At 51.1% G+C, this 71,001-nt stretch overlaps 1 protein-coding gene across 1 annotated transcript; it reads left to right on the forward strand.

Annotated features, from left to right (window-relative positions):
• The first annotated feature begins 1,048 nt into the window (after positions 1-1,048).
• On the forward strand, positions 1,049-30,352 carry LOC128350546 (uncharacterized). The gene is made up of 7 exons (XM_053308955.1): positions 1,049-1,260; positions 1,453-1,602; positions 2,000-2,119; positions 2,221-2,329; positions 20,717-20,853; positions 28,316-28,378; positions 30,326-30,352. Exons 1-7 carry the CDS (start codon positions 1,174-1,176, stop codon positions 30,350-30,352), a joined length of 693 nt encoding a protein of 230 aa, XP_053164930.1. The 5' UTR covers positions 1,049-1,173.
• Positions 30,353-71,001: the final 40,649 nt, after the last annotated feature.

Raw genomic sequence — 71,001 nt, forward strand, 5'->3', positions numbered from 1 at the left:
GACAGTCCCTCCACCCCTGACACTACGCCACCCCGCAAGGAGACACACACTTTGGGGACAGCCACCTCCTCTTCTCTTCTCTGCAGGGAGACCTCGCAGATTGTCCGGACCCTGCTGGAGAGGGTGGCACAGGTGACCCCAGAGAAGACCTGCTGGGAATCCCTGTGCTCTCCGCAGAGCTGCCTCCAGGGTGTGGCCCTCTTGGTGAGGTAAGTAGGAGTGAAGAGGAGATTTCTCAGGAGGCCTGGGGGCTGGGGTGGTTTGGGTCAGGTCTGCTCTTTCCGGGCCTTCCGCCCAGGACTCAGCAGGGTCCTTTGGTGTGTTGCAGGGCTCTCCTACAGACACCATCCTCCACAGTGGCCAGGCTGAAGGCATACCTGGCTTCCCTCTTCAGCCTGGACAAAGATCCAGAACAGCATTCCCTCGCAGAGGTGGCCTTCTTTGTGGAGGTGAGCAGCGAGTTCCTCGGCGTGGGCTTCCCTGAGAGGAGGGTCTGGCCCCAGGGGCTGATGGATGTTTTCCTCCTTTCCCTCTTTTAGCTGCTCCTGAAAGACAAAGACTTCGCCGCCTTGGAGAAGACTTGGACGCTCCTGGTAGCGTGGCTAGTCCACCCCAGCCAGAACATCCGCTACCTGAGCGAAAGGGGACTTCTCCAAATCTATGGAAAGCTGAAGGCGGTGAGTGACCCAGACCCACGACCCCGGGAGCATCTCTGGGCATGGAAACTCCTCTCTTTGGGGAGGCCTACCTGAGGCTGGTGCTCCTAGGCATCCCCAGGTGTGATGGGGAGATTTCTCCAGTTGGGTGGATTGAGCCTGTGGAACCCTTGCCACAGGACGAAGGAGAAATCCTGAAGGGAAGGCACAGAAATGCATCTCTCCGTGGGAGCCCTGATTCCCCACGTGCTCCAATGCCGCCTTCTCCCCCCTCTTTGTGCCTCCGGCATGGCTTGAGTGATCTCCTCCCCAAGGCAGTGGATGGAGGCCAAGCGGCATCAGCCCCCCGAGAGGCCTGTGGTCTGTTTAGCAGGGGGTGGACTAGCATGGGTTTGAAAGAACTCCAAGGATCCACCTTTTTTCACCCTAGGCAAAGAAACCCCAGGATTTTAGTGCCGGGATCCTGGGAGGGCTCAGGACCTCCAGTCTGGAAGCCACTTTGGGGGTCCTGGCCTTCATGGAGCGGCTGAGGCACTGCCCATCGGAACATCAGGCCACCGTGAATGCTGCCCTGGCTGCCCTGTGCCGCCCTCTCTTCCACCACGTGAGTACTTGCACGCCAGCCCTCCGCCCCGGCTCTATGAGGGCCGGCCAACCTGTAGATTCCGACCGGCTTGGAGAAGGGAAACCGGAAACCCCCTTGAGACCTCTTGCAAGAGACCCATGCAAGCTCTTCTTCATGGTGATGGAGGTGAGGAATTCCTCCCTGCCAACGACAACCCCTGTTTTTTTGTAGGAGGAGGCTAAGATCCGAAGGGCAGCCATGAAGACCCATCTGGATCTCCTGCAGCACCGCCACCACCATCATGAGAGTACAGAAGAGAACATCACGACCCTCATCGCGGTGCTGATGCATGTGGAGGATGAGGACCTGGAGGTAGCACAGGTGAGAGCCCACTTTTTCCTGCCTCCTCTACAAAGGTGTTTAGGCTTCCCCAAGTCCAGCCACCCAGTGGCAGGCCTCAGAGCTAGCCTCACGGGGTGGTGAATCATCCAGCTGTCCCGCTGTGGCTTGGCCCATCCAGGCCTCTCTGAAACCTTTCAGGGAATGGACCTCTCCACCCCCTTCTACTTTCTCTTCCCAGAGTTCATCCAGGGCCCTTCTTTCCTGGGATGGGGAAAAGCTTCCTGGGATGGGGAAAATCTGGCTGTCCTCGGCTGTGCTTCAGCCAACAAGAGGCCACCAAAGTCCAAAATCTCCCCTACTCCTTGAAGCCCCCTAAGAGGTTTCTTGGAATCCCTTGGGAGGCTTTCCCACTCCCATTCCGGTCTTTCATTGGCAGGCTGCAAAGGACAATCTGAGCCTCCTGGCGGAAGCCCTCCTCTGGCACCTGGAGGGCAGGCTGTTGGCGCGGGACTCTTACAGCCTGCAGGAGCTGCTGCACAAGATCGCCAAGCGTCTGGTAAGGGCAGCCCCTCCCTGTCCGTCCCTCGGCTCAAATGGCTCAAGGACCTTTGGGCGATGCTTTGCTCACTCGGGATTTGTCTTTGCTCTTGATCCCAGATTCAGCAGCTCGGCACAGAGGACGCCGTGGAGATGGAGACCACCAATATCCTGGGCTTCTTCCGCAGCGAGCAGCCTTCAGTGAGGAGAACAGCTGCCCTGCTGATCGGTAAGGGAAACAAGACCTTTGGGTCTCCCTTCGTGGGTCGTCTTGGTGGGCAAAGGTTCACTCTCCTTGAGCGCACTTCCAGAAGGGTGGGGGGGCAGGAGCTGTTCCCTTCCCAGGAGGACTGGCCCAGTGAGCGTTAGCTAGGAGTCTTGACTTCATTTCCTCCCAAGGTGACATAAGAGTCCCTGGAGGAATGGCTCAATCTGTCAGTCCCAGAGGGAGCAGAGAGGGGAGGACTTCCTCTCCTGAATGATGGGAAGTGAGCTGTCCATGCGCAGGGTCCTGAACTGTGGTCCCATTTCCTTCCACCCTTGTTTTTAGGTCACCTGGTCCACAAAAAGGGCAGCATCCTCACTGAAGGGAACATAGAGACCTTCCATGCTGGTAAGTGCGGGTTTCTGGGTGGGAAGGGGCAGTTTCTGTGAGGGGAGAGGCCTAGGTTTAGGGACCACAGACCCTCAAATGGAAGGTCCCGGTTGCATCCTCAGGGATGCCCAGCAGTAGGGTTTCCCAGAGTGAAGGGGAGAAAGAGTCAGGACTTGCTCCCTCTTGGTGTGGAAATGGTGGGGCTTGGCGAAGGGTGGGGTGATCTCTTCATGCCATTGCTGAAGTTTCTCCTTCATCCTTCCAGCGCTGGAGAGCTTGCTTGGCGACCATGACCCCGAGGTCGGGAGAGTTGCCTGCAAGACGGAGAAGATCGTGAAGAAGGCCTTTTCCCTCCACTCCCGGCACGGGTTGCGGGCTGCCGTTCGGCGCTTGTGGGCAGGCTGTAAGAAGAAGAGACACCCGCCAGAGTACGGTGATCTCTCCACCTGACCGACTGGTGAGCAGACCAAGGCAGGGCTTCACTTGAAGGGGCCCCGATGGTTAGGGAGGGGGCTGGGGCTGCAGGAAGGGCGGGCAGGAATCTGGGCAGCCCTCCCTCGTGTTGGAATGCCATCTTCGGCCCTTGTGGCCAGTTGTACAAGTAGCCCAAGGGAAAGAGGAAAGATCTCTCTTCCCTCTGGGAAATGAGGACACGGATATTCTGCCAGGAGTCCCTGGTGCTGGGTGGTGTCATGGGGGAGAGTGTGAGAAGACCCCCAATCTCTGAACCAATGTCCTTCTCTCTTTCCAGGAACAACAGCCCCGTGCTCTCCCCTGGAAGATCAGCAGCTGAAGGGAGACTGAAGAAACACCATGCAGCGCAGTGGATCAAGACCAGCCAGAAGACCTCCTCCAACCCTGTGGATAGAAAGAGCTGTCCACAAGATGGCAGCAGGGAAGTGCAGTTCTGTCTGAGGAGTGAGGGGGAAGCAGGCTCCACTCCCCTGGCTGAAGGAAGCCCCGCCTCCGGGGTGCAGAAGCCCCTCCCCTTGCCTCTGCTGCAGGCTGTGGGAGGAGGCTACAGGACCACCCTGCCCCCAAGTGGCCCTTGGGAACCATTCTTGGGCTCTCCTTGGGTCCGGGGAGGCTGTGTGGCCCCAGCAGGAGGGCAAGGTCACCGCCTCCCTCCATTTCCACCAGCTGGCCGGGGAGCGCCCCCTCCTCCTTCCACCTTTCTCCCCTTCCCCAGCGGCCTGGCTTCCCCTGGCAGGGGAAGCACCATCCAGGCATCCGCCCCCTCCCCTGCCGAGGGTGTGCTCCCCCCCTCCCCTCCCACAGCCACGCCTCCCTCCCCCCTCCGCTCCCCCCTCCCCCCTCCCAAACCGGGGCAGCAGCAGAGGAGCCCGGGAGACTCGGGGGGCCCCCTGCAGCCCCAGTCGCGCCCCCTGGTGCTGCCCGGTGGCAGGCCAGAGAACCCTCCTCTCCCTCCCGCTCCCTGCTGTGTAGCACGTGATGAGGCGTCCAGCGGCAGGCCTCCCCTCCCAGGCCTCCCCAAGTCTGGGGCGCATCCCCTCCCCTCCCCTCCCCTCCCTGTTACACCAAAGGGGCTCCTCCTTCTCCACCCCAGAGGCGAGGGGGCAAGGGAGGCATCAGCCACCAGGTCTGCCGAGGAGGCCGAGGGAGGGTGCTTGGGCCAGGCTGGACGATGCCTCGACCTCCCGCTTCCTCACTCACCCCTGCTCCCTTCCATCTGCTCTGGGCAAGCGAGGAGCCCCTCTTGCTCCAGCGGGCAGGGGGGAGTGAGCAGAAGATCCTCTTCGGAGCGGGGCGGGAGGTGTGGCCATGACACCGTCCCTTGCTGCACAGTGGGGAGCTGAGGTCAAGCAGAATTCTCTGGCTTGCCCCCCCCGTCAACCCCCCCCCTGCCCGATCCCCGCTTGCTGGGCTGCCGGAGCGGAAAGGGAGGAGGAGCAGGGCAACCCCACTGACGCTGCTTTGTGCTTCTTGCAGGCATGTGCTGCTGCTGGGCGGCTGGAGGAGTCAGTCGATCCGCCCCAGAAGAGGAGACCAAGTGAACGTGCCTGCAAGGAGTGGGGGGGTTGGGTGGGCGGCTGGCTGGGACTCCCCCCAATTTTGTTTGCCCTCCCATTCCCTTTGTGACCCTGGGCTTCCTTCCTTCCCTCCCTCCCTCCCCCTCCCTCCCAGGGGCAGAATGGGCTTTGCTGGTCGCCCTGTTGGGGGCCGAGTAGGAATTTTTGGCTTTCCAACAGATTGGCCGAGATGGAAAGCTTTTTTGCCTACTCCATTCTGCCCTGTTTTGTTTCCTTTAGTTAGAAAGTTAAGTGACGACTTGTGACCTAATTGAGTATCTTAATAAAGTTGCCGCTTTTGTTAGCATCCCGCCGTTTCTTCCTCTTTCCTTCTCTTCTCCCTTGGAGTCTTTGTGCCAGATCTGGTCAGGGCCGGACGGGGGGCACTGAGAGGGCGCCAGAATGTGTGTGGGGAGGGCGCCAGATCTGGAGAAGAATCGGTCGTGAAGGGTGAGAGTTGGGGCGCACGGGTAGGACACCCCGGGAATCTGCCCTGTTGGCCTGTGGGCCAGCCCGAGCCTGTGTCTGGTCCGTGATGGTGCTCGGTCGACATCCTTGTTGCTTCTTCTGTGATGCTGCTGATCTCAGCCTTTTGTTTCACTGGAGAGGGCGCTAGAGAGAGAGATCCTCAGCCCCCCCCCAGTGCCCCCCCATCAGAGCTGCCCCGGCCCCATAGGCCAAAGGCCATCAATATCAGAGCGAGCGAGAGTGCCCCAGTCCCCCCCCCAGAAGAATCCCACCCAAATTCGAGCTGCAGCCTCCACCATGAGGTCTAGAAACTTCTTTTTTTGAAGAGGAAAACAGAAAGCTGGAACTCTCACCATTCTGCTCAAGCAGTCAGATGTCATTTCTTGTACTTGCACATAAACCCTCTTCAGACAATACGTTGTATGGGTGTACAGATGGCAGTACGCGTATATGTGTTTGTGTGAATGACTGTACCTGTGTTCATTCTGAAAGTAACGCTGGGTCCAGGCCTCTCAAATGCATGATTCGGATCGGAAGCATACTGCTGAACCTGTGAGCAAGGCTTCCCCTGGGGCGACCCGGGGCTGGGGGCGAATCAGCGTGTGCGAGGCCTCCTTCACACTTCAGTATAATTCACATTACATGTTCACACACACATATAACTTCTTTATTTGACACATTTGCGTCCCTCTCTTACCCTCTTGTCAGCCGTGTCCTAATGGCCGGACAGGGCTATCGTTTCACCCACACGATTCCCAGAATTCTGGGGAACCGTTTTACGATCACGAAAACCTTTCCTCCGAAACAGTCGGATCATTTTTCATGGTTCGTGGCTCCCGACTGGCAGCCTAGTTACTTCCCATTTTCTAAGATTGTGGACCTCTGGCCGGCCACGTTGGCTTGGAAGATGGGGCGCTCCTTCCCGTCTGGGCTCGGCCGTGCTGGAGGGGCAGTGCTTGCTTACCTCCTCTCCGGTGCTCTCGGGGGAGCCTGCAGTGCTGGGTAGGGCCGGGGTTGGTGCTGGAGGCAGGGGCTGCGGTGGTGTTCCTGGCCCGGGTCTGGTGGGCAGCGGCAGACCTGGCCTTGGCTGAGACTCCTGGATGCAAGAAGAGGAAGTGAGGCGTGCGGAGGGTGCCTGCTGCATCCTGGCCCTCCAAAAGGCGAGGCACGACTTACGAATAAGAATCCGGTGAATATTTATTGACCACTTGTCAACAAGAATTTCTGCAGGCGATTCACATAGATATCAACGATATCTATGCCCACTGCCCGTGAGCCCGAATTAGTTGCGAGGCAAGGCGACCCCTTTACGGCCGGAAGAGGTGCCTCTGCCCTCATCTTGGGATGGGGAGCTCCCTGCTCCTCTTCTGTCTCCCACCCTGGCCTGCAACTCTGCCTTGCCCTCCAAACGGCACATTCGCCTTCATGGGTCCCTGGGAGAGACTGGACAGGATTCTGCCCTTTGCCAGGGATGGAAGCTGGGAGCTGCTGCAGAGAAGGCACCCAGTCTACCACTGAGCCGTGGGCTTTCCTTTCCTGGGGGGGGGACCTCTGGCCGGCCACGTTGGCTTGGAAGATGGGGCGCTCCTTCCCGTCTGGGCTCGGCCGTGCGGGAGGGGCAGTGCTTGCTTACCTCCTCTCCGGTGCTCTCGGGGGAGCCTGCAGTGCTGGGCGGGGCCGGAGTTGGTGCTGGAGGCAGGGGCTGCGGTGGTGTTCCTGGCCCGGGTCTGGTGGGCAGATGAGTCTCCAGGATTGCAGGACAGGGAGAAAGGTGTGAGGAGGGTGCCTGCTACATCCTGGCCCTCCAAAAGGCGAGGCATGACTTACGAATAAGAATTCAGTGCATATTTATTGACTGCTTTTCAATAAAAGGTTCCTCAGGCAGTTTACATAGATAGAAATAAAACGGGCCCCTGTCCCCAAAGGGCCCACAGTCTCAAAAAGAAACATAAGATAGACCCCAGCAACTGCCACTGGAGCGATGCTGTGCTGGGGATGGGCAGGGCCAGTTGCTCTCCCCCTGCATCTGGCATATGATGTGACCAAGAGAGCGGGCAGGAGATAACGCTCCGCAGCACCCTCCCGTTTCCGCCTGAAGTCCAGCTGATCCCAGGGGATGGCCACGTTGGCTTGGGGAAGGAGAAGCTGCTTGCAAGCTGCCCAGTCTCGGCTCACCAGTGTTGGAGGGGCAGAGCTTCCCACTGGACTGGGGGGGGGGCTCCAATCTCCACCTGCCCCCTCGCAACTGCAGCAGCACTGAGGCCAAGACCCTCCTCCTTTCTGCCCGAGACAACCCACAAAGGGCTGAGCGCAGAGGGAAGCGTGTCCCAGAGAACTGGGTTCTCCGTGTGGGGCCCACATGCTTCTGATTTCCTCACCTCATCCAGCTTCCGGAGGGACCTTAATCTCTGGAAGCGGCCCTCCTTCCTGTATTTGTCCAGGATGCTTTGTTGCTGCAAAGCCTTTTCCTTTGGACCCTGGTGGGGAAAAAGAGCCATTCACCAGCCAAGGCCGAATGAGGTGTCTGCATGAAATTCATCACAAGCTAAGTTAAACAGCACCCTCCGTTTTCAGTGTGATATCCATCTGACCCCTCCACCTGCCAGACGTGTGTTCTCCGGACCCTGGTGGAACAAACTGCAATTCCCCAGCTAAGGCATGAATGATTGGCTACTTGCTTTGAAGGATTCTTCCTGCTGCTAGATATGATGTGATGATTTAGGACAGAAAGAATGACCCACCTTGAATCCACTCTCATTCCGATCCAAGAATCTACTCTGAGAAGAACAGCTCTGATACAACAAACCCCTGTGCCCCATGGGTTTTGGGTTTAGGGATGGTTGGAACCCTATGTGCACTACATCACCACTCGCTCGAAGCAACCCTGGTGCACCCCAAGTGGAGTTATGGGGCTGCTGAAATTCCCCATTATTCCCGATGGAGAGGAAGCTTAAAGATGCGCAAACTTCAGAAATTCTTTTAAAAATCACCCCTTTCACCAAATTCTTTGAAATCTGGGTGGTAGGAGGCACCCATTGGGACACTACTACCTGACCCACTCTTCTGCCCCCTCTGACACTGTCAAGAGTCAGCGCCCACCTCCCACGGGTTCCTCCCCATCTCCTCTGATCTAGTTTCTGATTCATCCATGACTGGGGCTTGGGAGGGCGCACAGATGCAGAGATTGACTGGGAGCTTGTCCCACCCAGCTGATGGCCAAGAGAGCAGCTAGCGTGCCCTCGGTTGAAGCTCTGCTGGTCCTTCCTCCTCTTCTGTTAGGAGTAGGATGGGTTTCCCAAACAATACCTGAATGTCTTCTGTGACTGGCAGCGACCCAGGATCACCGTCTCTGTCAGATGTCCCCAGTCCTGGCATGCTCCAAGGCTCTTGGTTTGGCTGCAGAAAGATTCAGCACAGGCTTGGTATCCAGAGGGCTGGAAATGCATTTTCTCTGGTGGTGGCTGACATCCAGAGCAGCAGCAGAGCGCTGCTGGAAGGATGCAGCACACGCGTGAAAATATGGCACTAGCCAGAAACCCTAACTAGCTAGCCAGAGACCTAAGGCTGCAGAGGTCTTGTCAACATTGCTTAAGCAACAACTAACCTGCTCTGGTGTCCCCTCCCAGTTCGACTGTCCCTGTCCGGGGCTATCCAAGGTCCTGATCTTCTTCTAAAAAACTTCTTCCCCCTTAGAGCTGCCTGAGACAGTGTTCATCAGTGCCCCATCAACCCTATGCACCTTTAAAGCCCTAAGCCTGTCAAATTGTGGATTGGGCCTGTGTGCAGCTTCAGCCCAAGCCAAATACCTTGCACAGTGTCCCTTGCACCATGTGGGGATGACCATTCCCAAGGTGCAGTGCTGCCATCTGTGCACCTTGAGGGTGGGGGCTCCCTTCAGGGAGAAGGAGCCCTCCTGAGCCAAAGCACCACCTCGGAAGGCCTGCAGAGAGTGCTGGGAAGTGCAATCCCTCCCAGAGAGCTCTCCAGAGAGGGCTCCATCCCTCTGAAAGGGCCCTCCCAGCACTGAGAAAAGAGTAAAACTATGCAGAGGTCAGCACAGTTGGAAATGGCTCTCATGCCATTTCAGCCCAATACGCCCCCATTGGAAAAGAATTAAGATTACGGCTCCTCTGAGGTCTGGATTCCTTCTGGAACCCGGAAGACTTTCCCTCCTACTTGGGTAATCTGCTGGGTAGGAGGACATGGTCTGAGTTGGCACCCGCCTCCCATGGGTTCCTCTCCCTCTTCTCTGATCTAGTTTTTGATTTCCTCAGGACTGGGGCTTGGGAGGGAGCACCGCTCCGGAGACTGGCTGGCAGCTTGTCCTACCCAGTCAATGGCCATGAGAACAGCTCTTTAGTGTGCTGTCTGGTGAAGCTCTGCTGGTCCTGCCTATCTTCTGTTCATAATTACTAGCATTTTCCAGACATCACCTGCATGGCTTCCATCACCTTCATGGTTTCCATAATTCTCTTATGGAAGTTTCCTGGCCCATAGAATCTCGCCGTAGGGTTTTTTGCAAGGAATTCCTATGGCAAGAAGGTTAACAACGTGCCCATTAGTGGCCCACTCAAACCTTCATTTCCTACCTTCATGTCCACTTCTAAAAGCAAGCCAGAAAAGAACACAGACCCACTTCTCCTACTTGGGTTATTTGCTGGGTAGACCATATGCTGGGTAGGATGAGCTAAGACTGAGGAGTAGCTCAGCCTGAAATGTCTAATGGTCTCCGTCTGTCAGGGTCTGCACCTGCCTCCCACACAGGGGCGTGACTACCATTAGGCAAGGGGAGACAGTCGTCTCGGGGCCCCACTGCTATTGAGGGGACCCTCAGAGGCACGTCACATGACTCCCTGCCCGCCCGTGTTGCACCCCCTATGAATTAGGTTGACTCTCTTGGATATCGGCAGTAGCAGAGAGTAAAAAAACCTAGATTCAAAGTGAACTAGATCTTCACCGTATTCATAATGGGGATGTGAGTGTGAGTGCACTATATCTTGTGAAGTGTGTTTGTGTGTGTATATCAGCAAAGGACCCATTTTGAAATCTTGTCTCTGAGCCCACTCCAACCTTGCTATGCCCCTGCTCCCACGGATTCCTTTCCCTCTGCATTGATGGAGTTTTTGATCCAACATTACCTGTGTGGCTTCCAGCGCTCCCAGGATCCTACAGGCCGAACTGCGGAGCTCCCTTAGTCCCTCCGTGGCCACACTCTGTCTCCACTTCTAAAAGGAATCCAGAAAACAACACAGACCCAACCCTGAAATCTCAGCTACTTCAAGAGTGAGGAGTACCTCAGCCTGAACAGACTTCTCTGGAGGGGGAATAATTGGACCACCTGAAGCTAGAGGGACCCTGCCAGATGCAGCAGTGACTCTCTCTGTAGCATCCTTCTGCTGCTCTTCTTTCCGTGCCCTGGAAGAGTCGTGATGCCCAGCAGTGGGAGGAGGAAGAGGGGCAAGGGGAGCAGAGATCACTACCCAGGAACTGTCGACTCCCAGCTAGGAAGTCCCCTCAGCTCAGACGGCCCCACTTCACCCAAACCCCGTGCACAAGTGGATCCAGCACTCCCTCCATGGACCAAGGATGCAGCACACCCCGTGGGCTCCTACCCCCCATTTCTCCTCCATAGGGAGCGTAAGACGTACCTGGACAGATTCTGGCCGACACGTCCATTCTCGGCGAGGTTCTGGGGTGCGCCAAGGCTCTTGAACCTGCAACAGAAAAGTTCAGGTCAGGTTTTATACCCAGAGGGCTGAAGATGCATTTCCTCAGAGGGCAGCTGACATCCAGAGCAGCAGCAGAACACTGTTGGAAGGATTCTGCATCCACGCAAAACTGTTGCACTAGCCAGCCACTCTAATTGGTCAGCAAATGATCCAAGCCTGCAGTGGGCTTATCAACATTGCTGAGGCAACATCTACCTTGCTCCGGGCTCTCCCTCCACTTCAATTGTCTGGGGCTGTCCATGGTCCTGATCTTCCCGCCAGAATCTTGCTCACCCTCCAAGCTGCATGAAGCAATGTCCTCACATCTTAGACCCAGATAGCCCCACTTGACTGAAACCCCGGCACAAGTGGAATGGGTGGCAGATCTCTCACTCCCTCCTTAGCCCGAGGATGCAGGCCCTCCCTGGGGTCCCGACCCCCCCTTCCTCTTACGTAGGGAACGTACGGGAATAACTTGCGTCATACATACGGTTTTGGGTCTCAGCCTGTGATGGGGAGGTTTTCGAATAAAACCTCCCATTCCTGGAGGAAGCTGAGGCTCTGGGACCTGCAACAGAAAGGTTGAGCAAAGGCTCAGTACCCGGAGGTCCAAAAATGCATTTCTTTAGATGGTGGCTGAAATCCAGAGTGGCAGGAGAGTGCTGCTGGGAGGAGGCTGCTCAAGTGCAAAACCATTGCACTAGCCAGCCACCTCAGACGGTGACGGCTCCACTTCAGTGGAACCCTTTACACAGGTGGGATGGGAGAAAATCTAGCACTCCCTCCATGGCCCAAGGATGGAGCCCCCACCTCGGGTTCCTGCCCCCATTCTTAGTCCATAGGGAACATAAGGCTTGCATTAAACTTACGTGGACAGGTCCTGGCTGCTTGGTCTGCATCTCACATTCAATGTGAAACGTCACAGCTGCTCGTATGAAGCACGGTTTTCTGAACTGCAATAAAAAGGATCAGCAGAGGCTCAGTCCCAGGAGGGCCAGAAACACGTTTGCTCAGAGGGTGGTGGCTTCCATCCATTGCAGCAGCAGAGCGCTGGTGGAAGGAGGTTGCAGAAGTCCAAAACGGAGGCACTAGCCAGCCACCCTAACTAGCCAGCCAAAGATCCAATCCTGCACTGGGCTTGTCAACATTGCTGAAGCAACGTCTACCCTGCTCTGGTCTCCCCCACCAGCTCAAGGGTCCCTGTCTGGAGCTATCCAAGGTCCTGAATTTCCTGCCAGAATCTCTCTCCCCCTCCGAGTAGTGTTCTTCGGCGGCAGGCCCATTTAGCCTAAGTGACTGTCCAGTCCTGACTGTGACAACTTGTTCCTTGGGCCTGTGTGCAGCTTCAGAAAAATCGGAATACTCTACACAGTCCTCTTGGCTGCATCTGGGGATGAACTTCCTGACGGTACAGTGCTGGCATCTGGACCGGGCTGGGGGTGGGTGGGGATGCTCCCTGAAGGGAAAAAGGACCCCTTTGTTCCCTGCACCATCTTGTTAGGCCTGCAGAGAGTACTGGGAAGTGCAGCCCTCCACAGAGAGCTCTTCAGAGAGGGCTCCATCTCTCGGAAAGGGCCCTCCCAAGGTAAGAGTAAAACTGTGCAGAGGTCAGAACCGTGGGAAATGGCGCTCAGGCTGAAGGGTTTCTGCCCAAATGCCCCCAACTTGGAAATGTGTCGAGGTCACTGCTCTGAGGTCTGGGTTCCTCCTTGCACTCTTGCCTGCACCCTGACCCCTGAGACTGCTGCAACTCCACACTGGCCAATGACCCAGCAGGGAAGAGGATCCTCTTGGAACCTTTCCCCCACCCCCTTGCTTTAACTATGCCAGTGGCCTCCCCATTGGCCACAACTGCCTTTTCCAAAATTGCACCAGCAATACAACTCAACTGCAGTTGCTTTCTGCTCATGCATGGATGAGACCAAGCCGACGAGTATTCCGTGTTGTGTCTTGACCAAACCCCACGGAAAAGGGTGCTCAAAGAAGGGCAACCTTGTTTTCCAAACCCCTTGCTTAAGGGGTTGGGTGGTCTTCCACTCTAGGCTGGACGATGCCATACAAGATGCTCCTCACCTCCTTCCAAGCAAGCTCCCCCAGATGCTCCAGCTGCCACAGGGGGTCTGGCTTCATACGCTCCTATGGACCAAGGAAAGAAAGACAGCTCTTATTTCCTGGCACCTCAGCCTCGACCATCCCAGTTCCCCTTGGGCCCCTACTCCGTGGGAGAAGCACTGCTGAGCGTGCAGAAGGCCCCAGGTTCCTAGGAGCTCTCTTGCACCAATCCCCACCACTAGCATCCCCACAGGCTTGACTGACAGCAGCACTTCTCTCCGGTCGAGAGCTGTAGACCTGCTGCCAGCCCACCACTCCGCTCAAGCCTCACTTCCAGCCCTTGGAATCAGATGGAAAGGAGAGCGAGAGCTGGGGACACTGCGACATAGCCAGCTGCCTTCTACCGAGTCTGACCAGTGGTCCATCTAGCTCCGTATTGCCGACACAGTCTGGCAGTGGCCGCTCTCCAAGCTTCTTTCCCAGCCATAGCCGGAGATGACAGGGATGGAACCTGGGAGCTTCTGCATGCAAAGTAGATGCTCCAGCACTGAACTACGGCCCCATCCCCTTGGGGCCCTCGGCACGGTGATGGCATCACACCCAGCTCCCTGGATGGCAGCCAGAGGCCACACCTCAGCATCCTGTGCACAGCTTGAACACCCTGGGAAATATCCTATGGATGCCACCTGCTGAGTGGTCAGAGAGAAATCTCTCTCCCTCTCTCCCAGGACTAGAACCAGAGGTTCTCCCATGAAACGGACTGCCAGGAAATTTAGGACCGACCCAAGGAAGGACCTTTTCACACAGTGCCTCTCAACACCAGTTGCAGGGGAGCAACAGCAGGAGGGGGGCAGCTTCCCAAGACATCTGGTGGGCCTCTGCGGGAAACAGGGTGCTGAACCGGATGGGCCTTGGGCCTGATCCAGCAAGGTTCTTGGATCCCCTAAGCCCATCACAGATTCCCTCTCACACTGTCTCTTGCAGCAAAGCCAGTAGACCGGCTTCTTTTCCCTTGGACCTGGCCCATTTAGCATTAGCCCCTTCCACTCTTTGCCCATACTCCTTTTCCAAGACCCTGAGGACTTCTCTTCGAGATCAATCCACTTGGCATCCAAAGGAGGAAATGCTGTCCTCATGGCTGACTCTCTTCCTCCTCACTAGGTAGATGCATGTCTGGGTCAGGACAACCATCCCTATGAAACCCCCCATTCTTAAAGATCTGTCACTGTTTGGGAAACAGGATGCTGGGCTTGCTAGACCTTGCTAGAAAGAGAGGCAGAAGTCACACAGCTCCTCCCTGGGGGCAGCCAGAAAGATGAGGAGAGAGCCTGCAAGCAAGATGGAGAGGAGGGGTGAGGCTGCTAAAGCACACCTTTGCTCGGTGGCCACTCCCTGACTGTCCTTTAGCTCCCGCCCTCCCTTCATCCACAGGGCCCACTTGGCACCAGGTGACCCTTCCTACCTTCCTCAGCAGGGAACCCCAAATAGGTTTGCAGACATAGGCCACAACCAAGAAGATGGGCCTTTGAATGGCCACAGCCAGTGCCTTGAGGCAGAAGGCCATCTCAGCGTCTGGTCAGTAAGGCTGAAGTTGGCCAACTGTCCTCTGGAGCATCTTTTGCCATGGACGCCGGAACTCCCAGCTCTGTTCTATTAGGGGGATGGGCACCGGCCCGGCAGAGACAGCTGGGAGGGGGGAGACGCTGACTGGGGGAGCAGAGACTGTGGACTGGGGTGCTGGAACTGGGGTAGGAAAGCTACTCTGGGAGCCTTGGGGTGCCTGAAGAAGAGGCATCGTGAGGAAGAAAGAGAGACCACTCCATCTCTCATGGGTGTGTGTATGTGTGTGTGTTTGCATTTGAAACAGTTGTGGAGCCTGAGGGCTGAGCCCCATCCTTTTTCACCTTTCGGCAACCTGTCACAGTTTTCAGGCACTTCATATGCTTGCACTGAAATCAGACTAAGGAAATGCATGGCATGGACTGGCTTTGTGTGATCGATATGGGTGCCGAATCCAGCTTGTCTTGGCACAGAGTTGGGTGAAATTAACAAAGAGTGTCCCACCTTTGGGGAAGCCCAGAGGACCCACAGGCCTACCAGTTGCCCTCCGGGCAAACCACTGCCAGTCAGGGTGGCCAACTGCTTTTCTTAGCCACGCTCCTGTGTCTTTAAGAGCAGCCCTGACACACCATCAATTCAGAATGGTGATGCTTTCCCAGGTTAGGGGACAGGCCGCCACCAAGGAGGTTTCTGCAAAAACGTCTTGAGAGCTAATGATGACCACACAAAACTCCCCAGTTGGTGCAATTTAATGAGGAGCTGGAAATGGAAACTGACCCTCTCTGATAAGAAGAGAGATCCGCACACTGAGCAACCGCTGCCTCTATGCAGAAGCCACAGATTGCTTCGGTCTGATTCCATTCCTCTCCTTGGCCTGCTTTTCCCAAAAGAGAAGCTGGCTCTTTCCCCGGGTCCGGTATTCTCTGGCCATCAGAGCACATGCAAGTCAGACCGTCGAGAATCTGCCTCTGCACCTGGGAAGAAGCTGCAAGGTGGCGTTGGTGAGCAGGGCACCTTCTGGCTGTGTTCATTTCCTCCTCACCACGGCCAGCTCTCCTGAGGCCACTTGGTAGAACTGCCCATGCCAGGAAAGCACGGAGGACGTTTCCCTTCGACTCTGAATTAATAGGGAGGGGAAGCAAAGGCGAAGGCAGTCCTGGGCAGGCTTCCTCGGAAGCAAGCCCCCCCACCCCCACTGCTCCCCCTCCCACTTGGCTCATACCCCCCACCTGGTGGTCCCCACCTCTCCTGCCCAGGTCTCCCCCTCCTCCCTCAGGCTTCACCTTCCATGACTCCCAGCGCAGGATTTGGGCTGACATGAGATTCCGGGAGGCCAAGGTTTTGCAGCCTGCAGAACTCCCAAAGTTGCCAAACTGCTGCATTAGGCACCTGGTGGGTCAGCCTTGGAGCTCCATTGCAGGACGATGGAGAGCTGGTCTTGTGGTAGCAAGCATGACTTGTCCCCATAGCTAAGCAGGGTCTGCCCTGGTTGCATATGAATGGGAGACTTGATGGGTGAGCACTGCAAGATATTCCCCTCAGGGGATGAAGCCGCTCTGGGAAGAGCAGAAGGTTTCAAGTTCCCTCCCTGGCTTCTCCAAAATAGGGCTTCCTGCCTGCCTGTAACCTTGGAGAAGCCGCTGCCAGTCTGTGAAGACAATACTAAGCTAGATAGACCAATGGTCTGACTCAGCATATGGCAGTTTCCTATGTTCCTATCTCTCTCTTTCTCAATGGACTTGATAAACTAGGAGAGAAAGATCCCCACCATCAGTCAGGCCAATGCTCAGCATTCCAGATACCCATCGCAAGGGGGGCCATGTCAAGCAAGGGCTCCGTCAGGCTTCCTGGGCTTTGGAGAGCCAGATCACAAACACCTCTCTTGCTCTTTTGGCCTGACATTGTGCTGGGGAGGGGAAATCTGGCCCTCCAGCTCTTGCTGAGCGACCATACTGATGTGGATGGGGCTCGTTCCTGGGTCAACGTAACCAGTCAGTCAGACACAAGGATTGGGAATGATTCATTGAGGCTTTATTGCTTCTGCAGATAGCAATAGGTAAGCAGTAGGCTCATGCTCTCAAACCGATTACAGTTTGGTTACAGGTGCACCTACATTTATACAGACAATCTAAATGGTGCTGACGCCCTAGACACAGTATGGTGGTCCAAGTATCTAGTACTGACTTTGCGTCTTTCATACCGCAGTGATTTCAGTGAGTGGAAACCGTTGACTGGGGAGCCCTTTCACCTCCCGCCAAGCGTCTCCCTCCATCCCCAGCTTCCGCTTTGCCAAACGTGGCCCTATCTGCCAGCATTGGCCTTTGTCAGTTGACAGCGATCCCATTTTGAGATCCCGTCTTTTGGAATATGCAAAAAAAATCATGTGTCTAAACAGAGCAAGGATGGGCTTCATCACGGAAGGTGTGTGAACGCCTCCAGAGAGAAAGCCACCGGGAGGTGCCTGCCTTGGAGGAGCACTGGGGAGAAGATGCTCTCTGAGTCCCGCTGACTTCGGAAGCATCTTTGACCATTCTCCATCTCAATGGATGCTGGGACTCCCAGCGCTCTGGGTTTTTTTTGGGGGGTGGGGACACTCCCGAGAGGGCAGGCAGAGAGAGCTGGGTGGGGAGAGACTCGGACTGCTGGCATCCGAGGCCGTGACTCACTCATCTGGCGCTTCGACCTGGCCTGATTATTGTTCATCCAGATTCTGGCTGTCTTTTATCTATACTTAATGAAGCCCATTTCTCTATATTACTCTGTGTATTACTACTACTAAGGATATTTACAGGTGAAGCTCGGAAAATTAGAATATCGTGCAAAAGTCCATTAATTTCAGTAATGCAAATTAAAAGGTGAAACTGATATATGAGACAGACGCATTACATGCAAAGCCAGATAAGTCAAGCCTTAATTTGTTATAATTGTGATCATCATGGCGTACAGCTCATGAAAACCCCAAATCCACCATCCCAGAAAATTAGAATATTACATGGAACCAAGAAGACAAGGATTGAAGAACAGAACAATATCGGACCTCTGAAAAGTATACAGTGTACTGTGCTTGATTGGCCAGCAAACTCGCCTGACCTGACCCCATAGAGAATCTATGGGGCATTGCCAAGAGAAGGATGAGAGACATGAGACCAAACAATGCAGAAGAGCTGAAGGCCGTTAATGAAGCATCCTGGTCTTCCATAACACCTCAGCAGTGCCACAGGCTGATAGCATCCATGCCACGCCGCATTGAGGCAGAAGTTGCTGCAAAAGGGGCCCAAACCAAGTACTGAATACATATGCATGCTTATACTTTTCAGAGGTCCGATATTGTTCTATTCTACAATCCTTGTCTTCTTGGTTCCATGTAATATTCTAATTTTCTGGGATTGTGGATTTGGGGTTTTCATGAGCTGTACGCCATGATCATCACCATTATAACAAATTAAGGCTTGACTTATCTCGCTTTGCATGTAATGCGTCTGTCTCATATATCAGTTTCACCTTTTAATGTGCATTACTGAAATTAATGGACTTTTGCACGATATTCTAATTTTCCGAGTTTCACCTGTAGCAATAGCAATAGCAATAGCACTTACATTTATATACCGCTCTATAGCCGAAGCTCTCTAAGCGATTTACAATGATTTAGCATATTGCCCCCAACATATTGGGTACTCATTTTACCGACCTCGGAAGGATGGAAGGCTGAGTCAACCTTGAGCCCCTGGTCAGGATCGAACTTGTAACCTTCTGGTTACAGGGTGGCAATTTTACCACTGCACCACCAGGGGCTGTATATACCTCTTTTCAACAAAAGGTGTCTAAGTGGATTGCACAGAGAATTATAAAAAATAAAGAAGAATCCCAGTGCCCAAAGGGCTCACAATCCAAAAAGAAACAGGAGGTAGACACCAGCAGCCGCCACTGGAGGGATGTTGTGCGGGGGATGGATACGGCCAGTTGCTCTCTGCTGGGATATGCAACAGCTTCGGCCCAACTCACTGTGCATCGCTTGCATCATGCATCATGCAATTGCTCTGCAGCCAGAGGGGACAGTGTAGTTTCCTCTGGGCTGGTGGGGCTAGCTAGGAGTTTCTCTTCTCCTTCCTGTTCCTGGGCTCTGTTTCCTTTGTGTGAGTCGGTCGGTTCTATTCTGATCTCCCCAAGTGCCTCTTTGGTTGGTCTCCCAAGGAAAGTGAGCTTAAGCCTTTCTCTGGGGCTTGTTCTGGAAACCAGGCGGACAGCTCACTTTCTTGCTGCTGCAACACTCTCCCCCAGCTCAGGAAGGAGAACCACCCATTGGGAAAGGCCCCTCCCTCTTTCCCATCCTGGTAAAAAGCCGAGGGGGGTGGGGGGAGATGGCCCGTCTCCTGCAGTCAGGTTTCCCCCACTCGCCTTCCTGCGGTCTCCCTGGGGATGACCGTGGCACCGATCCCGCATGCCATGCAGCTGCCTGCTCTTCTGCAGCATGTGGGTGGCACTCCCAGGCCTGGAGTGGCATCCTACATTTCGTGGCTGTCAGTTTCAGGGTAGTCCCCCGGGTTCGAGTATGGTGAGAGAGGGAAGGAAATGTCTCTCCGTCCGCTCCTTCCACACCATGCATGGAGGACTGAAATGAATGGGCTGAAGAGAGGGATGAGTAACTTGTCTCTCTGCTTCCAGTGATGCTCAGTGGTGAACCTCATGATGTCATAATGTAGCCTGTAGCCTGTCTGGTGTCACAGTGGAGGGTGGGATTTGTAGGCAAAGCTCATCCCTGGCAACTCCCTTGTGGTGGTAGCTGGAATTCCACCATGATGATAGAAAACCTAGCAATCTGGAGATTAGGTTTCCCCATTTCTCACCTTCCCTGAAAGACTGATGTGTTATTGGTCAATGCAGTTTTGATCCTTCAGTTACAGATCAGACGTTGAACATTTCAGGCGCGGAAATGAGAGAAGTGGCCAAGCCTGGACCCAAGGGCTCATCGGCCTCAACGTAGGAAAGAGGGCCCATTCAAAATCTTGGCCAGCTTCAGGAAGCTGGTGAGTAAATCAGAAGCACACCCCACTGAGAACTAAGTGCACTGGGGCAACCTTTCCCTGCACTCATCCTCTTTGCTGAAGCCTGTGGGCTGTCTCATGCATGCCCAGGGGGTCTTGGCTTGCGTGCTGTTGGAATTGGGGGTGGGCAGGTGGACATTGGACCCTCCCCTTTACTGCTACGTGGCCGCTCCCATCTCCCACCGGGGCCAGGAAAACCCATGGCTCCGTCACGGATGGCGTGTCTTCTCTGCAGAAGGGGCCAGGGGCCATCCCGGGCATCTTCCATGAAAGGGTTTCAGGAAGCAGGCCCCAGAAGGACTTGGCTTGGCCTGAGAGCCGCTGCCAGACAGAGCAGTCAGTGCTGTGCTTGCGGAACCAATGGCCAGCAGAAAGATCACCCATGCCTTGGGAGAGGCACTTCTGAGAGTGAACTCAGACAGGTGTTCATATCCCAGAGGAGGAAGTGGTCTTCTTATGGGGCTTGTCCAAGCAGTGGTCAACTTCAGGATCTAGAGGGGAACCTAGGAAGCTGCCTCATCCCGATTCATCCGTCAAGCTGCTTGGACAGGCAGTGGCTCTCCAAGGTTGCAGGCAGGAGTCTCTCCGAGCCCTGGGTGGAGGAGATGCTGCTGCCAGGGAGTGGACCTGCGACCTGCTGCCTGCAATGCAGATGCTCGACCCCTGGGTTATGGCTAAAGCAGAGCCCAGGGGGCCTTGGCCTGGGGGTTGTTGGAATTGGGGGTGGGCAGGCACAGATTGGTGTCCCCCCGTCTGTCCTCTCCCAGTCCCAGCTGCAAAGCACCATGTCTACCTCGTGAGCAGCCCCTGCCCCCACTGTCTCTGCCCCTCGCCATCACTGCAGCCTCCCCCTGCACTACCAATGATGTGGCAAGCACTTCCGCTCCAGTAATGCTGAGCCTCGACTAGCAGCAGCGACTCCTTTCCCCATGGGGCCATCCCCAAGCATCCGATGGACACCAGGCTGGAAACTGAGGGTGCTGCTTAGCGTCGTCTCCCACCCACTCTCTTCGTCAACCCATGTGGGCCCTCGAAGGTAGACCTCAGAAGGGCCTTGGCGCTCGTGAAAGTGGGGAGGGGTTGATGCCCCCCCCGGTTGTTCTGGAGTCAGGAGCACAGAAGGAGCCCTCGGCACGCCTGTCTTCTTCTTCTTTAATCCAGGGGACTCTGCGGAGGGCAGTTCTGCCGCCGCCACCCAGACTGGGACCAGCAGCACCACCCCACTACAGCTTCTGCCTCCAGTGACAGCTCCAGCCCCGCCCGGCACAGTGGCCGCACCCATTAGCACCTACGATGTGGTAAGCACCCAACCTCCAGCGCTGTTTCACCTAGACTGGAAGTAGAGCCTCATCTCCCGCCGCCCCGTCCCGCAAAGGACCCTTGCAGGCTTTGGATGTGGCCTATGGGGCGGGGAAAGAGAACGCTCCGCCCCTTGTGCTACTTGCAGGCTTCACAAGGAGGGTGGGCAGAGAAACCCTTCTGCAGAAGCAGTTGCGGAGGCTCAAAGATATTGAAATCCAGCCTAGAAAAGCCCATTGCTAGAGGAAGCAACGCAGGCAAGATACTGATGTGTTTTAGTAAACCAAAGTAACTCCATTTTATTTAGAATACCTCACTCTAACTTCAAGTAACCCCAGCCCAGCTCAGGCCAGCTCAAGGACACGGCCTCACATGATTATCTCTCTCCACTTAATTGTATCTAAAGAAACTTGGTTCTCACCGTTCTTTGCTGACAGTTAAAGAAAACAGGATGTAACCAAATAAGGGGTGATCACCAGATGAACAATGAATCTTTTGCATGCGTACTAGATACTTAGTCCACCATTTTGTTGCCAAGTATACTATGTCTAGGGTGTCAACATCATTCAGATTGTCTGTATAAATGTAAGATGCACCTATAACCAATTTGTATTTCAATGCAGAGCAATAGCCATTGATTTACCTTGCTGGCTGCAGCAGCAAATAAAATGGCCTCTAATTGATCCCCACTGAGTCTGTTTGATTGGCTAAAAGGCGGACCCAGGGACGAATCGGTATTCACAACAATTTGGTGCCATGACAGTCGGATGTGACTCTGGGTGGACAGTCTGACCCGTCACGGGACAGTGAGATCCAGCGCGCCCCACAGCTTTTGTCTGTGGAGGATTCTCATGGGCCCGGGATGCACCAGTCGTCACAACGTGCCACATCTGGGAATCGAGGCAAGAGTGAATGAAAGTGTGAACAGAGAGAGTGAGTGAGTAAGAGAGTGAAATCCAAAGACATCTTTTGGTTCTCCTCAGCCCAAGAGGGGCAAAGGGGGGGGGGGAAGCCCAGGGAGGGGCAATTTTCAGCCCGAGAAAAGGGGGGAAATCCTACAGCCGAAGAAGGGCTGCCCACGCAGGGGCAAATTAAGCCAAAATCCCGAGGGGGGGGCAATTTAAGCCAAAAAGTCCAAGCAGGGGCGGTTTAATCTTTCAGCTCGAGAAGGGGGAAAGAGAGAGAGAGAGAACAAAAACAAAAAAAACCCACAGCCGAAGTAGGGCTGCCTGGGAAGGAGTGACTTAAGCCAAGAGCCCAAGGAGGGGCGGCTTTGAGTCAGAAATAAACAGTCTAAGCCCAACCAACTCAAAGGGGGGGGGGCTATGGGTAGCAGAAATAGCAAGTACACAAAATCTGAACGGATTTCATGTACACCTTTGGAGTGTGTCTTGAAAAATTGGGTGATTATCATGGGAGCAAAGAGTGCTCTTAGAAAACATGTTTTGAAATGCCTTTGTATGAAAGTTTGGCCACTATGAACTCGAGTCAGAGGCCTCCTGACTCCGAAAATAACATCCTTTTGCACTTGCCTCTGTTTTAGAAGTGTTAAGGAAGGAAGAATGATTGTCTTTTGCAAAAATCATTTCTCTCTCTGTGTTCTGTTTCCAAGTTGCTTCCAAGCTTTGCCCGTGTGTTGCAAACAGTCTGCAAACAGTCTCTGCCACTGTCCTGTTGTAACCAAGCCAAAAGATAACACTGTTCTAGCTGCAAAAGTTTCTCTGAACAAAAGGCTGCTTTTGTTCTCTTTTTCTTCTTTTCTATCTCTCTTCAACTACTTCAGTTGGAAAAGAGGAAAGAAAATGGAGTTTTGAAGGAATGCATATGGGAATTGCAGACAAAAGAAGAAGAAAAACCTAGAAGGAAATACGTAAAAGGATTTTGGTTGGAGGTTGTTAACAACAACAAAAAGAAAAATGCTTGAAAAGCACCAGTAAGTTATAAGATTGTGATGTGGAAAGGTAATATAGAATTACAGGTTGTTTTTATGGATGGCTGTGATAAGTTTGTTCTATTTAAGCTACTTTCTTAACTGAGTTTATGGCTAACAGATTGAAAATGTTATAAAATTCCTTGCGACTCATATGGAGTTTTCTTTGTTTAGTCCTTTGTTCTGTGAAATACACAAGACAAGCCTCAGTGTGTGTGTGTGTGTGTGTGTGTGTGCATGTTTCTGAGAGGGAGCCCAAAGCTCTGTTTCTGTATAGGAATTCAACCCACATCAATTTTATAGCTCATCTCTGTGAAGATGAGGTTTCTGTTGTATTTATTCTGTTTATTCTGTTGTATTTGTGAATGTATTTATACTAGTGACATGTTTGTGTTTTTTTCCTTTCTGTAAACTGTTCCAGACCAAACTTGCTCTGACATTGAATTCCAAAATTCACAGTTATTATATTAATTGAACATAAAATTGGTCATGGCCTGAGCAACACAGGGAACTTTCAGCGGTCAGCTGGCCAACTGAGGGCTGAATCTTCCCACCTCTGCAAAAGTGCTGCTTATGGCTAAATGCATTAGGCATGAGAGCAAGCTCTATTTCATTCATTCTTATATCAAGTTAATTGTGATATTTCTGCCACTACCGAGTCTCATAAGCCTTTATATGTTATGTTTACTGATTTCCTTGAGATGGTCTCTTACCATTTTCCGTGAGCTCAAAACTCTAAACCGGAAGTTTCCCTTTCAAATTCTTGCTCACAACTGAGCTGATCCCTGATGAACAAGGATAACTCCGCCCATTTCCAGATGGGAGGGGGAAAGAGGTTCTCTGTAAAGCAGTTTGTGTTCCAGCCAGATTAATTGTGGGTGAGAAGGAAAAATGGATTTTAAGATAAATGAGTCTAATTGTATTACTGTCATGTTTTTGCAAAATCTATGCAATATTTCTGTTAGCTGAATTTGATGTAAACTGAGAACTAAGGATCAAATGGTCTAAGGTTCAAAAATTTTTTTTTAATTTGTCTCACCACCAGCCCTGCTTTGCCTTCACAGCAGCTGAATCTTAAAATCCCAGACATGAGATTTGATGAAAGGAATTTTGTTTTGCCAATCCTGCAAGTGGCAAGGAGTTCCAAAGCACCGGTTTGCAATTCACCTTGGAAATTTCCCAGCTAAAAGGGATTAGTCTGGGGCAGTAGATGGCTGACTCCCTCACACATGACTGAATATCATGTGCCTTTGGTGGGGAATTCTGGGGTTTCCATGGCTATTCTTAATCCAGCTACTTTACTTCCTTTTGAGACTACAGAAGACCAAGAACATGATTGCTTGCAAGCTGTGGACTGCATCTATGCCAAGCCGTCCTGATCTTAAAGATCAACCTCTCCAAAATGCAGACATTGATTTGTACACAGATGGAGGCAGCTTCATGTAAGATGGACAACGGAAGCTGGCGATGGAGAAGTGACTGACCATGCTCTTTCTCCAGGTATCTCAGTCAGCACAGCTTGCAGAGCTCATCACCTTCAAGGTAATTTTTACACAACTCATGGGGCCACTTGGAAAGAAAGAAGATTTTTAACAGTGGGAAACAAGGAAGTAAAATATGGGACACAGATATCAGAACTCTAGAATGCTGTTACACTACTAGAAGAGGTTGCAGTCATCCATTGCAGAGGTCACCAGAGGGAAATGACCCAGTGACAAAAGGTAATTGGATGGCAGATGCTGCAGTTAAAACCGCTGCTCCTTCCATTCCTGTTTCCAAGCAACTTTGATACCTGTGCTAACTATCTTGGCACAACCCCCCCACATATTCAGAAAAAGGACATTGACTTTGCACCACACCTTTGTTTTTTCCTAGTCAATACAAAGACACTTTTGTGCCTCTTGGATGTACCCTTTTGCAGAACATGTGGCAACAGCCTGTGTAATTTGTATAGTAAACAATCCTACTTTAGCAAGGTATAGTAGTATCTCACTGGACATACCAAGTCAGGTAATGCCCAAGCTGTGGGTAAACAGAGGGCAGGGATTGACTGTGGGCTATCTTTTTCCTTGTCTCGAGAGGTTGTTTTCGCTTTACAGAAATGTCAAACCCAAACTTGAATCCATCAGTGACTGGTTAATTATGAGGCTAAAGATGGAGAACGGGGACACCACAACTATCTACACGTTACTGACGATGAAGCCAGTTATACTGGATGGAGATTGATTGCCCTGACAAAGGACTCTAAGTATGATTGTCAGCCAGCGTGGTGCAGTGATTAGAGTGCTGGAACAGGACCGGGAAAACCCGAGTCCAAATCCTCATTCAGCCAAGACACTTGCTGGGCGACACAGAGCCTTCAACTCAAATGATTTGGCCTGCCTCACAGGGCTGTTGTAAAGAGGAAGAACAGGATGCAGAAGAGAATGTGAGATGCCACATGGAAACTGGACTTTGTTAGCAGTGACTGTGATTGACCTGAAAGGCTTGAATGCCTCCTCAAAACCCCAAACTCACAAGGGAGGTGAAAAATGTGAATGCCTTTTTCTTTTTGACTTTATTGCCTTGCTTTTGCCCAGGATTGCTGTTTTGTTCTCGTGATCAGAAACCAGCCTACAACACAAGCCAGCCAGCCTCCAAGAAGCACCGGCTCCCACACACAGCCTCACGCCTGGCCACCAAGCCTCAAATTAAGACATCATCCCCTGTTCTGATCTTCAGGGAAAGGGGGGCCCAAGGCAAACAGGGAAACAAAAATATAAATTGGGGGGGGGGGGATGCCAAAAGACCAAATTGAATTAGCCTCAGGTTTTGTCCATCCTTTGTATTATTTGCCTTGAAAACTTGACTATTCCTTTTGTGCTAATGGTTGGCACCCAGAGACTTAGTCTCAGGATGCTGTCCCTACATGGGGGGGGGGGGAGGGAATTGGCAACTCACTTGCCTGTCTTTCTCTCAAGTAAACAAGTTTGCAACCAACAGTGCCTTGAATTGTCTTTCCAAGAAGGATTGGTCCTCCCCAGATGTAAGGAATACCTGGATCCATCGCCAGAATGTGATCCCAAGGGAGTCTCCATCAACAGTGACCCAGGAAAACTAACCAGCAGCAGCAGCAGCTACCCGGGGGCAGTCCCTATCTGCATTTCCAATCCAACCCAATGGTGACAGAACGTCCATCTACTACCCTGTCCTGTGTTCGAGGAAGAAGGCCTAATGCACAGTTCATCTTACTGCTCCTAAGTGCTGTAGGAGAGGAATAGACAACAAACAAGCAAGCCAATTTGTTCACTTTTCTCTGGAGTCATACATGCAACAGCACTTCCCCAAGCTGTAAAGCCCTAGAACCATCCTACCTGGGTAAGATACCTTGCCAAAGACACTATTTCAAATTCTGCCAAAGACACGATTTCAGATTGCCCACAAGGGGAGGGAGTCAAGGCTCCCAAACACATGAACATTTGAGCTTGTCTGTGGACACTAGCCAAACAAGCCAAAACAACACGGATCAGGATAGCCAAAATCCTGCAACGTTTTACAAGAGCATTTGGTTCTCAACTGAAGGACTAAAATATATTTTTCCTTACCAGGGACTTTTAGATTTTGAATTCTAAAGCTCTCCATGGCTTCCTTTTTGGCCATGACAGACTTTAGAGGACACTAAGGGGGGTGGGAGTTGATGATTTGCACCACTTTCTTATATTACTTTCTTGTAGTGACTATGTGCTACCATTATGTTGAAAACCTTGCTATCTCCTGTGCTGTGAGATCATGGGCCTCACATGCTTGCTCTCCAGACATTTCCTTATTTGTTTCACTTATATATTGTGCCAATCATCTCATTGTTTCAACCAGAGCATTTACCTGCAAGTCTGCACCTATCTCCAAGTTACTGATCCCTTTGTGATCTAAGACATTAAGCTGGCCCAAGCTTTACCTGCAATTTTACAGACACTTGTATTAATCAGTGTGATTATACATGACTTGTCATCGCTATCGCTTTCCACAAACTGATAATCCATTAATCACCAGAAGCACCTGGGTCCAGAATGCAAGACTGTTATTGATACTTTATTTGGGATAAAGATGGTTTAAAATCATGTTGCTTGCTCTAAGTTGTATAATCTTTATATGTACACTTTGCTGCTATGTGTAAAACTTTTTATCTATATCAAATCATGCCAGATATGGGTCGTTAAGGATGTGTGTGTGATGTATAGAATTATATAATTATGTTTGTAGCTCTAGAATATTGTATGCAATGTGCCTGCCATAGCACATACCATTTCTGTAAAAACTATGCTTAATGCATCACAAATGTTTAAGGCATCCCAAAACCACATGTGTCCCAAACCCTTTAGCCACACGAAACACAGAGTTCCATCTAAGAGTTTGTGTTAAAAAGCAGCTATTATTAATATTTCCAAACAGTTAGAACTTTCATCTAACTAATATGGAGAGCCTATGGATTTATAGGCACAGAAGATAATTCTAGTTATAGCATGTGTTTTCTTTGTATTGATAATCAACATGTTGCTGCTTATAATGCATTCCAGCTTTAATCCAAATGTTTATGAGAACCTTTAAACCTTGCCACAATGTAAGACCCATACATATAGCTGTACCTTTACAAACCTTATTTAAGGCATCCTGAAGATTCAGGATGATGCAGTGTTTAAGGGGGGAATTGATGTGTTTTAGAAAACCAAAGTAACTCCATTTTACTTAGAATACCTCACTCTAACTTCAAGTACCCCAGCCCAGCTCAGGCGAGCTCAAGGACACGGCCTCACATGATTATCTCTCTCCACTAAATCGTATCTAAAGAAACTTGGTTCTCACCGTTCTTTGCTGACAGTTAAAGAAAACAGGATGTAACCAAATAAGGGGTGATCACCAGATGAACAATGAATCTTTTGCATGCGTACTAGATACTTAGTCCACCATTTTGTTGCCAAGTATACTATGTCTAGGGTGTCAACATCATTCAGATTGTCTGTATAAATGTAAGATGCACCTATAACCAATTTGTATTTCAATGCAGAGCAATAGCCATTGATTTACCTTGCTGGCTGCAGCAGCAAATAAAATGGCCTCTAATTGATCCCCACTGAGTCTGTTTGATTGGCTAAAAGGCGGACCCAGGGACGAATCGGTATTCACATCAATACCATGAGGGCAACCACCGCAGATTCCAGTTCAGGATTCTCCATAACAAGCAAATCGACAATCAAATCAAGCCCTCTGGACCTACTGCTGCTTTAAATACTGTGAACAGATTGCAGCAGAAGGTATTTTTCACAGCGCTTAGGTCAAACGCATCTCCGTTATAGCAACAGCATATCAACACAAGTAGGAATAGACGTAAACAAACATAACAGTCGGTTTGCACAAGTAAAGACTTGGATATATAAGAAGATGAACTATTTGTAACAATATATCCCAGGCATGAGCATGTCTTGAGAAATGAAGAAGGTTTCACATCAATCCTAGACTTGGGACAAACTCAGTTTCTCACTCTTTTTGCTTCACAGCCACAAAGACCACCTCGGAGGGCATTGATCGACCACCTCCTCAGGCTGATCCTTTCTGTGCAAGTAAAGCAGGTTTCATTCTGGAAAGACTTGTGTGCTTGCCCAGGCTCAAAGGTATTGAAATCCAGCCCAGAATACCTGTTGCCACTGGTAGAAACACAGACAAGTTACCATTACGGCAACCACCACCAATTACAGTTCAGGATTCTCCGTCATAACCAAACAGACCATCCAATACTGCAACAACTCTGTATCAGCTGAACAAAGTGCATTTCTGCCCTAGTCAACCTTGATTAAGAAGCAGAAGGGAAAACCCTCCTGCAGAAGCAAATCCTCTCTGGACCTTCTGCTGCTTGAGATCTTGGGAGCAGATGACAGCTGGAGGAGTTTCCACAATGCTTAGTCCAAATGCAGTTGCACTGTAGCAACAGAGCAATACAAGTAGGAATAGAAAATAACAAACAAATCAAGCAAATAACTGCGGCCAACTTCTCCTCAGTCTGACCCTGCAAAGGAGAGAGGAGGAAAGGAATAATTCCCTGCAGCTGGATCAATCTTCACGGCCTTCCTACCACACCCTCACTCCCGAGGAAGCTTTTTTGTTTGGTGTTGTAAGCACTGCCACTGCAGGTCACGGAGCAATTCATACACTCTGAGTAAGACAGGTCTCTCTTTTCAAGACATTACAGAAATAGCTTGGGAAAGAACATGACTGATAGGTTGATCGAATATTCACCCATGCATTTAATAGATGGGATAAGATCATTCTCCAGAATGTTCTCTTCAGCTCTAATCAATGCATTGGTCAGTATTCTTTTCTAAGTCGGAACTTGTGATCCTTTCAGGGCAGCCTTTCAAAATCGTGACCAAATGGGTCGGCTGGTGGGGTAGTGTATGCAGGCACCATGAGTAAAGGATGCACCTTGAAGTATAGCTCAGCCCCCAGATGCTGCTGCAGGCCTGTGTTAAGGGCCCTATTCAAGAAGCCAACACTTGTGTGCGCCTTGTGAAGTTTCAATGGATAACACACCACAGAGCTGTAATCATGGCTATTAGTTGGTGGGACAAGCTCCCAGACTCTTTCAGGAGATCTGCACCCTCCCAAGCGCCAATCACATACCAGTCAAAAACCTCATCAGAGAAGAGGGAAAGGAATGCATGGGAGGCGTGTGCAGACACTGACAGTGTCATCCTACTTTCCCGGAGCATAGGAGCAAAGTTGGAGGAAATGCCTTCAGAGTATCAGGAGGAATCCAGACCTCAGAGCAGTGACCTTGACTCTGTTCCAAGCAGGGGCCATTGGGGCAGAAACCCTTCAGCCTGAGAACCATTCCCCACTGTGCTGACCTCGGCATGGCCCGGCTCTTTTCTCAGTGCCGGCAGGGCCCTTTCAGAGAGAAGGAGCCCTCTTAGAAGAGCTCTCTGGGAAGGCTGAAGTTCCAGCATGCCTGCCAACATAGAACAGGGGCTCAAGGGGGTTCCTTTTTCCTTAGCGGAGCACACACACATATAAACACTGCGGCCTGTGCAGATGGCAGCACTGCACAGTGGGTATGGTCATCCACACATATGGGTCCAGGGGGACTGTGCAGAGTTTTTGGCTTGGGCTGAAGCTGCGCACAGGCTCAGCAAATAATTTGTCAGGGTTAGGGCTAGACAATCACATAAGGTGAAGGAGGCCTGCTGCTGAAGAACACTGCTTCAGACAGCTCTGAAGGGAGCAAGATTCGGGCAGGAAGATCAGGACCTTGGATAGCTCCAGACAGGAACAGTCCAACTGGTGGGGGACACCAGAGCAGGGTAGACGTTGCTTCAGAAATGTCGAGAAGCCCACTGCCGGCTTCCATCTCTTGCTGGCTAGTTAGAGTGGCCGGCTAGCACAACAGTTGTGCCCTTTTGCCGCATCTTTCCACCAGTGCTCTCCTGCTGCTCGGAATGTCAGCCACCATCTGAGGAAATGCATTTCCAGCCCTCTGGGTACCGAGCCTGTGCCGAAACTGTCTCTTGCAGGTGGAAGAGCCCTGGCTTACTGAGTGACTAATAGTCACAGGGTGACTATTAATTTAAATGTGCACAATGGCGAAAAGAAAAACCTGCCCATCACATGAGGAGACCTCTCAGCGTACGTTCTAATAAATCTTATCTTCCTAACAGAAGATGAAGGGGGGCCGGAACCCGAGGGAGGGACAGTGCATCTGGCACTGTCCATCTAGCATCAGTTGGTTCGCATGTCTTCCCGCCCTGGAAGCCTTTCCAGTCTGAGGTGATCCTCTGCCTTAGGCCAGATCTAGGGAAGGTCAGTGCAGTAGTCCCATGATCATTCCTGTGATGTAGCTGAGATTTCAGAAGTGGGTCTGTGTCCTTTTCTTGATTTTTTTTAGAAGTTGAGAAAAAGTCAAGATGGCACAGGGGCTCAAGGGGATTCCTTATCCCTTAAAAGAGCACACACACACCCCGGTCCTGCACAGAGAGCAGCACTGTGAGACCAGACCAGACGGAGAGACCAGAGTAGGGTAGAGGTTGCCTCAGCAATGTGGACAAGCCCACTGCAGGCTTAGATGTCTTGCTGGCTAGTTAGGGTGGCTGTCTAGCAGAACAGTTTTGCGTTTGTGCAGCATCTTTCCAGCAGCGCTCTGCTGCTGCTCTGGATGGCAGCCACAGTCTGAGATCATGCTTCTTCATACCTCCGGGCACCGAGCCTGTGCTGAAACTTTCTGTTGCAGGTCCAAGAGCCTTGGCTCACTCCAGGACTGGGTGGAATTCTCCCTGAGCGTGAGCGCTGGCTACAAGAATTTCCCTGTGGCATGATGAGACCTATGCTCGTACGTACACAACAGTTTTGCCATATACTGAGTGGCAGTATACCATTAGTCCACCTAGCTCAGTATGGTCTACACAGAGTGGCAGCGGCTTCTCCAAAGTTGATTGCTCAGCATCATTCTTATAGCACTCTGTGGTTCTGGATGTCAGCCACCATCTGCAGAAATGCATTTTTGGTCCTCGGGGTAGTGAGCCTGTGCTGAACCTTTCTGCCTCAGATCCAAGAGCCTCAGCTCACCCCAAGACTGCGTAGATCTTGCCATGGGAGTGAGCATCACCTAAGGAATCTGAACATCTCATGCCAACACCTATCCACATGCATTTTATGCAAGGCTTAAGTCTCCTATAGAAGAGGAATGGGGGTTGGAACCGAGGGGTGGACTGCATTCTCGGGCCATGTAGGGAGTGCTAGATCTTTCCCCATTGCACTTGTGCAAGGGAGTTCTGGTAGAGTTTCTGTGAAGGTTCAATAGACAACACACTACAGAGCTGTACTCATCATGGCCATTAGCTTGCTAGGACAAGCTCCCAGGCAGTCTCAGGAGCTGTGCGCCCTCCCACCATGGAGTCACGTATGCATCAAAAATTAGATCTGAGAAGAGGGAAATGAACCCGGGGGAGGTGGGCACAGACTCTGGCAGGGCCATGCTACCCAGCACACTCAGCCAGCAAATAACCCAGATCGGAGGAAATGCCTTTAAAGCCTGTGTCCGCCTCCCACGGGACCCTCCCCTCCAACGACCCAGCCCTCAACTCACACACTAGTTGGGGAACACCAAAAACATGCACAACCCCACAAGGAGAACAGGATTCCTGTACCATTCAGTCTCTGATTTGGACTGTGAAAACAGCAGTCCTGAGAGAACGTTGAGTATTCCCATGATGGAGCTGAGATTTCAGAAGTGGGTCTGTGTCCTTTTCTTGATGTCTTTGACCCAAAGTGCGGAAAGGCAGGATTGCATAGGCCACTACTTGACCTGTTGTCATTAACCTTCTCACCATGGGTATTTGCAAAAAACTCCACCGAAGAATGCGGCAGACAAAGCAGCTCATCCCACAGAATACTGCAAGCCATAGAGGTAGTGTTTGGGAAATGATGCCGAAATGATGCCGATCGCGGAGCTCGGGAGGACCAGCTGAGCTTCAAGAGAGCTGTTCTCATGGCCATCAACTGGGTCGGACAAGCTCTCAGCCAGTCCCAAGCCCCAGTCACGTAGGAATCATCAGAGAAGAGGGGGAGACACCCGTGGGAGGCAGGCACAGACTCTGCAAGTTTCACCCTACTCAGCCAAACTTCACTAACAGCTTGCATATAAGATCCAAGAAGTGCTCGGCATTTGAGTTACTAATCTCTCAAATTCTGCCAAATCTCTGAGAATACCACCTTGCTTTTGTATTTCCTTCTGTGCTATGCTCTTGATTGGTGAATCTTGAAACCAGCCTCCACTGCAAACTCCAGCCCTTTCCACAACCAAGGCCGAACGGACCCGACCCTACTTTGTGGTAAGCACCCTCCCTTTCCAGGGAATCCTGGGCTCTCTACTCCTGTGGGATGGCGCTTGGAATTCACCCCCCATATCCCCCTATTTCTCCAGCAGAAACCCTGTTTCCGGGTTTCAAGGGTTGTTGCAGTGGTGGTGGTGGTGGTGAGAACAACAACGATGAATTAGATGTGTAAACCTGACTCTGACTTGGCTGGCAAATGGCTCTTTTGTTCCACCAGGAGACAGACCCTAACCACCCCAATCTGTCCTGTGGGCCAAACCAGAGAGCAGTGCTCTTGCAGCAGGTGGGCCGAGAAAAAGTCCTGAGGCGCTTGCGCAAGCTGGCACAAACACACCACCTCCACCCTGTGGGAAGAACTGCCCCTCCAGCACGGGTGAGCCTAGACTGGGTAGAGTAGTAGCAACTTCTCTTTTAAAAGCCAACGTGTCCATCCTCATGTTCCACCATGGCCTGGGAAGCTCATGGCTCCCTGGTAGATCCCAGTAGACCCTCTTCACACCTTTCTTCCTGCCCTTGTATCCATCCAGGAGAATGTATCTCCAGTTTGTATATTAGACCCAAGAAGTGCTCAGCACTTGAGTTATGAATCTTTCAAATTCTGCCAAATCTCTGAGAATATCACCTTGCTTTTGTTTTTCCTTCTGTACTGTGCTCTTGATTGGTGAATCTTGAAACCAGCCTCCACTGCAAAGTGTCACTTTCGTGTGTTCCACCAGGGTCACAAAACCCAACATGTCTGCCTTACCTGTGGCCTCGACCCCACAACTGCATTCCCTAAAAAGACCCCCAAATCTCAGCACCCAGTCTTTGGCAGAGTCAGGCTCAGGTGCATTATCTCCTTCAGAAAAGGTCCCAACTGTCACATTGAGAAGCCCTGTAAAGCAGTGCAGAGGAGGCAGGCAGGGCTGTCCCTGGCTGGGCTGTGGGGCTGTAGGGCTGTGGGGCTGTAGGAGCGAGTGGGACCTGGCTGGGCTGTGGGGCTGTAGGCTGTGGGGCTGTAGGAGCGATTGGGACCTTCTTCTCTAGCTTTGCTAGGCCCCGGAGAAAGGCAGTTTTCAGAAGCCCCTATGAGGAAGCAAGATTCGACGCTTTAAAAATTCATGCCAGCCAATCTTAACAATGCATAGACAACCCACTACTCTGTTGCCCTGCTAAAAAGCAGGATTTCCACCTCCTTGTTCTCCTGCAGCCAATACTGAGAGCCCGAGCGGTGGCATAGTGAGAGTTCTGGGGGAGACCAGGGGAGACCTGGGTTCAAATCCTCCTCTACTCAGCCCTAATGCTCACCGGGTGATCTTTGGCCAGATACTCAGTCTCTCTCATCCTAACCTACCTCACAGGATTGTTGCCAGAATAGAAGTGGGGAGGCAGAACCGTGCACACCATCCTGACGGAAGGGCAGGATATCAGTGGCATGACAAAATACATGCCTGTGGACATCCCAGATACCTATTTATGTTCAGTATTAGCCACATTGCGACCTCCAATGGAAGTATCGCTTGGGTGGTGAGTGCCAAAACAGAAGGAAAAGTCACCTACTTGCAATCAATTTAGGCGAAATACAGTATATGTCCCCCAATTGGGATTTCAAACTAGACAGCAGATTGGCAGACCCACCAACATTCCGTCTCGCCCAGCACCGCCCAGCTCTGACTGGCAGCAGTTTCTCTTTCCGAAAGCACTGACTCTTGGTTCTTTTCCCTAGTTCCCTTTTCTTGATCTAAAATTGCTTCTCGAGCTTCGATGAGCCCTGTGGGGCATAGAAATATCGTTTCAGCAGCAGCAGTATTACATATCTGTTTCGGAAAGAGATGCAATGCTCCTCATGGAGGCACAACTGGGACACCTGTGGGCAAGGTGGATTCAAGATAACCAGCAGATACGTCTAACCAAACTCTGAAGGAAAAGAAGCCAGATGGGGGCTACTCCTCCAAACTGCCCCAATGTAACTCGCTGGAGCGGAATGTTCATGGACTCTAGGCAATTGACAGGCAACTAGCTGGGCAGAGCTCATGGGGCTCAGTGGCAAAGAGGGGAACAGTAGGCTGTAACTGAAAGAGCAGGCAATGTCTCCGCTTGCAGAATACTCCCTCACAGCAGTCACAACCCCTTCTGCTTCTGAGGGGAAAGGGGGTCTCAAACTTCCTCCTTGCACAGCCTCAAGGCATACCAGGGATATGCTGCAACCTCTTCTTGCGGACCTATACTTGCAAGAATCGATTCGGCATAACAAGTCCTTCCAGAAACTGGGGCCCATCCATGCTTGCTGTGTGAGATGGGTGTGGCACAATATTGACCCGGAAGGAGGAAGGGGAGGAGCTCAGGGGAAGATTACCACTTGGGTCGGCTGGAAAAGACTCCTGCCTGAAATCTTGGAGAGCTGCTGCCAGTCAGGATGGAAAAGACTGAGCTGGAAGGACCACTGGTCTGATAGGGCCACTTCCTAGGGATGAGTAGACAGGTCCAAGCCTGGAGAAACCCTGTTTGCTGAGAAGGGTGAAGGAGCTGTTGTCTAGACTGAGGGAGAGAAACACAATGCCTCCTCTACACCCATCTGCCCAGTGTCATCACTCCTACCCAACCTGCATTTCAAGTTGAAGAGAGTTCCAGGAATCACCACCACCAGGTGGCTATTTCACCACCTGCTGGAATAGCCAGACACATGTTCCCAATGGCATCCCATTGAAAGGTGGTAGATAAGTGTTTGTAGTCATAGCACTGTCGAATTAAGGCTTTGGTGCTTCCAGAGGAGGGCCACGTAGAGGCTTTGAATCCCTGCAGTCACGGCTGGGTCTATTCCAAGTGTCTCACGTGCTCACTGCATACAGTCTGGGAATCTAGCATGCATTGGGCTTTCTGCATCTCAGCAGAAAGAATGAAACATGAAGGTCCAAAGCTACCTTTGTCGCTTGAGACCCTTAAGCAGTTCAAGCTGATTTTCCAGTTCCTGTCCCAAAACTGCACCCAGATGGTAATTAAGAGCCACTTACAGTTCCTTTCCCAGAGGCGGCTCCTGGACCATCCAAATCTGCATATCCTGCCACCTGAAGAAAAGTGTAATTACTACATTATATTTCTTGTAAATCAATAAAATTTATTTTTAGTGAGTTAATGAACTTAATTTATACCTATGTCAACCGCTTTGGGAACTTGAGAGGCGGTATATAAAGATTCATCAGCTTTGTAGAATTACTACACGCAAAAGAGAAGCCCTTTTTAAAAACTATAGGGGGGGGGAGAGAGAAAGGAGAAGAACGCTGGAAAATGGCCCATTATGGCTAGGAAGAGACCGTTTCCTCTACCTATGGAGTCTGGCAAGATCTTCCAGTCAGAACCACTATCAACCCAATGAATCACTGTAGTTTTGGAAAGCATGACTTGCTTTCTTTCTCAAAGGTTCTCCAACTGGGTCCCCATATGCTCTTGGACTACAACTCCCATCATCACCCCTGAAGGCCACTGTGGCAGGGGATGGTGGAAGTTGAATTCAAATGACCTCTGGCAACCCAGGCTGGAGAACTCCTGCTCTAAGACAAGCAAAGCCAACTGGATTCCCACGCTGAAGCTCCCTAGGCTGATGGGTTCTGCAGGAGACCAGCATGGACAGAGCTGGATGTGCTAAGCCCTGTTTTAATGGGCTCCATGTTTTGAGACTTCACATGCTTTTTAGTCTAAATAGAAGGTTTGAAGTAACGGCCAAAGAAGAGTTCCCTTGGAACCTTCAGACTTGCAGGAGGGAGCAACCAGGGTTTCCAGAGAGCATAGAAGGTCACGGCATTGCTGACCGACAACACGATGGGAGAGATCAACTCTTTGGTACCCAAGCTGTCACTCTTCTAGAGAGGCAACCCATCATTTTCCAGGCAAGGACACACACAGTTGTAGACTGGATGGCACAGCAGCAGATAGGCCACATCATGCCACAACAATCAGGTCTGCAGCGAGGTTGCAAAGCTGGCAACCAGAAAAGACTAAAAAGACTAAACAGGCATGTGTCTCGATGGGATGGGTGGGAAAGCGATGTCCTTTCCCTGCAGCGCCCCCATGTCCTGGGATCCTGGAATAGACAAGTGGCCAATATGCCCAAGTCAGTCCATGAACCCCACCCCTAGAGCTTACCGTGCAGGGAGGGAGAGGAACGTCACCCCCCATTTACGCTCGTGGGTTTCAGACGCTCCGGACTCATTCCAATTACTGAATGCCATGACCAGGGGCAAGATGTACTCTGAGACTGCCGAGGATCTTGCCTCACATACTCAGCAGTTTCTCTTTTCAAGCGATTGCAGCCGCAAGGGGTGTGTAGTGGGCTGTCCTTAGGTTCAGCTTGTCAAATCCCTGCAAAACCCAAAGCAAACCAAAATCAACACCAATCTTGCAACCACCATGAAACAGATTCTCTTCAACAATGACACCGACCCATTAGACAAGGACTCCAAAAACCAACCAGCCAATACGCAAATCCAAAAGTGCTCCTGCGCTTGGTTGCAGGACTGGGCCAATTGCTTGGGGCCAGAACTACCACAGACCTCTCATCCCAGATCTCCCTCTCTCTCGGCAAGGTTTGGTTTCATGAAAGCTTGCCAGATCAAGCTTTTGAAAACGATGCACGAGTTACAAGTTGCTCGGTCCCTTCTGAGAGCTCAGTGGGGCTGGCAGTTTCTGCTCTCAGCTAACGGCAGCGACATCTCCCCGAGAGAAGAGAAGAGCAGACTTGCTAGATCAGACCCAAGACCTCTCGAGTCCAGCCTCCCGTTCCCCACAGTAGCGCACCAGTGGAGCCCTCTGGGAAGCTCACCACCAGGAGATGACAGCATGCTTCCTCTCCTGCTGTTGCTCCCCTGGAGCTGGTATTCACAGGGGCCCTGCCTCTGAGCCTGGAGGTAGCCTCCAGCCATCAGGACTAGCTGCCACCGAGAGCCCCGCATGGATTGATGTCACTCTCTTTATATCCAAGGAGCCCAGTGTAGTGAACAGGGTTCTGCTTCCCCCCACAACCACCCTGTGAGGCAGGTTAGGCTGAGAGGGAAGTGACTGGCCCAGAGTCACCCAGTGAGGCTCAAGGCTGAACGGAGATTTCATCTCCCTGCTCCTAGCCCAGCACTCTAACCACTACACCACGCTGGCTCTCAAAAGAACCCTTTTCACCCCAGAGGGAACGAGTTTCAAAGTTTTTTATCGCCAGCACAATTAAATGCATACATCAAAGATCGTTTCAATGGAACTTTGAAAACTAGTTCTAATTGGAAGATTTGGGTTTCTTTTAGTAAAATGGTGCGCAAGCCCCGCCCACCCGCCGATCCGCTCCCCAAGTGGTGGTGCTTATTCTGCATGCAGGTGGCGTCCCATCCCCTAAGGGGAAAGTCTTGCCCTGCTCACCTGGAATCTCCCATGCAAATGCAAACCAGGGTGCACCTTGCTTAGCAAAGGGACCAGTCATGCTTACTACCCCAAGGCCTCCCATATGTCATGCAGTGCATCCACCCCACCCCCCCAAATTGAGATGTCTCACCCCTGGCTACAACTCCCCCAATCATCCACTGCCACAAAGGACATTGCAGCAGCAGAAGATAATGGGAGTTGTAGTCAAGCCACATCAGGGGGACCCAATACAGGGAACTCCGGCCGTTGTGTATGGGGTGAGACCTGGAAGAGAAGTTCCACTTCCAGGGAGGGAGGATGGAGACCCGCTGAGAACTGGAGCTCTCCCCTGGAGAACTTAAATGCATGTCCTGCTGCTTCCGTTTTCCGCCTTCAGCTTTCCCTGCTCTGGATGCTGATACTTCATGCAAGTGGAGACTTCCTGCGGTGGCCCTAAACCAAAAGCCAGACTGACTTGTATTCAAATATCCCCAAAGCTGGCTGTCCAAAAGCAAACTGAGAGCTTTGTGGGAAGTCCAAGCATCTGCTTAGCCTTCGATGAATTTAGACTTTGGAAGAGGCTGTTTTCCTCATGGCGGAAAAGGAGATGCCCTTTCGGGTGGGTCTCCTCCCCAGACCTTCTGCTGCTGCTGCTGCTGAGTAGAGCCCCTGCATGATCTCAGTCAGGGCCCCACCCCCACATCTCCTCCCCTCCAGCAGCACCCAGAGCAGGAAATGGATGGGAAGGTCCTTTTGGGTTTTGCAAGCAGATGGGCGAGTGGAGGGCTCGAAGTTCTCAGGGAGCATCTTTCATTTGTGCAAGTGGAACAGGATAACCAAATACTCCGTCTGGAATCGCCAGCTCTCCGTCTCCGTCTGGGAATCTCCAAGATCCACATGATCGGGGCAGGCCAAGCAGCCCACCCTAGTTGGGAGCTGTGGTGGGTGCTCCCATTTGGTGATCCGGTCCTCTTGATGACCAGCAAGGTCGGAGGGGGAGGAGCTGCCTCTGGCGGCATTTCCTCCCACCTGGGTAAAGTGCTGGGCACCAGAGCAGGGTGGGACAGCACCATCCATGCCAGCGCCTCTCTCCCAAACCGACCTGGTTTGTCCCCTCGCACAGGCTCACCGAACTGGAGCACGCACAGCTCCTGAACAAGGCTGGGATGCTTAATCTCCCTGAATCGCCATCGTGCAATTGATCCTTCTCATGATTCCAAAGGGAGGGCTCGCCAGTTTGAAAAGAAACACTGCTATTTTTCATTATGCAGAGCCAGAATTCTTTCTCTCTTGCCTTTTGTGAATGCATTTTTCAGAGGGGAAAGCAAGGAGATTTCTGGTCCTGCCATGGACTCTTCCACCAGAAGGTCTTTGCAGAGCTCTTATGGCTGGGATTCTCCCTGTTGGCCATCTGGGAATGCGAGAACCCCAGATCTCCTGTGGCCATTGTGGCTGGGAATTATGGGAGTGATGGTCCAACAGTGTCTGGGGACCCAAGTGGGAGAACCCTGCTTTGTGGGGAAAGAGCATAAGCACAGACCCCATTGGATCTAGGCCACATTTGGCTGGATATTCCAGCATCAGCCAGCAGGGGGTGCTGGACAGAAGAGTTAATACAACTCTTCGAGGAGAATAATGCAGATCTGGTAGAGGTGATGCCATTGGCCAGATGAGGAGGGCAGATGAGAAAGCCTGTTTCTCTGGGTCAGCACCAACAACAGCTCCATGGCTGTACCAGGTAACCCATCCTTGATTTCACTCCTTCTCCCTTCTCTGCATCCAAGGTTTCTCCTGTCTGTCCTCACACTCCTATGAAGCTGCCCTATCACACCACTGGTCCATCCAGCTTTTCAGGAAGATGCTTTCCCAGCCTTCCTGGGGATGCTGCCGGGGATGGAACCTGGGACCTTCTGCATGCCCAGAGCCACCACTGAGCTAGGACTCCATCCGCTCGACCACTGAGCTACGACCTCATCCCTTCCAGCTCCCGGAGCAATCTTTTCGCACACCCATCTCACACAGCAGCCATGTCTGGGCCCCGGCTCCTTGAAGCACGGCCTTCTGCCAAGTGAAGCTTCCCAGCACACAAGATCTGTTGAGAATACCTTGCTCTATGTGCCCATCCCTTCTGAAGCTCAATTGTCATACACGCAGGACGGGGCCTTCTCTGTGCTGGTTTTGGGGAAGGTCTGGGGAGGGTGGGGACGGGAAAACACATCCTTTGCCCACCAGACCTCCGGAAGTGTCCTTGTCACTCCAAACAAGGGTCCTGCCCCACGCGGGCTGCAGCCTTGGATGGCCTCGTTAGGGACTGGGGAGACCCTGTGGCAGCCTCTTCCTCCCCCAGATCTGTGGTGCATTCCAGCATATGATGTGGTTTTGCAATTCATTCTAATTTCTACAGCTATTTTGAAGAGACTCGTTTTTTTGTTTCTTGTAGGGTGCATGGCCGTCCCTCACCCCCACACCACATACCTTTCTCCCCATTATCCACATGATTAGGGCAACCCTGGTGCTTTATTCTGCTTTGGGGTTTGTTTGTTTTTTACACCAGCCATTTCGAATAGAAATAACCACACTGCAGTTACCCAAAACTTGCATGTGCGCAATGAATGCAGGCCAGTGTTTAACCTAGACCCAAACCACAGACGCTTCTCCTGCGCAGAGATCTCAGGGAGGTTTCTCCTGCTGAATCTGGACAAAACAACCTGCCAGATTCCCTGAGCCTGACTCTCTGCCCAAGATTGGGTGCTTGAATTTCGGGTCTTTGTTTTGCCGGTCCAAAGAGAAGAGAGGAAGAAAAGCATCTGATGCCAGAGTGCTCCGGTGTGGGTGAACCAGGGGCAAAGTGCTAAAAACCTGTTCGGCATTTCCCAACGGCAGCCAGTGTGGAAGAAAGCTCCCCCCATTCTAACCCAGATGGGCTTCATCATGTCAGTCCTTCCGGAGAATGTTTTTTATGGTCCTGTGCTTTACCTTGAGTGACATACCATACCATGAAGCCTCAAAAGAGACACATACTGGAGGAAAATGTTTTTAGTAATGGATTTTATTCACGAACAACAATACCTTATTAATACTAATAGTAATAATAAATAAATAATGAAATCCATTGAGAGAAACAAGTATATAAAACCAGGGCACAAAGATGTCCTTAGAAATTAAGTAGGCTTCACCTCGATATTAGTATAGGAACCAATTCCGTTTCTTCACATTTGGCTTCATGCCCACAAAGACCACCTTCAAGGATATTGATGAACCTGCTCAAACTGATCCTTTCTGTGCTAGTAAACCAGCTTTCTTTTTGAAAAGACTTATGCAGGTACTATAAAAAGTGTGGATGGTCAAAAAGGATGAAGACATAGAAGCAAGTCCTTTGGAACTACTTGCTGCTTTAATATGGTGAAGCAATGGCAGCGGAAGGCGGTTTCACAGTGGTCAGATCAAATGCAGTTCCAGTATAGCAACAGCATATCAATCCAAGTAGGAGTAGACGTAAATAAAGAAACAAATAGTAGGTTGTCCCCAGACCCCAGCCCAAGAAGAGACGTAGACTTTTTATTGGTGAAAGGACCACAATTTTATTAAAGAAACAACAGACCTGGCGGACTAGAATGCCAGGTGATTAATCACCCTTAGAGAACAGTGCGGGCCCTTAGGCTCGGGCTAGGACTCTAACGTCCTACCCATCGCCTCACTGGGCGACACACCCTGGCTCAGGAAACAGGCAGGTACGCCCCGCCTAATTCCTTCAGAGCCAACCGCCCCCTTTAGAAGAGGGGATCTGGATACTTCAAGGTCTTCACCCACCCTGGACTGCACAGCCCAAAGGTTGGTGAAGTCCTGAAGCAGGTTTCATGGCAATCTATTCTCCCCGTGCCGCACAGGCCACAAAGGAGCAATTGACCAATCAACCTTTAAAGATCCAAGGGTGCTCACCGATATTCTAACCCTCAACTTACCCCTCAGCCCGCACAGTTACTCCCAACTCTAACTCTAACTAAACACCTGAGTACAGAACGGAGTAGGCGAAAAAACCCCCAACGGTGGCCAATGCGTTGAGAGCAAAAAATTCCTACTCGGCCCCCGCAGGCGACCAGCCGCTAGACCCGCTCTGCATCAGGGAAGGAAGGGAGGGAGGGGATTGCCAAGGCAAAACTGAAGAGCTTGGGGCGTGGATCGGCCGATTACGGCCGAGACCACGCCTCCAATTTCAAGGGAGCCAATCGGCCCGCTTCTTGGGCCTCGTGCGGGGCAGGGCTAGGACAAACTCCCTCCCCTCCGCACGAGGCCAAGGGGAGGGGGATTTTGTACAAGTTGACTTGGATCTATAATAACAAGAAGTATATGTAATAACATGAAATACAAACGTCACTAGGGCCAGATTCTCCTCCGTTTGATCCTGCAAAAGAGAGAGGAGGAAAGGAATCAGTCCCTGCGGCTGGCCCGGGTTTGCTCTGCAGGCTTCCACCCGTTCAGATCCAGGAAAGCACCGATCCCAGCCCCATGGCTTTCAGGCCCGGCCTCAGGCCTAGTTCCCACATCTCCGTGGAGCTGACCAACCTGTACCCCTTCCCATGGCGCAGGGTGGGCACTACTCAGGTGAACAAATGCTCCCCCATCCAAGAACGTTTCCCCCTTGTGGACAAAAGGTGGATCAGGAAGAAGCCACGCCAGAACCCCAGGCCAGAAAGGGAGAGTCGTCCGGATGCCGGAGGGCAGGAACCACTTTGATGCATCGCGGAGGCCCCCACAAGAGATTTCTGCCCCGGGCCAAGTTATTTTTTCTGCCTGTGACCCTGCAGAGCTGCTGCTAGTCGTTGATGCCAGTCCTGGTCTGGGAGGACCAAAGCTCTGGCTGTGCTTCAGATCCCCCACCCCACCCTGGCCTTCCTTTCGAGGTGGAGATTTACACATCAGGAAAGCTTCAAACAAAGTTACCTTGGGCCTTCTCCTGGATCATATGGCCTTTTCCTCTTCCTGCTCTTCTTCTAAAGGTAGAAAAGAGAGAGACATGAAGATGTCATCCCAGACAAAGGATTCATGAGTGAAGATGAGTTTTAATGGCTGCACAAGGAGGGGGTCTTCCCTGACCCTGCCCTTTTTCAGAGGAGATCCTTCAGGAAAGAAATGCTATCCTGTCTTGCCTCTTGTTTCCCATCCTGGACATCTGCTGCCTCTGGGAAGCCCCCAGGCCAGAGGTGAAGGCCTGCCCCCTCCCCTGCCACGGCTCCCTGCAACTGCTACTCAGGGGCATCCTGCCTCTGAGCCTGGAGGTGACCTACAGCTGTCCAGACTAGTGGCCATGGATAGGCCTGTCCTCTGTGAAATGGTCAGAGTCCCCTTTAAAGCCCTCCAAGCTGGTGGCCAGCACCGCATCCCGTGGCAGAGTATTCCCTAGATTCATGATACACTGTGTCCATAAGGACTCCCTTCTGCTGTTCCTGAATGACTTGGCAATCATTTTCATGAGATGGCCACTGGTTCCAGTCTAATGGGAGGGGAAGAAATTCTTCTCACTCTCCACGTTCTAGACACCATCATTTGATAAACCTCGATCATGGCTCCCCTTCGTTGCCTTCTCCCCTCAACTAAAAAGCCCCAGATGTGGAAACTGAGCCTCATAAGGGAGGTGCTCCAGCCCCCTGATCCTCTCGGTTTCCTCTTCTGTGCCTTTCATACCTCCAGAATGTCCTCTGAGAGATATGGAGACCAGAACTATACAGAGTATGACTCCAAATGTGGATGTCTCAAGGGGTGATGATATTAGCAGCTCTGTTCTCAGTCCCCTTCCTGGTGAATCTTTGCATGGAAATTGTCCTTTTCACAGCTGCTGCACACCGAGGCGACACTTCCCAAGAGGCTCTTCCTCCACACCTACTCCCTGGTCTTCACCAAGGCATGCAGATTTTGAAAATGGAGTAATCTGCACTTGCGCTTGGAAGGAGCTGCTGTCCTCTTCCAAGGGGGCAAGATGTCCCCGAGGCGCCCACCAGATCAGCTCTCACCTCCTCCCCACTTTCCAGACTGCCAAGGCCCTTCTGGGGCCTGCCTTAGACAACCCACACGCTTCCACAAAGAGGCAGAGCGCAGGGAAAAGCTTGTCCCAGAGAACTTGGTACTCCGTTTACTTCTGATTTCCTCACCTCATTCATCTTACGGAAGCGTTTCAATGTCTCGAACCTCCCTTTCTTTTTTAAAAATGTTGTTGTGGGGTCGAGGCCACAGGTAAGGCAGACCTGTTGGTTTTGGGGAGCCTGGTGGAATAAAAGAGCCATTCGTCAACCAAGACAGAGACTAGAAGTTTGGGCACTGTAAGATATTCCCCTCCGGGGAAGAGAATGCTGCTCTGGGAAGAGCATCTAGGTTCCAAGTTCCTTCCCTGGCATCTCCAAGGTAGGGCTGAGAAAGATTCCTGCCTGCAACCTTGGAGAAGTTGCTGAAAGTCTGTGTAGATAATTCTGAGCAAGATGGAGCAATGGCCTGACTCCGTATATGGCAGCTTCCTATGTTCCTAGTCTGTTATATACATGAAATCAATCATCCTCATAACTGCAGGAGCACTTGAAACCCAGAAACAGAAGCAACCCGAGATCCCCTGCATGTATGGAAACTGAAGAGGAAGGAAGATGAAGTTTGAAGCTAAGCCAGATCTTGCAGTAGAGAATGGGAAGATAGAGAGGCATTGAAAACATTTGAGAGATAAATAAGTGTCTCCAATACTGGTTGAGAAATAGGGGGCTATACTTCAAACATGTGGGCAGATGAGGTCTGTGGCATTTCTTTTGAGAAAGAGAGAGGGAGGGAGGGAGGGAGAGATGCCAAATTCTGCCCCCAAGAACTAGATTGCCCAGGATTCCCTGGAAAGGGAGGTTGCTTACCACAAAGTATTGTCGGGTTGGGTCGGTCCTGCTGGTGGACAGGGCTGGAGTTTCCAGTGGAGGCTGGTTTCAAGATTCACCAATCAAGAGCACAGTACAGAAGGAGATACAAAAACAAGGTGATATTCTCAGAGATTTGGCAGAATTTGAAAGATTAATCACTCAAAGGCCGAGCACTTCTTGGGTCTCATATACAAACTGGAGATACGTTCTCCTGGATGGATTCAAGGGCAGGAAGAAAGGTGTGAAGAGGGTCTACTGGGATCTACCAGGGAGCCGTGAGCTTCCCAGGCCATGGTGGAACATGAGGATGGCCATGTTGGCTTGGAAAAGGAGAAGCTGCTAGTACTCTACCCAGTCTAGGCACACCCGTGCTGGAGGGGCAGTGCTTCCCACAGGGTGGAGGTGGTGCTTTTGTGCTGGGACTGGGAGAGTATGGAGGGGGGCCCCAATCTCCTCCTGCCCACACCCAGTTCCAACGGCACCCAGGCCAAGACCCCCTGAATTCCGCCTTAGCCAAGCCATACAATTCAGCAAAAGGGCTGAGCACAGGGAAAACCTTGCCCCATTGCTCTTGGTTCTCAGTGGGGGTCTGTGTATTTCTGATTTCCTCACCTCAGCCAGCTTGCGGAAGCGCCTCAGGACTTTTGCTCGGCCCACCTGCTGTAAGTGCACTGCTCTCCGGTTAGGGCCACAGGACAGATTGGGGTGGTTAGGGTCTGTCTCCTGGGGGAACAAAAGAGCCATTTGCCAGCCAAGTCAGAGTCAGGTTTACACATGTAATTCTTCGTTGTTGTTCTCATCTCCACCACCACCACTGCAACAACCCTTGAAACCCGGAAACTGAAGCAACTAGAGATCTCTACATGTATGGAAAGTGAAGAGGATGGCAAGATGAAGATGATCTTGCAGTACAGAATGAGAAGATAAAGAAGCATTGGAAACATGAGAGTGATAGATAGGTGTTCCCAATACTGCTGGAGAAATAGGGGGATATGAGAGAGAGAGAGAGAGAGAGAGAGAGAGAGAGAGAGAGAGAGAGAGAGATGCCAAACTCCATCCCACAGGAGTAGAGAGCCCAGGATTCCCTGGAAAGGGAGGGTGCTTACCACAAAGTAGGGTCGGATCCGTTCGGCCTTGGTGGTGGACAGGGCTGGAGTTTGCAGTGGAGGCTGTTTTCAGGATTCACCAATCAAGAGCATAGCACAGAAGGAAATACAAAAGTAAGGTGGTATTGTCAGAGATGTGGCAGAATTTGAGAGATTTAGAACTCAAATGCCGAGCACTTCTTGGGTCTTACAGTGGGTATTGGAAAGAATCACCCCCTTTGATAGACCTTAAATTCTGGTTCTGGTTCTCTAAATTCTCTAAATTCTGGTTCCCTTAAATCCTGAAATGAAAACACAAAGAAAATTCCCTTCACCAGCTGTACTTATCCAATGCAACCTATAACATCCAACTGAAAAACATCACAATTACAGTCCAGAAAAAGTGTCAGAAATAAAAAACAAGAATTATTGAGATTGAAAAAGGATCACCTTTTGAACTTGAACATTTCTGTAGGGAGGAGTGGGCAAATATTGCTCCGTCTAGATGTTTAAGGTTGATAGAGAAGTATCCCAACAGACTCAAGGCTGTTATTAAAGCAAAAGGTGGTTCAACAAAATATTGACATGGGGGGGGGGGGTGTTGATCCTTTTTCAATCTCAGTAATTCTTGTTTTTTATTTCTGACACTTCTTCTGGACTGTAATTGTGATGTTTCTCAGTTGGATGTTTTAGGTTGCATTGGATAAGTACAGCTGGTGAAGGGAATTTTCTTTGTGTTTTCATTTCAGGATGTAAGGGAACCAGAATTGAAGGTCTATCAAAGGGGGTGATTCTTTCGAATACCCACTGTAGGTGTTGGCATGAGATGTTCAGATTTCTTAGATGATGCTCACTCCCATGGCAAGATCTACCCAGTCTTGGGGCAAGCTGAGGCTCTTGGATCTGAGGCAGAAAGGTTCAGCACAGGCTCAGTACCGCGAGGACCAAAAATGCATTTCCGCAGGAGGTGGCTGGCATCCAGAACCGCAGAGTGCTACTAGAATGATGCTGAACAATCAGCTTTGGAGAAGCCGCTGCCACTCTGTGTAGACAATACTGAGCTAGATGGACCAACGGTATACTGCCACTCAGTATATGGTAAAACTGTTGTGCTAGCCAGCCAGAGATCGAAGCCTGCAGTGGACTTGTCAAGACTGCTGAAGCAAGGTCTACCCTGATCCCGTTTTTCCCTCCAGTGCAACTGTCCCTGCCCAGAGCAATCCAAGGTCCTGATCTGCCTGCTAGAATCTTGCTCAGCTGCCTTTTCTTCAGTGGCACTCCCCATCACCCCAATGTGTCAGTCTAGCTCCAACCCTAGCAAATTGTTTCTTGGGCCTGTGTGCAGCTTTGGCTGTAATGCACAGCAGTGTGAAGCCCCCCAGGGTGAAAAGGAGAGGTGGGATTCTCTTCTGATTAACTTCCCTGTCCCATAAAAAGTACTCATATTTGGACCCCGATAGCCCCACTTTACCGGTCCCCCTGGCACCAGTGGAATGGGTGGCAGATTTAGCACTCCCACCCTATCCTGAGGATGCGGGCCATCCCTTGGGTTGTTACCCCCATTCCTCTTCCGTAGGGAATGCATAATACGTACCAGCATAGGTCTCATCGTGCCACAGAGAAATTCTTGCAGCCAGCGCTCATGCTCCGGGAGAAATCCACCCATTCCTATAGTGAGCAAAAGATCTTGGACCTGCAACAGAAAGGTTCAGCACAGACTCAGTACCCGGAGGGATGAAGATGCATGATCTCAGACTGTGGCTGCCATCCGGAGCAGCAGCAGAGCGCTGCTGGAAAGATGCTGCACAAACGCAAAACTGCTTTGCTAGACAGCCACCCTAACTAGCCAGCAAGTCATCTAAGCCTGCTGTGGGCTTGTCCACATTGCTGAGGCAACCTCTACCCTGCTCTGGTCTCTCCATCTGGTTCAATGGTCCCTGCCTGGAGCAACCCAAGGTCCTGATCTTCCTGCCATAATTTGCCACCCCACCCCCCGCCAGAGCTTCCTGAGGCAGTCAGGAAGCATCTTTTGTGTACGGCCCCATTGACCCCCATGTGCTTGTCTAGCCCTGACCCACCAGGCGGTGTGTATGTGCTCTCTTAAGGGAGAAGGAATCCCCTTGAGTCCCTGTATCATCTTGACTTTGTCTCAACTTCTAAAAGAAATCAAGAAAAGGACACAGACCCACTTCTGAAATCTCAGCTAAGTCACAGGAATGATCATGGGACTACTGCACTGACCGTCCCTAGATCTGGCCTAAGGCAGAAGAGCACCTCAGCCTGACAAGGCTTCCAGGGTGGGAGGACATGTGAACCAACTGATGCTAGACGGACAGTCCCAGATGCAGCCCCCCTCCCTCGGGTTCTGGCCCCCATCCCTCTTCTGTAAGGAAGGTAAGATTTCATAGAACGTACGCTGAGAGGTCTCCTCCTGTGGTGGGCAGGTTTTTCTTTACGCCATTTTCCACATTTAAAGTAGCAGTCACCCTCTGACAGACACTCCGTAAGCCAAGGCTGTTCCACCTGCAAGAGAAAGGTTGGGCACAGGCTCGGTACCCGGAGGGCTGGAACTGCATTTCTTCAGATGGTGGCTGACATTCAGAGCAGCATGAGAGCACTGGTGGAACGACGTGGCACAAGGGCCCTGGACCCATATGTGTGGATGACCATACCCAATGTGCAGTGCTGCCATCTGCACAGGCCAGAGTGTTTATGTGTGTGTGTTTGCTCCCCCAAGGAAAAAGGAACCCCCTTGAGCCCCTGTTCTATGTTGGCAGGCATGCTGGAACTTCAGCCTTCCCAGAGAGCTCTTCCGAGAGGGCTCCTTCTCGCTGAAAGGGCCATCCCAGCACTGAGAAAAGAAAAGGGCCATGCCAAGGTCATCACAGTGGGGAATGGCTCTCAGGCTGAAGGGTTTCTGCCCCAATGGCCCCTGCTTGGAACAGAGTCAAAGTCACTGCTCTGAGGTCTGGATTCCTCCTGATACTCTGAAGGCATTTCCTCCAACTTTGCTCCTATGCTCCGGGAAAGTACTGGGTAGGATGACACTGTCAGAGTCTGCACACGCCTCCCATGCATTCATTTCCCTCTTCTCTGATGAGGTTTTTGACTGGTATGTGATTGGCGCTTGGGAGGGTGCAGAGCTCCTGAAAGAGTCTGGGAGCTTGTCTCACCAACTAATAGCCATGATTACAGCTCTGTGGTGTGTTATCCATTGAAACTTCACAAGGTGCACACAAGTGTTGGCTTCTTGAATAGGGCCCTTAACACAGGCCTGCACCAGCATCTGGGGGCTGAGCTATACTTCAAGGTGCATCCTTTACTCACGGTGCCTGCATACACTACCCCACCAGCCGACCCATTTGGTCACGATTTGGAAAGACTGCCCTGAAAGGATCACAAGTGCCGACTTAGAAAAGAATACTGACCAATGCATTGATTAGAGCTGAAGAGAACATTCTGGAGAATGATCTTATCCCATCTATTAAATGCATGGGTGAATATTCGATCACCCTATCCGTCATGTTCTTTCCCAAGCTATTTCTGTCATGTCTTGAAAAGAGAGACCTGTCTTACTCAGAGTGTATGAATTGCTCTATGACCTGCAGTGGCAATGCTTACACAACCAAACAAAAATTTTGCTCGGGAGTGGGGGCGGGGTAGGAGGGCCGTGAAGATTGATCCAACCGAAGTCTGTGGGGTAAACAAGCTCTTATCACAAGCCTTACACCAGAGTCTGCAAGTAGGCCTGGGATGAGCCCAAGGAGCAGAGACATGCTCTGCACGGATGGACCCCATCGCTGGCCTAAGACTGAGGAGTACTTCATCCTGGAAAGTCTTCCACTGAGGGGGTCTCTTCGGAACAACTGATGCAAGATGGACAGTGCCAGATGTATCATTGGCTCTCTCCACAGCATCCTTCTGTTGCTTTCCCTACTGTGCCCTGGCACAGCTGTGATGCCCAGAAGTGGGGGGAGGAGGCATAGCTTCCGTCCTCCTATCCCTGACTCAGTGTTAGGAAGTCCCCAAACCTCAGTAACTGACAGCCCCACTTCAGTGGGACCCCTTGCACAAGGGGAATGGGAGAAAGATCTTCCATCCCTCCATGGCCCAAGGATGCGGCCCACCCCCCATGGGTTCTGACCCCCATTCTTCTGCTGGAGGGAATGTGACGCTTGCATAAAACTTACGTAAACAGGTCCTGGCATCTGATGTTCAGTTTTTTTAGAGGGCCGCTTAGGTAAACGCCGATGGTCCACCCGGACATGCTGCTTCTTTCGTACCTGAGACAGAAAGGTTGAGAACAGGCTCGGAACACAGAGGACGCAACATGCATTTCCTCAGATGGTGGCTGCCATGCAGAGCAGCAGCAAAGCCTTCCTGGAAGGATGCTGCACAACCACCCTAACTAGCTGGCAAGAGATCAAAGCCTGCAGTGGGCTTGTCAACATGGCTGGAGCAACACCACTCCAGCTCTGGTGTCCCCTCCTGTTCAACTGTCCCTGCCTGAAGATCTCCAAGGTCCTGACCTGCCTGAGGCCGTGTTCTTCAGGTCCTCGCTGGATGCCATGCCCTCCCCTCTACTGTATCAGAAGGCAGGGACAGAAAGGCCCCCACCGCCAAGAGGGGATGCCCCTGTGACACTAGTCAGGTGAGAACCAGGGAGCCCGTCCTCCTCTTCGAGCCCTTCTAGAGAGACTGCAGGAGGGTGGAGTGGGCTGGGGAAAGAAGAGAAAGGCAACCCCACCTTCCTCTCCCTGTCTTTGCCGCATCAGAACTTGCAGGACACATGTAACGTTGTGTAGCAGGTGAACAGGAGAGACAAGTACAAGAACCAAGGCTTTCCTTTCAAAGGGACATTGTGACAAAGACATCCATGCAGCCCTTAGTAAGGTGTCCGTCTTGACCGCGGATTGGGGAGTCCCCAGTTCCCATCCCCATTCAGCCGTGAAACTTACTGGGTGCTTCGGGGCCACTACCTTGGCTCTCAGGCCACCCTACCTCACAGGGTGGTTGTGAGGATAACCATAAGCATGTAGACCACACCAGACCCCGCAGAGGAGGAGTGGGATAGACATGTCCAAATGCTTGACTAAAACGATCCAATTGCATGCAGAATGGCATGGGACTACAATCTGCAGCTATGGCTAAATGCAGGCTTGTCAGACAAAGCAGTCCCAAAGAGAACACAAGGAATGGCTAGGCACTTTGGTTTTTAAAACAGAAAGAGGTGGAGCAAAAGCAAAAGCTAAAACAAAAAGTGAACCAAGAAGCCTCAAGAACAGTTCATTGTCTCTCTTTTTTAAAAAAAGAAATGTTATTTACAAAGACAGAGGCAAGCAATATATTCTGACACTAGTTTCACTATTTCAAGACTTCTGAGGAAATTGGTTGAGAAAACCCTTGTTATCCATATGTCAGATGATAGTTTAGAGAGAGTGCATCAAAAAAGAGAGGACACCGGAAAAATGTTCTAGAGTAAAGCTTCAGAAACACAAATGGTACCACAAAAAAGGGGTGCGCGCTTCTTTCTAGTGATGGAAACCCTCCAGGAGGCAGGGGACATTAATTAGAATGCAGCAACACAAGAAGCCCGAAACCCCTGCAGAAATGGATACAAATTCTTTGATTTGCCATTGGCTGATGTCCAGCACGAAATGATTTTAGGAAAAGAACAAGTGAACAAACAATTAGGAGAGACCTCTTTTGACCCACCACCCAGGGTTCACTTGGCAAAACGCGACCCTTCTTACCTGTCTCCTCCGCCTTGAACCGCCCTTTTTCCGGTAGATATAGACCAAGACAATGAGGCTTGTAATGGCCAAAGCCAAAACCCAGAGGAAGAAGGCCATCTCGCTTCAGGTCAGCAAGCAGGCAGTTGGCCAACTGTCTTCTGGAGCATCTTTTGCGTTTCTCCATCTCCATGGATGCCGGAACTCTCAGCTCAGTTCTAGGGGGGGATGGGAGCCGGCCAGGCAGAGACAGCTGGGAGGGGAGAGATGCTGACTGCTGGCAGCAGCGGCTGTGGACTGGGGTGCTGGAAGTGGGGTAGGAAAGCTACTCTTGGAGCCTTGGTGTCTCCTAAGAAGAGGCATCATGGGAAAGAAAGAGTGACCACTCCAACATCTCTCATGTGGGGGGGGCGCGTTTGCATTTGATAAAGTAGTAGAGCCCGAGGGTTAGGCCCCATCCTGTTTCACTTTTCTGCAACCTTGTAGAAACCTCGAGGACCCACAGGCCTACCAGCTGCCCTCAGGGCACACCACTGCCATTCAGGTTGGCCAACTGCTTTTCTTAGCCACACTCCTGTGTCTTTAAGAGCAGCCCCAACGGACGCACCAGAAATTCAGGATGTGAGGCTTTCCCAGGTTAGGGGACAGGCCGCCATCAAAGAGGTGTCTGCTAAAAAGTGTTGAGAGCTAATGATGACCACACAAAACGCCCCAGTTGGTGCAACTTAATGAGGAGCTGGACAAGGAAAACTGACCCTCTCTGATAAGAAGAGAGATCCGCACACTGAGCAACCGCTTCCTCTATGCAGAAGCCACACATTGCTTCGGTCTGATTCCATTCCTCTCCTTGGCCTGCTTTTCCCAAAAGAGAAGCTGGCTCATTCCCCGGGTCCAGTATTCTCTGGCCATCAGAGCACATGCAAGTCAGACCGGCAAGAATCTGCCTCTGCACCTGGGAAGAAGCTGCAAGGTGGCCTTGGTGAGCAGGGCACCTTCGGGCAGTGTTCATTTCCACCTCACCACAGCAAGCTCTCCTGAGGCCACGTGGCAGAACCAAGCACTGCCCTTTTGCCCCCTTTCCCCATGCCGGGCAAGCACGGAGGAAGTTTCTCTTTGGCCCTGAATGAATAGCCGTAAACACCACTTGGCACAAGCATCTGCGCGACCCCTTGCGCGGAACTCCTGGCCCCAGACATGAAGTGTACAAGTAGCACACTCTCAAGGGCAGACAAGAAACCGGCCAGTTTCCGAGCAGAGTTCAGGCCATCTCGTTTGGGCTCAAGCTCTACAAAGGCGGGAAATGGGAACCGGAGGCTGACGCTTTGACAGAACTGCCGCCACCACATGATCAGTTGTGATGTTGTGCAACGTCAGCAATTGTGCTGCCCTCCAACTTGCCGTCTGTGCACCCACACTCCTCCTTGGTCTTGGAGGCCCAGGTGAAGATGAGGAAGATGGAGATGCTGGCCCCAGCCATGATGCCCCATGCTGTCCATGTGGGTGCATCCAGGCAAGAATCCACGAGGCGAGGGGTTCCCAACCTGTGGGACTACAGACTGCAACTCCCATCATCCCCAGCCACCATCAATTGACGCTGGGGATGATGGGAGTTGTAGTCCAGCAACATCTGGAGTTTTACAGGTTGGGAGCCACTGCACTAGGCATTTGGAGGGTCAGCCTTCGAGCTTCATTGCAGGATGAAGGATCCCCACCTCTCTCTTTCTCAAGGGACTTAATAAACTGGGAAAGAAAGTTTACTCAGAATACTGAGTCCCATTAGCTGTGCCCAGCTGGTTGCCTGTAAACTGCTCTTGGAGTCCATGAACATTCCGCTCCATGGAGTTCCATTGGGCAGTTTGGGGTGAATTGCCCCCTTTGGATTCTTTTCCTTCACAGGTTTGTGAAACCAATTTATCTACTGGTAATTCTGAGTCCACCTTACCCACAGGTGTTCCGGTTCTGCCTCCATAAGAGATTCCATCTCTTTCAGAAATAGATCTGAGATGCTGTTCCTGAAACTCTATTTCTGTGCCCCACAGGGCTCATCAAAGCTTGAGGGACAATTTTAGATCAAGAAAAGGGAACTCGGGAAAAGATCCAAGAGTCATTGCTTGAGGAAAGGGAAACTGCTGCCAGCCAGAGCTGGGCAGTGCTGGGTGAGACGGAATGTTGGCGTGTCTGCCACTCTGCTGTCTAGTTTGAAATCCCAATTGGGGGAAATAGATATCTTTGGCCTGATTGCAAATAGGTGACTTTTCCTTCTGTTTTGGCATGCACAGCACATGTAATGCTTCCATTGGCTAATACTCAACATAAATCAGTAGATGGCATGTGTACAGATGTGTATTTTCTTAGGCCCCTGATATCCTGCCCTTCCTTCAGGATGGTGTACACAGTTCTGCCTCCCCACATTTATTCTGACAACAGTCTTGTAAGGAGGGTGAGGATGAGGATGAGAGAGAGAGAGTGTAGTGGCCGAAGGTCACCCAGTGAGCGTTAGGGCTGCATAGAGAAAGATTTGCACCCAGGTCTCATCCAGCCCTCTAACTACCCCCCACGGACTCTCAGTTGTGTGGGGTATTGGCTGCAGGAAAACAAGGAGATGGAATTCCCTCATTTTAGCAGGGAAACAGGGTAGTGTGTTGGCTACATGTTGTTAAGATTGGCTGGCATACGCTTTTAAGCAGTTGAATCTTGCTTCATCTTAGGAGCTCCTGGAAAGTGGTCTTGCTTGGGGCCAAACAAAAGCTAGAGAAGGAGGTCCCACATGTTCCAATAGGTGCACCGCCCCACATCCCCCCGGAATGGCCCTGCTGCAAGCAATGCACTGCTTTTCCGGGCTTCTCAATGTCACCATTGGGAACCTTTCTGAAGATAATGCATCTGAGCATTACTCTGCCAACGATTGGGCGCTTGGATTTGGAGGCCATGACTCAACAGCCACCAGGTGTGGATCACTTCAGCGTGGATGAAAGCTCACCCCAGCCCCAAACTTGATGGGCTACATCTTGTAGGTCCATCAGGAGAATGTTTTGTATGGCCCTAGTGATGTACAGTAGTATAACACCTCAAAGGAGAGAGATACTGTAGGAAAATGAGGTTTGAAAATCTGTCTATAAGGCTAAGGACGGATGTGGCAAGCCCCTCCCACACAGTGCTTTGCCAGTCGGAAAAGAGAAGTTGGCTCATTCCCCGGGTCCTGTATTCTCTGGCCATCAGAGCACATGCAAGACCTGCAAGAACCTGCCTCTGCACATGGGAAGAAGCTGCAAGGGGGGGTTGGTGAGCAGGGCACCTTCTGGCTGTGTTCATTTCTGCCTTACCACGGCGCTCATCCCCTTTGCTGAAGCCTGTGGGCTGTCTCATGCATGGCCTGGGGGTCTTGGCCTAGGTGCTGTTGGAATTGGGGATGGGCAGGCGGACATTGGTGCCCTAACTTCCACGGCTGCGTGGCCACCCCCATCTCCCACCGGTGCCAGGACAGCCCACGGCTCGGTCGTGGATGGTGTGCCTTCTCTACAGAAGGGGCCAGGTACCCTCCCTGGCGGCATCTCCAAGATTGGGCTGATGGAGATTTCTGCCTCCAACCTTGGAGTAGCCCCTGCCAGTCTGTGAAGACAATACTGAGCTAGATAGAGCAAAGGTCTGACTCAGGATATGGCATCTCCATGTGTTCCTAAGCAGGCAAAACCTAGTTCTAAATGACTCCTTAAGGGGAGGTCAATATCCACTTCACTGCAGTTGCCAGAGCACCCGCAAGCAGCTCCCAGAGCTTGGCCCCGAGAGCGAGCCCAGGCATGCCGAGGGCAGGAGATGTGCACCCAGCACCTGGACATGGCCACATGCTTCCCACTCGCCCATCTCTCCCCACAGTGGCGCTCTGAAGCTCTCCTCCCGTCCCTCACAAAACCAGGCCTCCGCGGCCGATCTCTCTCCAGTCCAGCTCTTCCGACCCGGCGGCAGCTCCACAGTTCAGCCCCAAGCGGCGTCGCTCATGGTGCCATTCTTGTATGGGCAGTTGGGCTTGGGCTGCTTTTGAGGGAAGGGGATTCGGGGAGGCTACGTGATTCTGGGTCCCTGCACACAACAGACTCCCTCTGCATTTCACATCCTACCCCCAAATGTCGGAGCTTGTGCCCATTTCCAGCTCAAAGGCTTCTCCTGGATGTCATAGAGCATTTTTAGTGGGGTGAATCGGTTGTCCCAGAACTGGGTCCTTGCCTGGCGTGTGTTGAGCCAATAAAACACAGCCAGGGTGGAGATCTCGAAATCAGCTTTTATTCTGCAGAATAAATGGTCCTCAAGGGAATCATTTCCAAAGCAATAAGCACACCCAGCACATTCAGCCTCAGCGTTATATAGGAAAAGCCACACATCACACTCCGCTAGTCCTCTTCCCTTTCTGCTGGTCAGCAAACATGCTTGAACATCCAGGATCCCTCTGCCCTCTTAGCCTAACCTGCTTTGCATTGATCTCTGACAGTTACAGAACCAAGAACCTGGAAGAAAGAACCATTTTCTTCCTTCTTTTGCAGGGGAAACAGAGGTGATTCATACAGGGAGTCATGGCGAATTTGTTGCAAGCAGAAGGCTAAGCTAAGCTGGCAGTTCAAGCCCTCGGCTGACTTAGTGGCCTTACATCCAGGGGAGGGCCAAAATGGCTGCACCCTGGCTCTTCCAATCCATTCAGCAGCTCCCCGTTAGGCAGGGTTGTGCTTCCCCCACCAAGCCTCCTGTTTTAAGAACTTGTTTTAAAAAGATGATGTGCATTTCCCTGGCAGAGCCCAAACGCTCTCCCCTGGGCTGAGGGGATCTCCATGACGGGAGAGGCCTGGCTGAGTGGTGCGGACTTGCTTTGCCATGAGGGCTGGGAAGTGGTTTGGAAAAGGACATGCAGGAAACCTGCCCTCTGGACCTCCCTGCAGGACCCATCCCAAGTTTCTATGCTGGCCCAGAAGGTCACGCTGCAGGGGAGAGAAGAAGACCACGAGGTCCGTGTAGCTGGAGCTGGTTCTAGGACGCAAAATAAACTCTCCCAGCCCCAAAATATTGCCCTCCTGCATGGTGTGCCGGTATGGGGGGCAGGGGGGGTTATTTTCCATTTTTCTCCCCCTTGCAGAAATGGTAGTGTGGCTGTTCCAAGAAAGGGAGGGAGCGGGGAGCTGTTTCTTGCTTCTTTAAAGACTTTTTCCTCAGAAACCGCTGGGAAGAATTTCTGACGGGGCTGGTGAGATCTGCCCCACCCGCCCCCCAGGGATGGAGAAAGCTCTTGGCCAGGGAAGGGCGGCCATTCTGGCGCTGGAGTGATGATGTCCCTCACGTCTCTGAGGTGAGGAGGGAGACTGGCTCACTCACAGAGGCCTGGGCTCCATGGCCTCCTCCCTCGTCCCTCCCAGCGGGCAGTGGCCTCTCCCTTCATTTTACCTCAGCACTGCCAGGCCTCAGTGCTCCTAGTGGGCGAAAGGAAGTCTCTTCTTAATAGTGCAGAGGTTCCCAGCCATGTTACTCCAGGTGTTGCTGAACGACAAATCCCATCCTCCACAACCATGAATTGTAGCATGGGGGTGATGGGAATCATAGTTCAACAACATCTGGTTCAGCACTAGCTGGGGACCCCCATCTGAACCGGTTCCCCAAAAGATGGGCGGCTTATTTCAGCCCAGCGTATCGGGACTGATGCTCTGCTTTTCTCTTTCTTTTTCCCAGAGTGGGGAGCTTCCTGTACGGAGCTCCAGAGGAGCAGCTGACGGACATTTCCTCTGAGGCTACACCTGTCCTCAGTTTCCGGTGAGAGACATCCCTCTTACGACTTTGGAAAGGCATCCTCCATGTTCCTGCTCCTTGTTCAGACCTATCCCATGCCCCTCAATCCTCTAGTCATTCCTTGTCCTTCTTTAGGCCGATTCAGACATTATGCTGTACAACCTGAACACATGTTGGTGTGAATTACTGTACCGGGGTTCATTACAAAATTGAACCTCGTTACGGGACCTTCAAATGCATTGTACAGATCGGAATTACACTGTACCTGTGTTCAACATAACATGGGAATGACTGTACCTGTGCACAGAATGGTACCTGTGTGTATACTCATTGTATGAGTGTTGACCATCATGTGTGAATGGGCCTAATGTCTTTGCACTTTGAGAGAAACACCCAGACACCCACAAGGGCTTGACTGTGTATGTGAGTGCTGTATATTCACCACCTGCAGAATAGGATCAGGCCTGTTCTCTCTTATCCCCATATACTGCTGATAAAAAAATTCACAGAATATCATTAGGAGTTATGATTAACATTCATGGTGATGATGATATCTTTGACCTGTGTTCTTTTGGAAAATAAACTGGTTAAAGAAAAATAAAACACAATCCAGTTTAAATGGAAAAAATCAGATTTTTTAAAATTAAAAAACAAACAAACATGGGTTTCTATCAACTCTGGATGCAGCCTGAATTCTATGCAACATGTAGTTTATGTGATTTGAAAATTAAGCCATATAGATCACAGACCTGACCAAATAATGCATGCGGAAGATCTCTCCTTTCAATACAACAACAACAACAAAATATTTATATACTGCTTTTCAACCAATGTTTCCAAAGCGGTTTACATGCAGAAATAATAAATAAAAAAGATGGATTTCTGTCTCCAAAGGGCTCACAATCTAAAAAGAAACATAAGACAGACACCAGCAACAGTCACTGGAAGTACTGTGCTGGGGGTGGAGAGGGCCATTTACTGCTCAATAAAGCAGAATCACCATGTTAAGAAGGTAGCTCTTTGCCCAGTTTGCAGGGGCAAAGGATTAATTCCTCTTTAAGAAGCTGGGTTTTCAACTGTTAATGAAACACACACAGAGAGAGAGCTATTTAGAAATCTTTGTCCTACACATCAGTGAGCATCAACGAGAGCAAAACAAACTCACTTTTTGACTGAGAATGTACGTAGCATATTGGTCTGTCATCTTATTGTGATCTTCCCCTTCCCCTTAGGTTGTAAGTAAGTGTGATACCGCAACAGGGTTTGGGTGGGTATACCTGCTCCTGATGACAAGCTGGTGAAGCAGGTCAAGTCACAAAGGGGGAAAGAAAATGATGTCATCAAATATGAGAAGAGAAAGAAGAGAAACCTGCTCCGTTCCACAAACACTCACACTGACACACAGCATCAGAGTGGGGCAGACAAGACAACGGAAACCATGTGGCCCTTCCGCACAGGAAGAATTCCTCTTCCTCCTTCCTGAAACTCCAGGAAGCAGCAGCCGGCCTCTGTAAGTAGAATGCCATGACCACATGGTGCCTGGGGGACTGTGTAGAGGATTCCGCTTTGTCCGAAGCTGCACGCAGGCCCAATGAAAACTCTGTCACAGTCAGGACTGGACAGCCACTTAGGCTAAATGGGCCTGCCGCCAAAGAACACTACTCCGAGGGGGAGCAAGATTTTGGCAAGAGGTTCAGGACCTTGGATAGCTCCAGACAGGGACCCTTGAGCCGGTGGGGGAGATTAGAGCAGTGTAGACATTGCTTCAGCAATGTTGACAATTCCAGTGCAGGATTGGATCTTTGGCTGGCTAGTTAGGGTGGCTGGCTAGTGCCTCAGTTTTGGACTTCTACAACCTCCTTCCACCAGCGCTCTGCTGCTACTCTGGAAGGAAGCCACCACCCTCTGAGCAAATGTGTTTCTGGCCCTCCTGGTACTGAGCCTGTGCTGATCCTTTTTGTTGCAGTTCAGAAAACCTTGCTTCGTACGAGCTCCTGTGACGTTTCACATTGAATGTGAGATGCAGACCGAGCAGCCAGGACCTGTCCACGTAAGTTTAATGCAAGCCTTATGTTCCCTATGGACTAAGAATGGGGGCTGGAACCCGAGGTGGGGGCTCCATCCTTGGGCCATGGAGGGAGCGCTAGATTTTTCTCCCATCCCACTTGTGTAAAGGGTTCCAGTGAAGTGGAGCCGTCTCCGTCTGAGCATGGGGACTTCATAAGTCAGGGATAGGAAAGTGACTTGGAAGAGATCTTTCCTTCTCTTCCTCCTCCCCCCACTGCTTGGTATCACGACTGTTCCAGGGAGCAGAAAGAAAAGCAAGAGAGGGATGCTTCAAGGTGAATCACTGCCGCATCTGGTACTCTCTGTCTAGCATGACTTGGTCCAAATATCCCCCCTCAGTAGAAGCCTTTTCAGGCTGAGGGACGCCTCAGCCTTAGGCCAGCTAGGAGAACCGTCAGTGCCGAGCATGACTCTCTTTCTTTTGCTCATCCCATGCCCGCTTGCATATGTCTGCGTAAGGCTTGCTATTGGAGCTTGTCTACCCCTCCACACTTCAATGGGTTGAATCTCCCGCCATCCCCCGGAGCAAACTTTTATTGTGTTTTCTTTGCATTGCCACTGGATGTCAAGCAGCAATTCATACAATGAAAAGAAGACAGATCTCTCCTTTGACAACATTACAGAAATAGCTTGGAAAAGAACATTATTTACAGGTCTGGAAAGAATATTCGCCAATGCATTGGATAGAATAGAAAAAAGAATTCTCTTGAGAGAATAGAGAGCCAGTGTGGTGTAGTGGTTAGAGTGCTGGACTAGGACCGGGGAGACCCAAGTTCAAATCCCCATTCAGCCATGAAACTAGCTGGGTGACTCTGGACCAGTCACATCTCTCTCAGCCTAACCTACTTCACAGGGTTGTTGTGAGTAGAAACTCAAGTATGTAGTACACCACTCAAGGCTCTATGGAGGAAGAGCGGGATATAAATGTAGTAGTAGTAGTAGTAGTAGTAGTAATAATAATAATTATTATTATTCTCCGAAATATTCTCTTCATTTCTAATCAATGCATTGATGAATATTCTTTTCCAAGTTGGGGGCTGTTACACTTTGAGGGCATACTTTCAAACTCTCTCTTCAAGAGAAAATGGATAGGCTAATGTGCTGGTGTATGCAGGCACAGTGAGTTAATCATGAAGCCTGAAGTATTGCACAGCCTCCAGATTATTCCTCCCCTCTCTTTCCTCGGGGAGCAGGAGAAATCCTGCTGCAGGCCTGTGTTAAGACCCCTATTCAAAAAGCAACACTTTTGTTGTGTCCCTTATGAAGATTCAGTAGACAACACACTACAGAGCTCTTCTCATGGCCATTCGCTTGAGTGGACAAGCTCCCAAGCCTGTCTCAGGAGCTGTGCGCCTTCCCAAGACTGAGTCATGTATGAATCAAAAACTAGATCAGAGAAGAGTGAAATGAAGCCGTGGGAGGTGGGAGGTGGACACAGACTCTGACAGTCTCATCCTACCCAGTATATTACCCAAGGGGGAGGAAATAACTTTCAAGTCTCAGGAGCAATCCAGAACTCAGAGCAGTGATCTTGACTCTTTTCCAAGTAGGGTCGATTTGGGCAGAGACCTTTCTCCGTGAGAGCCATTTCCCTTCACAGCCATTTCCCTGCACACTCCTGTGCTTGTCTCAGTCCGTGGAGGGCCGTTGCAGAGAGAGGAAGCCCTCTCTGAAGAGCTCTCCGGGAAGGGCTGCCCTTCCCAGCCCTCTCTGCAGGCCTTCCCAGACAGTGCAGGGGCTCAAGAGGAATCTGTTCTCCTTAAGGGAGCCTCCACCTCCGGGCCTGCACAGATGGCAGCACTATCCTGCGGGGATGGTCGTTCCAGGGTTTTCAGCTTTTGCTGAATCTGCACACAAGCCCAATCAACAATTGGTCAGACTTAGGGCTAGACAGGAACAAAGAGTTCAAGGAGCCTGCCGCTGAGGATCGGCTCTGACGGGAGAAAGATTCTGTCAAGAAGACCAGGAACTTGGATATCTGCGGGCAAGGACAGTTGAACTGGAGAGGGCCACCGGAGCAGGGTAGAGGTTCTTTCAGCAATGTTGACAAGCCTGCTGAAGGATTTGATCTTTGCCTGGCCAGTGAGGGTGGCTGGCTAGTGCAATGGTTTTGCACTTGGGCAGCCTCCTCCCAGCAGTGCTCTCCTGCCACTCTGGATGTCAGCCAGCATCTGAAGAAATGCATTTTCAGCCTTCTGGGTACCAAACCTGACCTGAACCTTTCTGCTACAGCTTCCAGAGCCTCGGCGTGCCCAATGGCTAGTTGGATTTTGCTGTGAATATCAGCACTGGCAGAAAGAACCTACATATCGCACGGCAGAATCTGTCCATGTACCTTTGATGCAAGCCTTACGTTCCCTATGGAAGAGAAATGGGGGGTAGGAGCCCAAGGGGTGTGCTGAACGCTTGGGCCATGGAGGGAGTGCTGGATGCACTTGTGCAAGGGGATCTGGTGAAGTGGGGCCATCTGAGCTGAGGGGACTTCCTAGCTCTGAGTCAGGGAAAAGACAATTCCTGGGAAGAGAGCTTTGCTCCCCCTCTCCCTCTTCCTCCTCCCACTGCTGGGCATCATGACTCTTCCAGGGCACAGAAAGAAGAGCAGCAGAAGAATGCTACAGAGAGCATCACTGTTGCATCTGGCAGTGTACCTTTAGCTTCAGGTGGTCCAAATATTCCCCCTCCACGGAAGTCTGTTCAGGCTGAGGTACTCCTCAATCTTCGCCCAGCCCTGGGGACCATCAGGGCAGTATTCCTGGGATGTAGCTGAGATTTCAGAGTTGGGTCTGTCTTGTTTTCTGGATTCCTTTTAGAAGTGGAAACAGTTTGTGGCCATGGAGGGTTTAAGGGAACCCCGCAGTTCGGCCTGTAGGATCCTGGAAGCACTGGAAGCCACACAGGTAATGTTGAATCAAAAACTTCATCAATAAAGAGGAAGAGGAACCTGTGGGAGGTGGGGGCAGATGCAGCCAGGGTCATCCTACCCACCACTTTCACCCAGCTTATTATTAAGTAGGAGGAAATGCCTTCAGAGTCCCAGGAGGAATCCAGACTTCAAACCAGTGACCCCCCCCCCACTTTTTATAAAGAGATTATTATTTAAAAACACCAGACACCATTACAATACATTTATAAAAACTATCATTAAAAAGAAAAGCAAGAAGAGGCCCAAGCCGATGATTACAAAACATTCAACATATAATACTCTACAATGTCGTTCTTGGGTTGTCCGCTCCTTACGATAATCTTTATAGTTCAAAAATAATCATAGATTCTGCTTGGTGTTAATAAAAGACTGGGATGGAATTACAGCTTTTTGAATCTTTAAAGAAAGTTAAAAGTTGGAAATGGTAAGGAGGAAAACAAAGTTGGACTGCATGGCCTAGGAAACAGAAATGAAACAGGAGAATGACTTCTTAGTTTGTGCCAAGCCAATGATCTCTTCATTGTTAACACATTCTTCAAACAACCAAAGCACGCCTATACAAATGGACTTGACCAGATGGAATACGCAGAAATCAAACTGATTATGTTCTTGGTGCAAGGAGGTGGAAGAGCTCAGTTATAACAGCAAAAACGTGGCCGGGGGCCGATTGAGGAACAGATCACTAACTGCTCATGTGCAAGCTCCAAGTCAAGCTAAAGCGGAAAAACCAAAGCTATCCAGCTTCCACGATATGACCTTGGGAACGTAGCCACCATTTTCAAGGAGCAGATCAGGAACCACTTTGAAGTTCTGAACCTCATTGATAGGGAACCAGAGGAACTGTGGAATGAAAAAAGAAGTTGCTAAGGACGAATGTGAAAAGAGACTGCCAAAGACCAAGAAACAGAAGAAAGCAAAATTGCCCAGAAGAGGAGAGAAGCCAAAGTCAAGAAAGAGAAAGACCTCAGGAAGGAACTTCATAGGGAATTTCAGAAAGCTGTAAGAAGAGATAAGGAACAGTACTACTATGACATCTGTAAAGACCTTGGGGATGGAAATAGACACGGAAAAATGAGGAAAGTTTTCCAAAAGATCTCTGAACTCAGAAGCTGGTTCCAACCTTGAATTTGTATGTTCAGGGATGCCAAAGGACAGACAGTCACTGATTCAGAGAAGATCCAACAGAGATGGAAGGAGTATACTGAAAATCTGTACAGTAGGGATGACAACATCCAAGATACTCTAGAAGATATCCCCTACTTGCAAGAAGCTCTAGTATGGGAAGATGAAGTTAGATCAGCATTCTAGGAACATAAGAACAGCCCTGCTGGGTCAGACACAAGGCCTATCTAGTCCAGCATCCTGTTTCACACAGTGGCCCACCAGATGCCGCTAGAAGCCTACAGGCAGGAATTGAGGACACGCCCTCTCTCCTGCGCTTACTCCCCTGCAAATGGAACTCAGAGACATCCTGCCTTTGAGGCTCGATGTGGCCTATCGGCCTCCAACTAGCAGCCATTGATAGACCTCTCCTCCATGAAGTGATCCAAACCCCTCTTCAAGCCATCCAGGTTGTTGGCTGTCACCACATCTCATGGCAGAGAATTCCACAAGTTGATTATGCGTTGTGTGAAAAAATACTTCCATTTTTTGGTCCTAAATTTCCTGTCAATCAATTTCATGGGATGACCCCTGGTTCTAGTGTTATGAAGAATTCCTCTCCATCCACGTTCTCCACACCATGCATGACTTTATAGACCTCTACCATGTCTCCCCACAGTTGTCTTTTTTCCTAAACTAAATAGCACTCTGGACATTACCAAATCAGAAGGCTACAGGAATTGTTAGAATAGCTACAGAAATATGGCAAGAAACAGAAGAAGAATCAGTCAAGGCTCTAACCAAACCATGCCAGCAAATTTGGAGAACAACACAATGGCCAACAGATTGGAAGAGGTCAGTCTACATACCCATAGCGAAGAAAGGAGCCTGAAGAGATTGTGCAAACCATCACACAATATCCTTAATTTCACATGCTAGCAAAAGAATGCTCAGGATCATCCAATGCAGATTAGAGTCCTACATGGAAGGAGAAATGCCGGATGTTCAAACTGGTTTCAGAAAAGGCCGAGGAACAAGAGACATCATTGCTGACGCACGCTGGAGAATTGAGAAAGCCAAAGAATACCCAAAAGAAGTCCATGTGTGCTTTATTGACTACAGAAAAGCCTTCGATTGCGTCGACCCTGTCAAGTTGTGGAATATCCTTAGGAAAATGGGTGTCTCAGAACATCTCATTGCTCTCAAGAGAAACCTATACACAGGACAGGAAGCCACAGTCCAGACAGAACATGGTGAAACAGACTGGTTCCAGATCGGCCAAGGAGTAAGACAAGGCTGTATACTTTCTCCTTCTTTATTCAACTTACATGCTGAACCTATAGTGAGAGAAGCTGGATTGGAAGAAGATGAGTGTGGTTTTAAAGTTGGGGGAAGAAACATCTGTGCTCTGCTGATGACAGCACTCTGATAGCTGAGAATGTGGATGATCTTTTCCTCTAGTAGGGAAAGTCAAGGAGCACAGTGAAAAATGGGACTATGACTAACTGTAAAGAAGACTAAACTAATGACAACGGGTACAACAACCAGACTCAGAATTGACAATGAAGACGTTGAAGTGGTGGATAGCCTCTGCCTTTTAGGATCTACCATCAGCAGTAAAGATCCAGCAGTCGAGAAATATGCCACAGAGTAGCACTTGGTAGGATTGCCATGAAGGCCTCAGAAAGAGTATAAGGCATATGCCAGATGCAGGGGGAGAGCGGCTGGCCCTATCCATCCCCAACAGCACAGCATTGCTCCAGTGGCAGTTGCTGGGGTCTATCTTATGTTTCTTTTTTAGACTGTGAGCCCTTTGGGGACAGGGGCCCGTTTTATTGATATCTATGTAAACCGCCTGAGGAACCTTTTATTGAAAAGCAGTCAATAAATATGCACTGAATTCTTATTCGTAAGTCGTGCCTCGCCTTCCGGAGGGCCAGGATGCAGCAGGCACCCTCCTCACACCTTTCTTCCTGTCCTGGAATCCAGGAGACTCAGCTGCCCACCAGACCCAGACCAGAAACACCACGGCAGCCCCTGCCTCCAGCACCAACTCCAGTCCCGCCCAGCACTGCAGGCTCCCCCGAGAGCATCGGAGAGGAGGTAAGCAAGCACTGCCCCTCCCGCACGGCCGAGCCCAGATGGGAAGGAGCGCCCCATCTTCCAAGCCAACGTGGCCGGCCAGAGGTCCCCCCGCCCGAGGCCAGGAAAGCCCACGGCTCAGTGGTAGACTGTGTGCCTTCTCTGCAGCAGCTCCCAGCTTCCATCCCTGGCAAAGGGCAGAATCCTGTCCAGTCTCTCCCAGGGACCCATGAAGGCGAATGTGCCATTTGGAGGGCAAGGCAGAGTTGCAGGCCAGAGTGGGAGACAGTAGAGGAGCGGGGAGCTCCCCATTCAAAGATGAGGGCAGAGGCACCTCTTCCGGCCATTAAGGGGTCGCCTTGTGAGTAATTCAGGCTTGTGTTGTTCTCCGCAGATGGAAAGAGGAAGGCCCAAGAAGAGGTTGTGGTATTCTACTCCCCTGCTGTACAAGGTGAGGAGATCTCATCACCCCCACAGAGAGGCCTGCACTTCAGAAAGGGCAGAGCACCACATGGGTGCCCAGCATGGCCGAGAAGCTCTTCTCTGCTTCCTGCCTTGTCCAAATAGGGGCGGCCGGAGGCCTTGAGGTGGTGCCGGAGGGAAAGGGCCAGAGGCTGCCTTGCCCCACAATCCTGGTGGCTTTGGTGCTTCCAGAGGAGGGCCACGTAGAGGCTTTGAATCCCTGCAGTCAAGGCTGGGTGTATTCCACGTCTCTCACGTGCTCACTGCATACAGCCTGGGAATCTAGCATGCATTGGGCTTTCTGCATCTCAGCAGAAAGAATGAAACATGAAGGTCCAAAGCTACCTTTGTCCCTTGAGACCCTTAAGCAGTTCAAGCTGATTTTCCAATTCCTGTCCCAAAACTGGACCCGGATGGTAATTAAGAGCCACTTACGGTCCCTTTCCCAGATGAGGTTCCTGGACCATCCAAATCTGCGTATCCTGTCAACCTGAAGAAAAGTGAAATTAGTACATTTTATTTATTTTAAATAAAATTGATCTTAATTTAGTTCATTACTAAATTAATAAATTGTCAACCCCTTTGAGAACTTGTGTTGAGAATCAGTATATAAAGATTCATCAGCTTTGTAGAATTACCACACACAAAATAGAAGCCATTATTTAAAACTATATGGAAGGGAGAGAGAGAAGAGAGCTGGAAAATGGCCCATTATGGCTAGGCAGAGACCGTTTTCTCTACCTGTGGAGTCTGGCAAGATCTTACAGTCAGAACCAATATCACCTCAAAGAATCACTGTAGTTTTGGAAACTCTCTACATGGCTTTCTTTCTTTGAGGTCCTCCAACTGGGTCCCCGTATGCTGTTGGACTACAAATCCCATCATCACCCCTGAAGGCCACTGTGGCAGGGGATGATGGGAGTTGAATTCAAATGACCTCTGGTGACCCAGGCTGGAGAACTCCTGCTCTAAAACAAGCAAAGCCAACTGGATTCCCACGCTGAAGCTCCCTAGGCTGCAGGAGACCAGCATGGTCAGAGCTGGATGTGCTAAGCCTTGTTTTAATTGGCTTCATATTCTGAGACCTCAAACGCTTTTTAGTCTAAATATAGGGTTTGAACTAACGGCCAAAGAAGAGTTCCCTTGGGACCTTCAGACTTGCTGGAGGGAGCAACCAGGGTTTCCAGACAGCATAGAAGGTCACTGCATTGCTGACCGACAACAAGATGGGAGAGATCAACTCTTTGGTACCCAAGCTGTCACTCTTCTAGAGAGGCAACGCATCATTTTCCAGGCAACGACACACACAGTTCTAGACTGGATGGCACAGCAGCAGATAGGCCACATCATGCCACAACAATCAGGTCTGCAGCAAGGTTGCAAAGCTGGCAACCAGAAAAGACTAAACAGGCGTGTGTCTCGATGGGATGGTTGGGAAAGCGATGTCCTTTCCTTGCAGCGCCCCCATGTCCTGGGATCCTGGAATAGACACGTGGCCAATATGCCCAAGTCAGTCCTTGAACCCCACCCCCAGGGCTTACCGTACAGGTAGGGAGAGGAACCTCACCCCCCATTTGCGCTCGTGGGTTTCAGACGCTCTGGACTCATTCTGATTACTGAATGCCATGACCAAGTTGCAGGAAAAACACAGCGGGGGCAAGATGGAGCCTGCCGAGGATATTTCCTTACATACTCAGCAGTCTCTCTTTTCAAGGGATTGCAGCTGCAAGGGGTGTGTAGTGGGTTGTGCTTAGGTTCAGCTTGTCAAATCCCTGCAAAACCCAAAGCAAGCAAAAATCAACACAACCACCATGATACCGACCCGTTAGACAAGGACTCCAAAAACAACCCGCCAACAATCAAATCCAAAAGTGCTCCTGCACCTTGTTGTAGGACTGGGCCAATTGCTTGGGGCCAGAACTACCACAGACCTCTCATCCCAGATCTCCCTCTCTCTCGGCAAGGTTTTGTTTCATGAAAGCTTGCCAGATCGAGCCTTTTAAAACGATGCACGAGTTACAAGTTGCTCGGTCCCTTTCGAGAGCTGGCAATTTCTTTTCTCAGCCAACGCCATTCAATATCTCCCCGAGAGAAGAGAAGAGCAGCCTTGCTAGATCAGACCCAAGACCTCTCGAGTCCAGCCTCCCGTTCCCCACAGTAGCGCACCAGTGGAGCCCTCTGGGAAGCTCACCACCAGGAGATGATGGCATGCCTCCTCTCCTGCTGTTGCTCCCCTGGAGCTGGTATTCACAGGGGCCCTGCCTCTGAGCCTGGAGGTAGCCTCCAGCCATCAGGACTAGCTGCCACCAAGAGCCCCGCATGGATTGATGTCACTCTCTTTATATCCAAGGAGCCCAGTGTAGTGAACAGGGTTCTGCTTCCCCCCACAACCACCCTGTGAGGCAGGTTAGGCTGAGGGAGAAGTGACTGGCCCAGAGTCACCCAGTGAGGCTCAAGGCTGAACAGAGATCCCATCTCCCTGCTCCTCGCCCAGCACTCTAACCACTACACCACGCTGGCTCTCAAAAGAACCCTTTTCACCCCAGAGGGAACGAGTTTCAAAGTTGTTTATTGCCAGCACAATTAAATGCATACATCAAAGATCGTTTCAATGGAACTTTGAGAACTAGTTCTAATTGGAAGATTTGGGTTTCATTTTTGTAAAATGGTGTGCAGCTAGAATGCAATACATTTCATCGTGACCATTCCTAGGAAGAGATGAGCTGCACTTCTCTTCCCCTTGAGAAGCAGAGGCCACTGCCATGTGTCCAGCTGAGCCCCTCTGGATTTGGGCTTGAGAAGGAATTCTTCAAAGTCCTATAATGTCCTGGGGGAAATGGAAAAGATGGAGGATTCACGAGGATTGGCTGGAGAAAGGACGCCAGCAGTTGCTCTTGCAGGAATCCACTTGGCTCAGAACAAGCTGCCTCTCCCAAGCAAAACTGCGAAGATGCTGCCTGACCAATTCTTCACGGATGCTTTCCAGGGCCGTTCTGGGGACCATCGTTCTGAGCCAATTCAGGGGTTCTGCAGCAGCCCACCAAGTGAAACAGCACACGATGCTCCTTCTTTCCCTTCACTGGAGGCTTCCCTAACTTGGGTCTCCCAAGTTGTCATGGACTCCCATCATACAAATCCTGGGCTGCCCCGGCTGGGAATCCCCACTCAGCTCATCAGGAAAACGGGCAGTCACAGCATGCTGTCCTGCAGGGGTCCGAGGACTGGGAGGGCTGCCAGGGGGTCCTCTTGCCTTGAGGTTGCCCCTCCCCAGGCTGCAGCCAGCTGGGTGCTGAAGCTCTGCATCCCCTCTTCTCCTTCTCCCCAGCCTCGCACAGAGCACTCCCCTTGACATGGACTGGACAAGACTTCCATGAGACGGCTTCTTGGCAACTTGGAAGGGGACAGAAACAGCCACGAGCCAGTGACTGGAGTCGCTCCCACCACACCCCCTGTTGTGTTTTTAGGAGAGCACACATTCTTAGAAGGTGACAGTTGTGAGATGGGCTCCTCCAATCCCTGACTTGCATCCAGATTCAGTTCCTCCTCCTCCTCCTCATCGACTCATTAAAATGGGACATGTAAACCTGTCCCATTAATTTTAGTGAGTGTACTCATGAGTAATGTCTGGATATCAGTCAGTGACTGGCGTCTCCTGTCTCATAACGGCCACATTTATGATTTACACACAAACACACACACACACACACACACACACACACACACTCAGTTGCTGCTCTGGGGTACCTGAGCTGAAGGTTTGCCATGGGACGGGTAGACTTCTTGTAGAGGGTTGGGACCCCTGCTCTCTATAACTGTACAGAACATGATTCGGCTGCATGCCACTGAATGCTCCCTCTTCAGGTTCTGTTTGGGCAGGAGGAGGGGAAGTGGGGTCTGTCTATCACAATTAGAATTGCCTTGAGATGGTTCGCCTCTCTGAGGGCAATTTGTTCAGTGCTGCGTTGTGCCTCCAGTGCCTCCTCCTTATGGTTAGGATCTGGTTTCATCTCAATTGCTGCCGCTCCTGCTTGGCTGCATCTCTTGAGTTTTGGCTTCAATTGATCTTTCCCCTAATTGGTTTGGCAGCAGAATCACTGACTGGGAGGCTCGTTTCAAACTGGCTGCAGGAGGCCCCTGCCGGAAAAATGATCCCATCTCTGGGTCTCCCTCTCAATACTCCTTATCTCTGGGATACCAGAAAGCCAAGATGACTATATGGGACACTCTGTGGGGGTGTTGAGATCTCCTCACCTTGTACAGCAGAGGGCCTTTGACCGCATACCACCCCCTCCTTTGGGGCCTTCCTCTTTCCATCTGCGGAGAAGAACACAAGGCTGAATTACTCACAAGGTGACCCCTTAACAGCCGGAAGAGTTGCCTCTGCCCTCATCTTTGGATGGGGAGCCCCCGCCGCTCCTCTTCGGACTCCCACCCCTGCAACACTTCCCATCTGGGTAAGGCCATGCGGGAGGGGCAGTGCTTGCTTACCTCCTCTCCGGTGCTCTCGGGGGATCCTGCAGTGCTGGGCGGGGCTGGAGTTGGTGCTGGAGGCAGGGGCTGCCGTGGTCTTCCTGGCCCGGGTCTGGTGGGCTGCTGAGTCTCCTGGATTCCAGGACAGGGAGAAAGGATTGAGGAGGGTGCCTGCTGCATCCTGGCCCTCCAGAGGGTAAGGCACGAATTACGAATAAGAATTCAGTGCATATTTATTGACCGCTTTTCAAGAAAAGGTTCCTCAGGCGGTTTACATAGATAGAAATAAAACGGCCCCCTGTCCCCAAAGGGCCCACAGTCTCAAAAAGAAACATAAGATAGACCCCAGCAACTGCCACTGGAGCGATGCTGTGCCGTTGGGGATGGACAGGGCCAGTTGATCTCCCCCTGCATCTGGCATATGATGTGACCA

The sequence above is a fragment of the Hemicordylus capensis genome, chromosome 3 (genome assembly GCF_027244095.1).
Source record: "Hemicordylus capensis ecotype Gifberg chromosome 3, rHemCap1.1.pri, whole genome shotgun sequence".
NCBI lineage: Eukaryota > Metazoa > Chordata > Lepidosauria > Squamata > Cordylidae > Hemicordylus > Hemicordylus capensis.

Excerpts from the sequence above, each read along its gene's own strand:
- LOC128350546 (XM_053308955.1), top strand. The coding sequence starts at position 1,174 with ATGGAGCGGCTGAGGCACTGCCCATCGGAACATCAGGCCACCGTGAAT. Across the intron at positions 2,330-20,716 it reads AACAGCTGCCCTGCTGATCG|GGGACTCTGCGGAGGGCAGT; the intron begins GTAAGGGAAACA and ends TCTTTAATCCAG. Across the intron at positions 28,379-30,325 it reads GGCTGATCCTTTCTGTGCAA|GTGGAAGAGCCCTGGCTTAC; the intron begins GTAAAGCAGGTT and ends TGTCTCTTGCAG.